The sequence below is a fragment of the Manacus candei genome, unplaced genomic scaffold (genome assembly GCF_025592945.1).
Source record: "Manacus candei isolate 608988 ecotype Guabito, Panama unplaced genomic scaffold, ASM2559294v1 h1tg000011l, whole genome shotgun sequence".
NCBI lineage: Eukaryota > Metazoa > Chordata > Aves > Passeriformes > Pipridae > Manacus > Manacus candei.
The window spans coordinates 6,773,782-6,845,870 of NW_026138059.1; the positions used below are offsets into that span (position 1 = coordinate 6,773,782).

Here is a 72,089-nt window from a genome sequence, read left to right on the forward strand (position 1 = left end):
TCATGCTAAAAATCGCTGGTGAGCATTCTTACACCATTGTGATTTAGAAATTTAACAAAGAGGCCATGTTTGTAAAACAAAAGTGACCTTTACTGCAACTGTGTAAAGCCAATCAAATATTGGCAAATCCTAAAAGCCTACAAAACTCTCAGGTCAGTTACAATCTGGAGCTAAATATTTCTGAAAATGATACCTTCATTCAGCATGCTTGTCCAGGGTGCTTCAGTGGTGACCAGACATGTTCCCATGTGAGAATGAGCTCCCCCTGCACAAGTGTGAGCTATGCATCTGTACCATCTCACAGCTCCTGCTGAGAATAGGTTCACCATACACTCTCTGCTTCCACTAAAAAGTGGAATCTATTCCCCTTCTAACCAAAAACTACAAGTATGGCTGGATAGGAAAATGCTGACAAAAAAACTTTGTACATGTATACAAGCAGAGATCAGAGACTAATGGGGGACAAATAGGTGAGAGAGGTCCTGTGGTGAGAGCAGACTTTTTGTGACACAGAATAGAGAAGATGAAGATTCCAGAGGCCTCACAATAATTTTGCATTGCTGTGTCCTCTATGGAGATCTCTTCTGTCAGGTCCATATACAAAACCCAAGGGGGCGTAAATCATCTGGTGAGCAGGTACTTGGTGTGGCAATAAACCCCTTCCAGTCTCTGGTTCCCAAGACCTCAGTTCACAGCTAAGTCTGGAGAACATACAACAAATATGATATGGAGTCATTGCACACTGAAAGATGACAGAAGATACTACAGAATTGGATGAAAACATATATGAGTATTTGAAAATGTTGATTCAATGGCCTCAGCTATTCTTACAAATAAAAATTACTGCTTGAAACACAGGACAAAATGAAAATGTGTTAAGGCAGCTAAGCACAGGTTGAAGGACTGAGTATTCACGTACAGGCAGCAGGGAGCACAGCTGCTCTCTCAGGCTGGATGCCAGTGCAGCAGACCTCCAACCCCACGTGGAGGCAGTTCCTGGCATCTCCAGCTTCTCCAGCTGTGGCTACACGCTGCACCAGTCTATTTGAAGCTGACACACGGTTCTCCCTCATAATATGGTGAGGGGAGGGAGGGGCCATCTGTCTCCAGGCCTTCAGCAAAGGGATTTGTAGTGGCCTCCATTTCCACGCGCAAAAAAACCCACCTGTGCGCAGCAGACCCGTGTCTACTGCTTAGAGGTAGCAAAAAGTACTGACAGAGGGGAGGACCAAGTTCAGAAGTACTGAAAAATGTTGTGTTCCTGAACTATCATGTCTTGAGGATGAATAGGGACAGAAGACCATTTGAAATGCAGAGGGTCAAATTAGATGGCAAGCTGTGATTGCTTTGATTTCTGAAACCTATGATGTGCTGCAGTTCTGCAGGCAAATGGCCAGATTGAATCAAAACAGTTCAATGTCTTACTCAGGGTCTTTCCACTGATCCAGGCCATTTTCTCCTGTTTCAGATATGGGTGTTAACAAAACAAAAACCCAGCAAACAAGTAACGGATTCTGAGAGAAGCTGCTACCAGGGTCATGATCTTCGATACCTCTTATTGGACATTATGTACTCTTTGAAACTTAGAAAATTAAATACTTTCCAGAATTAGTAGATTTTAAATAGCATTTACTGTAATAGTCAATGATGATAAACAAACAACTTACACAAGTCTTAGAGAAGCATATCTAAGATTTTTTACATGACAATTGTAAAAGGAATATGTATGTCATGGATAAGCTGGTATCCAGGAATAACCTGTACTGCAGACAAAGCTCTAGAATATTCTTGTTATTTTTTGTAAATGTATCTCTATAATTTATAATTCTGCTCAGCTTAATTGCCATACCTATGAGAGACTCAAATATTGCTTCACACTTATTTACAGTTATGTTTGAAAAGATCACAATAAAACATAACATTACTGTGATTATATAAGCAATTAAGAAAGATGTTTTTATACCACCTTCTAAATAGAGTACGTATATCATCCAAGTATGCACATCTCACTGATTTTTCTGTGACTTTGATTAACAAGATGTGCTGGACTCTGCAGTGAGGATTCATCTCACATGGAGATGTTTACAGGTTAGACATCTACAGCTTAACTATTCAACCTTGGCCACTTTTGAGGCAATGGAAAGGAATGAAAGAATGACTGACCTACTCCTTAAGCATGCATTTAGGATGGATCAAATGAACTGGACCCCTAAAATATTTATTTCTCTTCCATTAATTTAAAGGGGACCTAAGAAATATATCTCAGGTGTAGACAGACACATTGCAGGAGTACAGCCCACAGTGACTGTCTGAAAACAGCACATATCTTCCTACATCAGTTCCCCATATACTTCCACAGCAAAGGGGAAAACTAAATGGAATTTCAGTTCTTTCTGGGATTGGGTCTGTGAGATATCTAGAAAAACATATTTTACTATGCAAAAAGGAATGAAAAATTTAATATTTACTTCGTGAACCCCACAAATGCAGTACTTGGCAGACATTAAACCTGCAGCAATGATCTGGCTAGCTGAAAGTGGAAACCTGATCCAAGTCAGGAGAGGTTCTAATCAAAATGCAACTTGTCAAATATCAGTACTACCTGGTGAACAAAGGTGTTTGTGATGGCACGAGGCTGCTTGAGAATAGACTCTGTCCTTTTCGCCGGTTCCGTAATGTCTTACCTTTTGTAATATAAAATGTATCTGTGGGTTTTCTTACTTAGGTGAACCTGCAACGTCAGCTATGTAATTACTGAAAACATCTGTGAATCTAGAAAATTTCTGCGGGAAGTGGACAGTAAGGTCGGAAGTTTTTGCCCACAGGAAAATTCCAGAGCCTCAGATTTGGACTCTGGGAATCTTGTTTTCAATGCAAAGGCAGAAAAATTCTCCCAGCTTAGTAGCTTCTTGATGGAACACAATGACTGTGCAGACTAAGGCCCCCCATGACAATAAGATATGTTTTATTTCCTGACAAATTCTCTTTAAATTTGTTAAAGTGGAATTTAGACAAAGCACTTACAGTTTTTTAACATTTTTTCTTATGCTTCTGTCTGAATAGTGATCCAAGAGGAACAATGAGGACAGCCAAACCCAGTAGACACAGCATAGTGCCCTCAGGATAAAAAGCATTTCTGCATCAAATAAACTATAAAGCTTATTTTTTTAAACTGTTCTATGCTTTTTATCCAAAATTATCAAAGCTTTAAAAGGGATGAAGCAATTTTTTATTTATAGCAGGGCAAATTAATCGCAGACCTAGTCAAGGTCAACAGCAGCACTTCAGATCACTGCTGCTGATCTATGTTATTTATTTTTACACTGCTGCACTGCCTTGATCCTCAGCTCACTTAGGCTGTTGAACTTGCTGGAGTGGCTTCTGGGTGGGAATGGCTGGACCTTGTTCTGTGCAGAGGCAGAGTGCAGACCTAGCCAAGTCCCAGCTCCAGTGCAAGAGTCAGTAATGCATCTTCCAAGATGTTATACAAGGTGATCCTAAGACAAGGCTGGCAGAGCACAGAAGATACTGCTGTTCTTGTGTGGAAAAAAATTCTTCTACTCAGATATATTTTTAAAATATCAGTCAAATTGACAGATTAATCACCAACACATTTATCTTCAGACTTCCACTGAACCCTCAATCAGAGCAGGTTTTACAAATATATGAGAAGAATTCTAGTGTAACTAAACTCAATGACATTTCTGTCCTTTTTAGTGAGGGCAAGTTTTCAGCTGTGATCTAGGAAGTCATTTAAACAGTACAAGTAGTTGTGTTATGCGTACAGCACAGAGGACTTGAACACATAAAATATGTCAGAAGAGATGCCACCAATCTGTTTTATAGCTGCTTAGATGCAACAAATGACTCTAACAGAATTTAGAAAGATGCACGTTCAAAATGTCAAAGTCAAGCTTTTATCCCTGTTAGTAATTATCTCATGTAAGGTTCTTTCACACAGTGTAGAGTTTAAGTTTAAAGAGAAGAGAGCATGCTTTATAGATGTTATTCCATGTAACACATTAGTAAGGCGTATGATGTACAGAGTCATAATAAGCCATGCATGAATTTCACCACTCTTCTGATTTTCCATCAGTCATTGCAAGTATTTACTCTCCTTACTTTAAGTTGTGCACTTTATTTTCAAATGGAAAGATATTTATACTGTGAGGCATTTCATGTCTTAAACATACAATCAATGTGGGATTCCAAATTGACGTGTTCTGGCTGTGGTAACAAAGCTGCAAAGCTTAATAATTCTGGTGCACAGAACTCTGAAAGTAAATTTGGGAAAGGAAAATCTTACAAAGACAAACCTGAAGGAAACAGATATGAGACAAGGCATCTTTTTAAGGTTTATCTGCTCTAAGTGATCTCTGGGAAACTGGGGACAGCAACCCAGGAGGAAAAAAATATTCTTCATTTTTAGAGTCAGGAGCTTTCCAATGCCCCCCAGATGCTTCTGAGACATGGTAGTGGTGGTGTTTAACCCTGGTAGGCAGCTCAGCCCCACACAGCAACCCACTGACTCCCCCACGGAGGAAGGAGGGAGAGAATCAGAATGGTAAAAGTGAGAAAAAATGATTTAATAGGTAAAGAAAAAGCAAAGTAAATGAGAACAGGAAATTTATTCACTACTTCCCATAGGCAGGAAGGTATTCAGCTGTCTCCAAAAAAGCAGGACTCTATCATGTGTGATGGCTACTTCCCTGATCGGGAAAATCCCTGCTTTGATTCTTTATGAATGCAAGAGCTAGAGAATTTCAGGATATTTGTGTCTAAGTCAAGACACTTGTGGAGACACCTTCAATACTTTTTAATTGATGGTTGATCTCAAGAGAAAGTTGTATGGTTGACTGGTATGTGTGCATGTAAGTGTGTGTGCACTTTCATGTGGGAATTTTTTTCTGCATGCTAGAATATAAAATGCAACATGTTTAAGAGAACAACATTGTACAAAATGAGAACAGTGTAAGTTATTAATTATCAAGATAATACAAAAAAATGCAATATGTAGTTCTGTTACTTTAGAAAACATTAAAAACCTGGCAATACCTTTGACCTTATCCTTTTTCTTTTGTACCTCTTTTTAGTGCTTGATCTAAGTCAACCTTTACCTATCACTGCACTCCTGGAGTAACCAGCACAACTGTTGATGCATGGGCACACAAATGAACAAGAGCTCTGTAGAGCATTCAGTTAAACCTTAGTGGGAACAAAACTGTTGAAATACCTTTCAAGTTTGTCTATGTGATGTTACCTTCCAGTGACGTTACCTTCTACCCTATAGGTTCCCTCTCTGGTGTTATACCATTACTGCATGTCACTGTTAAAACAGACAGCAAAGAAAGATTCTAGTAAATTTTGTACAGTTCTGATGATGACAGACCCCACTAATCCAAAGTAAGGGCTGCCCCTGCGTGTGTGGGGTTATGTTGGCAATATATTTATGCTCTCTGTTTCTACTTATAGAAGTGTTCAAGGTGAAAAAGTAGAGATTTCTAAGTTTCTCAGCCAACACTGACTGTGCCAGTTCTGATTAGCTCAAACATCTGTACATTTTCATCACCAGCAAAACTCTTGGTACATGAGTATCATGGTGGTGTTTGTGGTATTTCCACAGCCTGAACTCTCCAATTCTTTTACTGATGACCCAGACTGACATTATGTCAGAATAGATTGCAAAAGCACAAATATTTTGCTGAGGATCTCATCTGAAACACACCAAACACAGCTGAGACTGAAGTACATTTAATTTGCAGGCTCTGTAGGAAGGGATTGGAAAACTGCCCACAGAAGTGCCAGAAGGAGCAGCTGAGGCCATTGCTGCATTCTCAGCAGTTGTGTGAAAAATATGTCAAGCAGAGATGAAGTACTGGCACTTTCCCTTACTCCTCCTAGTGCATCTGCATAAGAAGTCGATGCACATAGCAGAGAACTGGACAGTGGGACAAAGCTTTGGAGGGGCAGGGTCCCACAGGTCCCCCAGCACTTCAAGAGAGTTTCCTGTAGACAACAGTCCCATGTGGAAGGGAAAATACTGGAGCTGCCTCACTTCTTACAGCTATCTCTGTACACATACTGACTGCCCAGCACATCTCCAGTTTCTTCTTTACCAGCACTGGGAATATGTGAGGAACAAGGTGATTTGGGAAAAGTGTAGGGCAAGACTACAGCTATCATCCTCCTAGTCCCTTTGGGAGGCTTTACTGATTTTCTGGTCTGCCCAATCAATCAGTAAAACGTCCTGCCTGTGGTTTGCTTGTTTCAGTAATGCAGTTGTCTCAAAGGGTCTATGAGATAATACATTGGTACTTAAAAAAGAAACAATGTCAGAAAGGCACATGCTTTTAAGTGGGTGAACTGAGACTCTGCTCATAACAATTGACAGTGTTACTCAGATCGCATGAATTTTACTACTGAACTCTATAGGCATATCATTTTTTTTCAGAAAAAAAATAGGTAAAAGCAGTCATAATTTATTAATTTTCTAAAGTTGGAACTGTTTAATTCTGTCAGTGAATCCTTACTGTTCTGTGATTAGTTTATTGCAGATTATATACAATAGCTGAAGTATTCCCACTCACCCTCACCAGCTCTAAAACGTGTTTCTGTCCAAAGGATGGCAAGGGAATCATTTGAGGTGCCTTTCTTAGAAATGCTTCCATTTAAAAGAAATGCTATTTTCTTTTAAAATAACACTTCTTATTTTTGAAACTCCTCAAAGTGCTAGTCATGTCTATCACTTGTCTGTCCCTGCTCAGAGCTTAATGCAAAAGTCTAGAAACTCTTTGTATGAAAATTTCATGCCTCCAGGTGCTCCATTGATTATTCATGAAGCTTTTGGAGCTGTCACCATGGGAGCCAATTGGCTACAACTTATTTAGCATATTAATGACCTATATGAGTTAGTGCATGAGGAGACATCACGCCACCTGGAATGCAAGTGGCAAGCTGCTGCTGACTCAATCAGCTTTGCAATGGGAAGTAAGGAATTGGAAATATTTTACACAGAAACAGCAAAGCTCTTACATGTCCAAATGCATTTGCTCAAATTAGCATGCACGGCTTCAATAGCTTGTTTTCATAATATGTTCCTTTTATCTGTGTGTTTGGCCTCATTACAAGCTCTCTCCTCCTGCCAGAGCACATGCCTCTGAAAAGGTTTAATAGGTGAGTCATGTGGTTTGTGAGACATTACATCAGAATGATTTAATACACCAAGGGCAGGGCTATATGTCAGGTCCAGCTGCTGTTACTGCCGTTACAGTTTGTGTAGCAGGTAAGTTGATGGTCTCCAGAAAGCAGCTAGATAATGATAACAATTAATTTTATGGCAGCAAGAGGGGGACTTCAGCTGAGCTAAGCACCTTTTTATTTTCCCCATTTGCTGCAGCGCTGTTACACCCAGTCAGCAGGTGAAGCGCTGCCTTGACGTTTTGTCAAAATTAAAATGTTAGAACCAAACAAGGAAATCGCCGAGGGGGAGCTGGGAAGCAAGGGCGTAAGGAAGCTCTGTCTAAAACAAATCCGCAGACAAGCGGTGCTAGCAGCGTGCTCTGGCGGGGCTGTGCTGGACCCTGCGGACAAGGTACCTCCTCTCCCCTGAGCACTGCAAATCAAGCGTGGCTGGGGAAACACCAACAACCGCCTGGCACCAGCAAAAAGGCTGAATGGCCAGGCTCTGTCTCTCCTGGTCACAAGTGCTGTAAATTACTTCCTGAGCAATCCCGCTACAGTCATGGAAGAAATAGCTAAGGGTCGGGGTCAGTCAGAAGAGCACCGTCTGACCTTTACATATTTGAGATACAGAAGATACATTGCTAAAGATTTATTAAAATTATTTGAGGCCACCTTTGGGGACATAAGAAATTTGTTATACAGTGCATAGCTTCAGCTGGCTGACAGGGATTTAGGGTTCTTATTCTTATTCTGGAGGACCCTGAGTCCCTGGATGAGGGCAGGGTGACAAACGAGTGATACAGTTGTGCAGCTGTGAAAAATCAGTCTCAGCAAAGGTGGCAAAACACTTAAGCACATGCCCAACTTATTTTCACTTCCTTCATACCTTCTGAATATGTTCCCTCGACTGGTACATTGATTGCTTGAAGGTCTTGCTTGATATTCACAATTAATTTATTTAGTAACTAAAACAAGCAAGAAGTTGCTCATGGGGATATGGTACATGCCTGTGTAATGTATAGAACTTGCTAAGAAAATGCATGACCTAATACCCACGTAGGTTCTTCCTTGTGATACAGTTATAATAATAATTTTGCAATGAAAGACCAGTTGGGAGAACCACAGGTTGAAGCACAACTACAGCTAGGAGAAAACCAGGAGGAGGCAAATGCAGAGCCTGTCCAGACGCATAAAAATACATGTGGGGAGAAAATCCACCATGCACAGAAGCTCTGTGCAGCTCCTAGCCATGCTATTGCTGGCCAGACTGATGATACAGAACACCACGTCTCTCTTGCACTAAAGTGTGTTGGACCCTTTCAGGAGGCAGAGAGGGAAGGCACAGAATGCCTAAAGGGGTATAATTTCTTTCTTCCCCATAATTTCTCTCCCCCCCCCCCCATCAACAAAAGGCTTTATTTGTATGTGCTGGAGAGAAAAACTTATTTCCAGAGATCTGTTGGATTTGGTTGGACACCTGTTTCCTAACCCTAGGAAATATCAATTTTTCTATAAAGATCTAATTGAGCTTTGTGTGATTAGTTTCCACTTTGATTCTAATTTTTAGATTACTACATTGGTCATAGGCATAGAAACTCTCAGAAACTGAGACTTTGTTCTTCAAATTTTACCTCTCCAAAACTAGGCAGCAGCATACCTTTGCACACAGTCACTGATTTATTAAACATAGACAACCCTCAGAGAGGAAGGAATGCACACAGACACCATAAAGGCTGTTGGAGTCTCATACATCTAAATTTTCCCACATGCATCTTTGTGAAATGAGAAAAAGATTATAATTAAAAGCTCCCTTCCGTCTTTTGAAAGTTTTATGCCATTTTCCAGTATTCAGGATACCTGCTTTCACAGCAGACTGGGCCCAGCAATCCTGCTGTCCCTGCTGCCCATATACACTGTGTTCTGCAGTCACACAAATTTCATCTGAAACCACTGCAAAAATCTCAGTCACGATAAACCAATTGCTCATCTAATTGGCCACCATTTCTTCAAAACAATAGGGTTACTCACAAGGAGAAAGAAGCTTGGGGCAAAGAAGAGGCAAAACAAAAACAAGAACCCACAATTCATAAGCCTCACCCCTTTGTTTTACCAACCAACATCACCAGTACTCTGCCAAATGGGAAACATTTTCTGGACATAATGGAAAACATCACTGCCATGAGCTACTGGTGGCCCACCTAACAATTAACTAATGGAATAGAAGTGCAAAATTATTTGGGTGTTAGAAGGCATATAGATTGGCAGTTTGAACTGATGTAGTGATGCACATTTTGTAGTTACTTTAAAAGAGCACATGCTGCATTATTTGATGTTCTTAATTGCTGTTATTTGAACTGAAGTAAAGCCTGCATGTAATCATATTGTTGAATCCCCAGAACTGACTTTGTTCCAGTAGAATAAAAGCTTCCATTTGCTTATTCAGACCTGAGGGGAGATGAGTTAAATTTATATATTAGGCAAAGAAGAACCATTTTGTCTTTTTTTGGTGGTCTTTCATGAAGGAGTTAGCAATAGCTACAGGTACTGTGCAAAAGCAGAGGCAATGCAATGACACAAGAACTTAAAATAACTGCCTCGAATGGTCTAGGATGGTATACCAGTATGGAGTTCAATATTGAAATATTAGCCTGTTAAATAATCCTTTATGTCCAAATTAATTCTGATTGCCTATTCACAGCTTAGATTTCATAAGGCCTTCTTCATTACAAAATGAATAGCTGCTAATTTGTTGCATCTCTAAGTAAAGTTCCAGTAAATTATATTTAAAGGAGGGAGAAAAAAGGCCTTGTTATGAAACAGTCACCAGCTGGCCATACCATTGCAAGTGCTATTTTCTCCTTCTCTTTGAAATTCAAATTTTTTTTGTAAGTAAGATTTCAACTCTGAGCTTGTAGTGATGCATATAAAAATATATTGAATGCTGCACTCCCATATACATGGATTTGCATGTTGAGGACATTGGGCTGAAGCTGTCTACAACAGAGATAATCTTACTGAATTTGTACAATATATCACATAACAGGATCCTCATTGCAACTATTGTTGCATTATCACCACAAAAGTAATAGTTAAGATGAAAAAATACAGAAACAAAACACCCTGAGACCAAATATTGCCCTGTAGTGAGGTCCTGTGGACTGAATGTTTTTGTCCTTAAATTTCTCTACCTAAATCTCCACATTGTATCTTGTGCCTGATTCAACGGTACACAGAGCTGTTAGAAAGGGCTGCTTTCTCCCCATTACCTTGTACCTGTAGCCCTTCTTGTCCTTACGCTGCAAAGGTGGGCTCCTTCAACTCATTTGTGCCATTTCTGCTATCTGTAAGAACTTTTATCGAGTCAATTCAAGCCGTTAATTTATCAGAAAACAGCTCGATGCACAGAACTAGACTTTTTTTTCTTGTAGCTATCACTACATTATCCCTCAGAAAACTCACCTTGGCACTAAAATTAAATCATCACAATCTTACCTCCTCAATCCTGTTTGAGTATACTTCTGTCATGTTACCAAGGGATAGAGTTGCCACATGATGTATGTTTCCTATCAAATATGATGGTTTATTTACTCATCCAAGTATCTTCTGTTATCTCTATTAGACAGACAAAGCATCTACAGCTGCTAGAAAGGCTTGGATCCCAAATGACTGTAGGGTTTCTTCAAGACCCAATTGCCTGTACATTCTAGTAAATATCTGATCTGAAGTCTTGAGATAGAGACCAGGGAAACACCTAAGTCTCAGATGAGCAAAGGCATTTAGAGCAGAAGTGGACATGAGACTTGGATTCAGCAGAGGACACCAGGTGTAAAAACTTAACAAATCAGTCAAGGAGGCCACTTGACTGTGCAGTCTGTATTAGGTGTCCCATCTAGAAAGCCCTGGCCTTTAAAGGACTTCTTTTAAGTGATATATTTTCCACATGTGGATTTATGCCATTACTTTTCTCCTTCACATGATCTTCCTTGCAGTATAGATCCTTCTCATGTTATCCTACAGGTGCTGGAGGGATGGAGGAAAAGATCTTCATCACTAGTTTTTGAAGAGTCTATGTCACAAGAAATTTGTTTTAGCATTCAGCTGGGCCCTTACAGGTAGTATAATTTCTTACCAGTGGAAAGCTAGTGGAAAAATGTGTCTTGAGTAAAGGATCTCAGGAGGGTATTTTCTGTATACAGATCTGACTGACAGTAGAACTGGTGTTTGTGACCTGCTGTGTAATCACAGAATTTTCTAAGTTGAAAGAGACCCACAAAGATCTTCAAGTTTAACTCTTAAGCAAATGGACCATACAGGGATTGAACCCACCACCTTGTCATTATTAGCACCATGCTCTAACCACAAGAGTTAGTACAGAGGACTGTTGGAGAAATAGGATGTTGGTCTGAACAAGGTGGTCATGGTGGTGGAACCAAACAGCATTTTCTTAAGCAAGATCAGAGGAAGGAAAACTCTACCACCAGATCATGCAGCCTGAGGACATCTGTGGGAAGCGCAGGGTTGGAGCAGTGAGGGAAGACAGGGAGGGAATTCATGGTTTGCCGCTGTAATGAGGAAATATCAGAAACCAGCTGAGAACCTGGACTAGTTAACAAGAATACATAGAGATTTGTGAGCTGAGGGGTTGAAGATAATAATTGAAACTCTATGAGTGTCTAAGCTCACCCTTTGAACAGGGGGAGATGGAAGAGAGGAGTGTGCCAAGATCATCATTTAAGTGAGAGGAAGTTTTATAGTTTGCAATTTTGCTGACAGTGATAGAAAACCTTGTATCAGCCTCACCATACTAGGGCTCTTCTGTAATGAGTTTATCACCCATACCAGGTTTATCACTATAATGAGTTTATCACCCATAATGAATTTATCACCCACGCTGTTTGGTCAAAGCTTTCATAAAACCTGGTAAAGATACATCAAAGAATATCAATTTAATCCTTTTAAAACAATCACACACATTCATCTTTAGGGGAAAATGAGAACATGTTCAAAACATCTTTACCCTGAGGAATGTCTCTTGGCAATTATGGGAGGTGTCCTATCAGCCTGTGCTCCCCATCAATAATTCCTGACACCTTAAGCAAGAGGAATAAAATGTCCTTCAGGATAAATAATGATACTAGATGTTATGGCAGGTTTTCTGACAAAAAGGGGCAGAAACCTTAACTGCCCAGTTCCTGCCCCACTGCATCTGGTCTGTGCCAACCCCATTTAATTCAACAGTCTCACTGTTGCTGTCAAATTACTTCACTGATCATTGTCCACCTCGGAGACAGTATCCTGAGCTCAGCCAGGTTGCCAGTGGTCAGCTCTGATGACCTCGTACTAGAAGCATGACACCCTGTTGTCTGCGACAGTAGATGATGTTTGTTGGATGGACCCTGCCTGAAGTGCATATTCCCATTCCATGGGTATTTGCCTCTGCCCAGCTGTGGATATCTTTGCACAGCCAAAGAAGCATGGAAGTTTAATACCGACAACAATGTCACCTGATACAAGAAGTCTCAAGAGCTGCTATTAAGCCTGTTACAACTTGCAACAGTAAGTCTTTGTTTTACTGCCTACTCCTGTTTGTTAGGGTTGGGAACACAGGTGGCCAAATTCATCTATAGTGTAACTCCCTGGATCCCAATTTGGCCCACAAACTCGTATACATTAAAATTTCTCAGCTGAACTTGTTTTGCTGAAGTTATTTTTACCTATAAATGCTGAGCATAAAAGTAAAGCTAACTTCATAATTTCACCTACTATATTCCCCTCAGTGCTATTTTTCTGAAAACAGAGGGTTTCAGCAATACACTCCCTTTATTAGATAAAGAACAATTAAAAGGCAACACAATGTCCTTTTATGATTTTTATTGCTTAGAAAAAATCTAAACTGCACTGGCAACCGACTTTTCTGTTTCAAAAAATTACATACTCATAAATAATTCTAAAAGAAACAATCTATTCATAATATAAAATTTACTGTATGAATGTACATGCCAGCCTTCTTGGTTTGGTTTGCGGGCTGTATGTTAGAAATTAATGGATCTGTCTTTAGTTATTCCAGGGCTGTATTTGACTCGGGAACTAAAATCCAACTGTAATTTCTCAATTGTAAGCTTTTATTACAAGGCCTGAGGTGCCACCCAAAACTTCTTGCTAGCTAGAATGCTACATTTTTTGACATCTTTGTGTTCTAATGCTTTTAATAAAGAAAATTGCACTACACATGTAATTTCATAGAGGAAATTTGCACAAAACCTTTAAAATTCTTGGAAATCACCTAACATGCAAGAATTCAGATTAAATTGGTTACCCAAATAGCTGTTTTGCAATTTGGGGCCCCCAATATGCAATCATTTACATCTCACAGATCTATCAATCACCAATTTTCAGCTGGTACTTTCTCTGTAGTACGCTGTAAGTGTTGTTTGCAGCACATAAAGACAGACAAAAAAAGGTGAAAGGAAGAGCAAAAGTGAAAATAATAGTTGGTAAAAATGAGAGAGAATACTATAATTACTTGTATTTCCACAGTATCATGTCTTCCCAGAATTCAAGCTGTGCATAATAGCTTTAGTGCAGGGTCAAAACAGAGAAGCCTCTAGGAAAGGGGATGCAGATAGTATTTTTTTAACCTTCCTGGGGAACCTTACTCCACAAAGATTTAAAGCTTTTTAATCTTCATCAGGACATGTTGGCTGGAAAGTAGTGCATTTCAAAATGAAAATGCATTAATTAATGTCTCTTGGAAAAGGACAATCTACAATATCTTTCTCTGTGGGAGTAACTTGCAAGCTGATTATGTGGGCTGATAGATATTCCATTGGAGAATGTTCAGGGAATGTTAAGGTTGAACAGTTAAGCACACAGAAGATGGGAAATGCCACACTGCAGGATTCCTGCGCATCCTTAACTTTGCCTCTGGTGTGTATGTGGTATAATGTATTCATTACATATAATCTCCCAGACACTACTATAAATATATGCTGTCTTCTCTGATCTTAGATTTTACACATATCAGTGCATGCATTAAGTACTGTGTACAACTCTCCACCACAGCTTATTAAAACCTTGTATAAGACAAGTACATAATAAAATTTGTCTGAACAACTAGTGCAGATTAAATATTACATTTATGATATAGGAAATGGCAAGCATTTGTTTCAATAAATTATCCTGTGAGCTTGAAAGACTGAATGCTACATGGTTGCATGCAAATTAGCCATGCAGTTAGCTCCTTCATTTCCTGAGAGGCTCAGGAGGCCTGGCTTTGTTTCTGCTTGAAAAGATGCAGCACAGGTACTGCGGCAGACTGGAGCTTTGGCCATTCCCAAATCAAGCAGGAAAAATAATGGGAAGGGGTCCCTGTGACCACTCACACACAGTCAGCCCACATGATTTTTTTCCTGATCCACAGGGCTTCACCTATCTGTTGAGAGCAAGAGAAAGTTACTTGTTCAGTGTGGCCAAAGTTGGAGCAGGGGATGCAATAAAAGCCTCCTAACAGCAGGGCATTTGTGCACATATGCTACTTGACACTGGAAATGAAGGAGTAATAGGAGTTTGTGAAGTCTAAATGGTATTCACAATGAAAACAAAGTACATAATTAGTAAGGTTAAAGATCAGAGAATCCAGAGAGAGTTGAGGTTTTATAAAACCCTCAAAATGTATAAAACCCATGGGTTTTTTTCCATTTAATTGACTCAAAATGCAATGAAAGCATGTTTCTCTAATTAAATAAATATCTTGCGGTATGCAGAAATAAATACCAATGATTCTTAAATCATAGACTTTGAGTCTAGGCAGAATAGTTTTTTTAGTTGGGTCTTAAGAGATGGTTTTTAACATTGTTTTAATTTTACTGAGTACTTCACTTTGTTCTGCACTTTATCTTTCTCTATTCAAATGCAGGTCGAGTTGATTTTATTCTAAATTGATCCTGCCCTGCCCTTTTTCTTGCTGACACAATGAAGGGTCAGTTCTTTCCTCCGTCTCTGCTGATACTCCTCTCTCAGAAAGCCACCCTTCTCCACAGCTGCAGTGGTGGCTATACTGATCACCCCTTTTCTCTCCAACTGGGTGCTGTAAGGAACTTAGGAGAAAAAAGAGGGATTGGGCCTGTGCTCTCACACGGTCTCTGCCTGAGCAATACTGGCTGACAAAAGTGGGGATGTCTCTCCTTGTTGAGACCTTTCTGATAGTTTTTATTCCATGAAGTGGGTAAATGCTGCATGTGCTCAAGGTCTTGTGACTTTCTCCAATCAAAGCTGAAATTTGCAGGGTGTGATTCAGCTCAGTCTGAGCAGCTGTAAAGCAGAAAGATTCACACCTGACTGATCATCTCCCACAGTACAGAAAAAATTGGTCAGGTACAAATCACTAGTATTCACAGACTTTGAACAACTTCAGCAGTCATAGCTAAATTAGAAATAATGAAATGCAAGCACCAAAGTACCAGAAATGTAACTTTAACATCTGCTTTAGAATCTAATTGAGTTCAACTCAGGTTTTTCCCTTTATTTGTACTCTTGTGTTCTTGGAGATTTTAGTTGCTCACTGGTTGACACTGTTCCAGTTTACATAAAAATATGCTTGAGGACTAGATATAATGCAATGTATGATAGAGATACTTTTTTAATCTTTATTGCACCATATCAGAACCAAAGATCTGCATATTTTTCAGTACATGCACCAAGAATATACATTTTAACACAAATAAAAATCCAATTTATCAAATTAATTTTAAGGAAGTATAATGAAACATCAGAAACAAAGAAATTTTCTTTAAGGTAAACCTTTGCTATCTTAATTGTGTTCACAGTCATCATTTGCATTTTCTTTGCCCTTGTCATTCTCATATATATGTTAAGTATCCATTAACAGGCTTTCTGCCAGTAATGGTCTTAGATCCCAGTGGTGGACTTCATAGGTTCATACTCCATATTTATTATAAAAGCTCAGTTTATGGTTACTCACTCTACAGCCTCCTGTTTCACTTATTATGTGCACGTCCTCCCAACCTATGCTCAAAAGGACATTCTTTTAGGTTGAGAAAGAGGGAAAAAAAAGCTACAATACTTTCAATTCATTAATTTAATACTTTAACACTAACTATAATTACTATTGTTTCTCAGTTCCTTTTCCCTTTGATGGGAAAAGTTCTTTACCTTAAAATACAGCTCTATTATATTACCCTCACTTCTCTAGACACCTTTCATGTCCCAGAAGCATTCTTTATTTATGATTAAATATAGGTTTTCCTCAGGATTCTGAAAAACAAGTATTGTTTCCATTCCAACTCCAGACTATACAAATTGTTGTAATTTTTATTATTAAGTTAAAAAACAGAGATACTACTCTTCAAATGCAGCTGAAAAGCAGGTGTGACAGAGGCTCCACTCTTTTAATAGTAAGATGGAAAACTGTTACTGTTGACATCTAATGGAAGCTAGGAAAAATCAAAAAAACAACTTACCAAGACCTGTTAGACAAAGCTAATAATAATTTTTAAAAAGACAATGAAATAATAATATGACAGTTCCAGAATTTGTATCAAAAATGCAGACTATTTTTCTAATATTTTAATTATACTTCATCATAGCAGAAGAAATGGCTAAAGAAAAAGCTGTGCAATGGTTACTATTACAAACCTTGACCAGTTTCCACCCCAAGCTGGTACTTGGAACTCAAACTGAAACTCCTTTGGTGCCTTTGGTTTTGCTGGGCTCTGATGGAGCTTAGATCCTGTCCGGGAGGATCTGGACCTGCCAGCATAGCAAAGCACATTCTTGGTACAGTTGTTGCCAAGGGAAGAAGCAATATGGTTGGCTTTTCCAATGTCTAATTTACATCAGAGATGCTGACCTCTGTTGCTGTTTCTTTGCTGTTTCTTGGTAAGTGTAGTGTGTGCACATGGATACACGCAGGGCTGACTTAAATAGTTCAAGATATATTTAGATATACTGGGGCAGGATGATGGGGAAGGGAAGAGGGTGTGGGTAAGCCAAAACCAGGACTAAAACTCTTGTCTGAGTGTCTGTGTTGTTCAGATGACCTCTAATGAGTCTTAAGTGTCTTTTCAGAGATTCAAATACATTTCTTTCTCAGCATGCTTAGTCTGCCTCAATCCCATATTCTCCAAACATTCATAAAGAAATATTCCTCCCGATAGTATTTCCAGAGGTGGTCTTTCTCAGATAATTCTCCATTATGATTTCAGCCTGACTGTCAAGTATCCCACACCTAAGTTAAAAGCTTGACTTGACTGAACGATTCCTCATACTGAAGATGGCACCTTCTCTAGGCCTCCTGGTACCTGGAGTGAGGAAAATTTTACTCCTGAGGTTTCACTATTTGGACTGGCAAAATAATTTTTTTGTAGTATGTGACAATTTCTGGAAGACTGAGAAAAATGGCAAATATGTAAGGGCCCTCCAGTATCATGATACAATCAAAATAACCAACAAAAATAGAAGTTATGGTAAAATTTAGTTCACTTTACAAAAAGCCATACTCTGAAGTATGGTATTTTCTAAAATGGGCATTCTGTGGTGGTTTAGGCTTAAGTAGTTCATAATACAAAGACACAAAAGAAAATACTTACTTTGAAAAAGGGGAGCATTTGAAAAGTTTTACCACCACTTCTAGCACAGAAATGATGAGGGATGAAGAGGTGATATTTGACAGTTTAATAGCCTGCATTGTGACAACTTTGGAGCTGGGCAGGAAGGGAACAAGGCAGTATATGTACTCAGTTTCTGATCTGGTTTGGGTTTGTCTTTTTCACTAGTCCCCCTGCAAGTCTTTTGGCACAGTGTACTTTGCAGACTGGAGATGGTAAATCTCCCTTGCCACTAGTTAATAACACAGACCTTTGGGCCATTTACCTGGGAGGAGGAGGATAGATCAGGTCCTAAACATCACCCATTGTTCTTTGATATTTCATTACTTAAAATTTGCTCCAGTTTTCTCTTTTGAGTGTCACACAATGAATATTTATAATCAACATAGGTTTCTTGCAAATAACAAATTTTAACCTTTAGATTCTGTGTCAAAAAGAATGAAGAATTGATTTGATTTTTCTTTTCAGTCTTTTCAGTCATTATACATGTTGGTCTGTAACTAACAATATGAATATTTGGAAAACAATTGCTCATGCATTTTCTTTTGGTTCAGCTTGTAACTTCCAAGTGTTATATTTTATTTTATATTCATACCTTGATTCACACTTGAGATCCACCTGCTGTTGAAGGATGTGGAGACTGTCAGGCAATGAGGCAAGTCTCTCTAATTCTCATGCCGTATTCTTCCCATTGTCAATGCCATAAATTATGTAAGTGATTTAAGGGTTGTCCTAGATTTTGGTATTTTAATTCTATGGGTTCTGCTCTGTCATACTGTAGCCCCTATGACATAGCCTCATCTTCTTGTGAGACACAAAGACAGCTGATGTAGAGTCTGGCTGACTAACTTCATCCACTTGATATTTTCTTATATTTTTATGAATTTTCAGCTGAAAGTTTTGCAGTGGTTTGTGCCAGACAATTGAAAGGGAACCCTCTCCTTTCCTTCTAATATATTATTCATTGTGTCACACAGAAGAAAAATTTTTTAAATTAGGAGCACAGTGCAACTTGTGGACAGCAGTTTGTGCCAGCTCAAAGCAGCTGGCATATGTACTGGGGCAGCCTTGGTATGTGCCGGGGGGACAAGTATCTCCTGAGCTCAGCACTGGAGTCATTGCAGCAGGAAGGGAATTCAGGCACTCAAATCTATATCTAACAGGTACAGTCATATCACTGACAATATGGATATTACCTCAGATGTACTTTTCCAGCTCTTTTCCATCTCTTTGTACATTTAACCCATATCTTTCTGAAAATTAACATCTTACAAAGAAGTATGAAACTACAAAGAAGTATGAGAAAGGCTTTGTATGTCTGCAGTTCCTCACAGAAAAAAACTTATTGGAAAAGGATGTGTGTGTCAAAAACTTCCACATAAACATTTTTATCTCTCATTAAAAAGGTAAGTCTTAGAAGAAAGCAAGAATTAGAAAGAAATAATGCATATTTTTTATTTCCATCTTTTTTGTCTCCCCATTTTACCCATGCAAGATTTTTTCTAAATGGTTTTCTTTCCAATGGTAATATCCTTTCTGCAAGGCTTTTAGCACACCCTCTGCTCTAAGCTGATGAAGCCAGTCAGAACTGATTTGCTTAAAGTCAGAGATACTGTTTTTGAACTAGTGCCACCATCTATTTATAAAGTGATGTGGGAAATGTCACAATAACCTTAAAGACATTTTTTCTCTCTCAAATGTCTGTAGAATGATTAAATAGGACTTATTTTGTGAAAGTAATATTTCCTATCAAAATTAACTTACTGAGGTGTCTCTGCTCTCTCACAGAAAGAGATACATCAACATTCCCTTCATCTGGGCTGCAGATATATATAGAAAATATACATTTTCTCCTTTGAATAGGAATATTGCAGGGAATCAATGCAAGTGTTAAATTCCTCAGGGATCTCCTCCTGCTAATAGAAAGGTGCTTACTGTCCTTAAAATAGTTTGAATAGGGAGAATTTTGCTTCAGTGGATCATATATGCAGTCCAGCAATCTATGTCCATGGATTTCTGTTTAAGGATTATACATTCACATTTAGTGTTGATTTCACAGGATCAGGCCGTGAAGAAGACTTCATTTTCTCTGGCTCTGAAAGGGTGTTAAAAAGGAGAGCAGAGGGAATGTTGTATGGAGTGTGTTATAGACACTTAATCTTAAAAACAACTCTGTCAAGGGCTATCGGGAGCCTGTAGTCCAATTTTCCAAGGGAAAAAGTCAATGATAGAAGACACCATATATAAGCCAAGTATGAACTTGGTAATGTGATCTCTCCATGTGTAGGCAAAAGAGATTGACTCATATACCTATAAGCATGATCCCAAGACCAAAAAAAAAAAAGTCACAAAGGCCATTCAGATCTATCTTATTTCCCCTAAGACTCCTGAGGTCAGGGAGCAATTCTGCTGTGAGCAAATCAAAGGGCAAACGACAAAAAAAGCTTTCACCAAAGAAGTCCTTACAGCAAGGACTGCTCCGAACACAAACATCACCAGCAGCTGAGGCTTCCCAGTGCTCAACATTTGTTACAATGCAGGAAAAAGAAAGAAATTTTTAAAAAAAGACAGAGGACCTTGATGGCATCTGTCAATTAAGTCTTTTCATAATTGTTACTGTATTTTATTTGTAATTTATTACTATGTGTTACTGGGATGGTTGTAAGAGTCCCAGTTGAGCTCAAGCCTCAACCCAATGCATAAAATTGGTAATGAGTGCTTGCAGATCCCACCTGTCTGAATGAGTTGTTGCTGGACTCTGGCTCAGATGGTAATATTTTTGTGTGCTCTTTGTCTTCCACCAATTTAATGCACATGCATTTTGAATATGGCTAGAAAATAAAGAGTTGAGAGAGGCAATCATCTTATAAACAATTAGGGGAAGTCAGAGAAATGTCAGAAGAGAAAGGAAAACAGAGAAGTAAAGGGATTTGCTCAATATCAAAATGACAGACAGAAAGAGCTCAGTTCAGAGCATTGCCAGAGTCCTGGGCAGATATAGCAGAAAGCTCCATGTTCTACACATTTTCTCTCTTTTTATAAATGCTTTGTTAAAGGCATTGAGGCCTGGGTGCATTAAGGTTTTTAAAGGCTCTTCTGTCACTGACACAGAGTCAATGCAGTAGTTCAAGACTGCACACAGAACAGTAAATGAAGATGACGGGCAGTGTTCTGCATTGCTTCCTTCCTGTTGGAGAAGTGCAGAAGCCCATTAGGCTCCAACTAAAAGTTAAAAGCAGTAAAAACTTGTTTTAATTAAAAGCTTGAAATTCAGGCTGATAAAAGGATTTGTGTAGGAACTTAAAAGAGCAAGGACAACATTCACCTATGGTGCAACCTCATTGAAACTCAAAGAAGTTAACTGAAGGTAAATTTGACCCCAAACACTTGCATATGGAAATTTGGTATCTTTTATTTTTGCAAGAAAAAAGGATTCAGTGAATTGTAAAACTGTTTTTATGTTAACAAGGTTGAGATAAACAGCAGCAGTACCTTTCCTTTGCTACTCTGCAGCTCTACTGCTGTTTCTCAAAATCTTCAAAGATGCAGATTAGGTGCCTTTACAACCTCTTTGTTCTCCTATGGGAAAACAATTATGGTGTAATTTCTTCTCATTCAGATTTTAAATCCTGATTAGAGACATGCAATCTGGCCTTCAAATAAAATATATAATTTTGTACATCACGTTCATCTTTCTAAATTACAGCAAATTGTCCAATTTTTACTTTGTGGACTCCCTAGTTACAGCAATCATCTTACCTGCTCTTCACCTCAACATATGCTATAGTACCCTAAGTGATGAATGTAATTCTAATCAAAAGGCTTGGAGAAATCTTCTGAGCTAATAGAATACTTCAGATTGGAAAACCTGTTGCCTCAAGAAAGCACTAGGTATTCAGACTTTCTTTTAGGACTAATACAAATCAGGTTTTAGGTGAGAGGGGAAAAAAGAAATAAAGGAGGCGGTTTGCAGTTTTTTGGACTGAGAAGAAAAGAGGAAACCTCAAACTAGGTTAAATTTGAGATTGTAGTTGATTATTTTTTAGATCATGATGACATGAGCCCTCAAAAATACCAATACTGCCCCACAAAAAAAAAAAAAACGTGTTAAGATCTATATATGACCATTCATTTCAGACTCCACATAAGGAGATACAGACACAAATCCATGCAATTAAAAGAAAAAAATCACAGTTAATAATTAGTGCACATCTAGTAATAGGGGCTTTCTCAGACCTCAGTTCTGAAGGCAGGAAAAGGAAAAGGGGAGCAGAGTGGAACAGCCTTTAGCCTTTACTGCCCAAACGTGGAGATGGCCAAAAGGAACTGTTCCATATGGAATGAAGAGTCTATTATCCAGAAAGGTAAATTTAAGAAAGTAAAAAAAAAAAAAAAAAACAAAGAACAAACTGTTTTGAAATTATGTTGAAGGATAAAGAGTTTTGCGAGTAAGTTGGAGTATGAGAGGCAACCACCAATTAAATGGTCAATTAGCTGGCCCAGTAGGCAGAAGAAAGTGAAATGCTGGCATGGTAAACTACTCTGAAAACTTTGGAGAACAAGTCACAAACTCTTTCAGCTATGCAGTCTTGATGTGTGTTCCTCTCTTTCTTACCTTCAAAATGTCTAAAAAGTTAAATGTAACAGCATTTTAAAACAAGGTGGAAGTTGCAACGTGAAGCACTGAGGACCATATTTTATGCTGATACAATTCCACTGAAACCAGGTGAATTATACCAACAGATGTTGCCTCTGAAAGTCAGGAAATGCCAAAGTTAGGTAGGAATGTTGGGCATAGTGACAGTATTTTTACAATACAGAAAGCACACTTATTTTCATTCTCAAACAGCTTAAGTCGTTGAGGAATTTGAAAGGGTTCACTCAACAGTACTTTCCAGCTCCCAAGATAGCCTGAGAATATCTCATGATAATGAAAAGTCACCAGTGTGCATGTACTTAACTGAGTACAACATGAAAGGACGAAAATAGATTTATGCTGTCTAAGAAGAATGCAGTGAGAAAATAATTTCTTGCTTTTCTACGGGCATATACATATATACCCATCAATATTTGTCTGCAGCTAATTCATATCTCCATTTCATGAACTGGTGTCATTGCTTTTAAGTCAGCAACCTGAATCTCAGAAAACCACAGGTTTTTGCTACATAAAAGATGTCTTTGTAGTAACAGCTTTTTAGGAATGGAGAACTTATAGAAATATAAAGATAATTAAAACAGATTTTTAGGGATTTAGGCAGTGTTCTCTTGTATCTGTGAAAACCGGTACAAATTTTCCTTCCTCCTGTTGTTTTGTTCCTTTCTTTGTGCTTGATATTTGGAATTTTTTTTCTTATTTTGTTTTTCACATACTCATCCCTGAGAAAAAATACCACCAATAAAAGTTACTGAGGCCTTCTAAAACAAGGGGTTTACTGTTGTTGCATTCAGTTATTCCTGTATAAAACAGTTTGTCTTGGACAGTGTCCATCCTGCTATCCAAAACTATGCCTGTACTCATAGCTGAGGTGGCCCTAAGCAAAAACTTTCAATACCAGAACAATATAACTGTGGTGCTTCGGGCAGCACAAGCCTCTTGAACTTGCTCTGCCAAAGAGATCCCGGAAACAAAATCTGAAGCAGAAAAGTTCATTTTCAGGCACAGGCTGTTGTGCTGTGCACTTCACCTACATCCAGGAAATGATGCTCTCTGTCTCAAGGAACATACAAATGACACGGGCTAGAGAAAACCTGGATTCTAGCACAAAAGTACTCCATTGAGAAACTGAAAAGCAAGGAATGAGAACTTCTTCCTGACCATAGCATGCTTGAAGGAGGAAGCACAAATGCATATTCCACAAAGACTAAATGCTGGGTAGGGCCTCATCGTTTCATTGGAGATTCAAGTCCAATCTTACTACTGAGGATGGAAAGAAGGGTGGAAATTGACTATGAAGGACTCTGCAAGCTCAGAGAGTTGCCCATAATTTATGTGCTGAAGGTGACATGTCAGGAGGCTTTACCTCTAGGGTTTGTGCAGAAATGCCTCTCTGTTCCATTTTAAGATGAACTGTGCTTTGTGTCTATGGGGAAAAAAAATCCAGGACTCGGATATCATGTTTGTATTGCCCTTCTTCATTCTAGTTGTTTTTATTCATTTCTTATACCAGCTGAAAATCTTTTATAAAGCCTATCACAAATGTTATTAGAATTTTCCTGTGAAACACAGCCCCAAGAATTTCCATTGTTAATTAAAATGTCATCTTTCTAGCAATTAATTAAACAATTTCTATTGAGAATGTAGTGGAGAGTAGATCTCATGTGACTCATTTTTAACAGCAGTTTAAATTACCTAGGGCAAAATCAGGTGAGCTTCTCAGTGAAAAACACCTGTTTTTTTAATATAACAGGTAAAATTCTTGTCCTTGTTTAAAATTCTCATTTTTAAGGATGTGTCAATTACTTCTTCATGATTCCTTTTCAGAATTTTTCCCTAGTCTAGTGTGAAATCAGTTTTCTTCATTCATGATCATCTCTGATGTTATCCCTCATCTATGTGAGCCTGAACGTAATTAGAAGAATGGATTCATTCATGTCATTTAACAATATCTGTAATATAATTACATTCTCACTTGACTTTCTTTTTATTTAGAACTTATATTTACAGCAGCTAGACAGCAATATATGTTTCTCATCTTTGTTCTATTGATACACAGGCACCTACTGCCAACAGATCCTATTATATCTCTCTAAAACAGCTCATAGAAGAAAGCTGTAGTAGTAGAAGCATAGATCTTTTGAAGAGTACAATAATGTGGTATCATTATATGTGTTAGGTGGCTAGGAAAAATCTTCCATATTTTCATAATCTCATCTCCTTAACAGTAATTAAGGGAGTGAGAGGCCACTATCTAGGTGCTTCTGGGCAGAAATTTATCATAATTTGCAATCACACTTTGGAACAGTCTTTCAGTTCACAACATAGAAAATCTTGGACAACCAGCCTCCTTTTTAAAGTATCTTTTTATAATTAAACTTATGTGGTGAGAAATCCCACATTTTGCCCCTCTCTATTCTTTATAGTGGGCTTTCATTTTTATAAAAACATATTTTTTGCTGAGATGCTCTGAATTATGATTTAAAGGGTTGCAGAAGACACAGGAATTCTTCTGGTTTGAATTTCACTATACATTGCAATCCATATGTATAAATATTTTTATACTATTTTGTGCTTGTAACCAATGACAGAAAATCCCAGTGTAATAAAAGTAAGTCTTGATTCTTAACTGGTTTTCAGTGTCTTAAGCCAGAAAATTTTTTTCCCTAAATTTAATAAAGCTTCACTGGTGCTGAGCCAATATTAATTATATAAAAAACAAATTAGTGGTCTGTCAAAGTAATAGAGATAAAATTATCTCCTTTTTTTCCAATGGACAAACCAGATGGCCCCCAAAAAATCTTATATTAGGGTCTTTACTAGTCACTGAGAATAACCATATTACTGATATTTTGTCAAAACATCCAGTTTAAGATGTCTCCTAGGAATAGCTGATGAGTTGAGACTGAACTGTTCACTTCACTCTTAAAGGACAGCATTTATAATTCCCTTTTAACATCATAATTGTACCATATTATCACATTCATCACATTTTATCAATATTTCTCAGTCATCATTTTGCATATGCTGTTAATGTCCTTAGCCCAAGTCACAGCTCTCATCGCTCCCAGTGGTCTCCAAGAGGCTGCAGTGTGGAGGTCTGGACCATCTCCAGACCCTTTCTGAACCTGGGCCAGAACCAGGGCAGAGTGGCAGATGGATATCCACACCAGGGGCCTCACTTTTTCCTGGGACAAATTAAAGCATGGGGAGATCAGATGGATGCCCTCTTGGGTTTAATCTTGAGATAGATTTGGGGTTGGGAAAACTTCATACCTAGAGGAAAGGGCCTGGAAGAATCTTTAATATCCTATATATGCTATATTGCTTGACAGAGCTGGGCAAAATATGTTCCTAACTATGACATTATCTGAAGTGCTTAAAAATTAGTGAAAAAAGTATGTGAATGGTTTGAAAAAAAAAAATAAATAAGGTCAAATTAAAAATTTTGTCATAATTTTTAATTTTTAAAAAATTATATTTTTTTATTTTTTGATTGTTTTATTATTTTCAAACAAAGATAAATCTAGACACAGCACATAATTTTGAATTGAAACCTTTCATTTTAATGTGTAGGACTTGGATAATTTGAAAGCTTTGTTTACAAAATTTGGATTTGCAAGTATTAAAACTGCCAAATTTTGCCTTCAATCATCCACTAAAGTGACTTTCTCCAGCAGGAAACCACGAAAACAAAATTTCCCAATTTCATTGAAAGCTTAGAGGAGCTTAGAAAAGGTACTAGACAGAAAAGCGCTCACCTCTTGATGCCTTTCCAGTTTCCTGGAAAACACCAGTGACTGTACTGAGACCTCCTCTGCCTTCAGGAGGTTGTTCTGCAGCGCACACTGGGAGGAGCTGTGGGAGGAAGAGCTCTTCAGGACATTGAGGAGCAACGCTACACCATCCCCAAGGTTTCAGTATATGGCTCGTAGCTCACCTGAGGACAAGAGAGACAAGAGAGAAGAGCTTTTTCCACTCTCACACCCCCACCAGGCACACTGGAGTACCAGGGCTTAGGAAGTACCACCAGCAGGATGCTGACAGTCTCTTCAGCAAGTATCCAGGGGAAGACAGGAGGATCCCCACCTCTCTGCTGCCCCTTTTCCCCTCAGCAGAAACCACAATTTGCCTGTTTTAATGCTGCATGCTGGACAATAGCCCTGGGCCTGTAAACGTGACCTTACCCGTAATCTCCACATTCTTTCTGCATTCACACTTGCTCTGCTGAGGATCACCTCCATTTGCTGTAGCAAGTCCAGAGTAATAAATCCATAATTTCAATTCCATTAAAGAAATAGAAGACAGTAGAAAGTCCATTTCCATGGAATAACTGCATTTTTCCACTAGATCAAATTTTTTTGTTTTCAGATTTAAACCTTACATGCTGGCACAACCTAAAATCCAGAGATAAAAGTTGCTCTGTAAGAGATAAGTGTTATTCTTATTGATTATATAATTATCTAGAAATGCGCCACCACAAAGTCCTCAAGGTTTAATCTATGCCACATCAGAGCTTTATTGCTATTGCAGTCACTCTGTGGTACAGACAGACTGAGTAAACATTTAATCAGAAAAAGATATTTAGTTTCACAGCAGGGTGGGTTTGTGAGTGTGTATGTAAGCACAAAAGTTTTTTCATTTGACTTAAGGGGGCCAAATGTTGCTCTCAGATATGTACATGCTGTTCCTACTAACATCTGCATTTTTGCATATATATACCATTTCTCTCAAGGGCTCCAAAGGGAGTGATTTTCAAGGCCTAAATGCTTAAATTATGATGTTATTTTTAAGTCGTTATTTAAAAACACTAACTTTCTAAGTGTCAAAACCATCTACTGCATGAGCTGTTGGAACAATAAGGGTTTATAAAAAATTAAAATGAGAAGTGTAGCTGAGAAGTTAAGTACCTTGCTCAAGATCATACCCAATCTAGGACAAAACTCACATCTGGTATTAGTTTCTCTTTAGAGGGAAACTCTGAAGAGAGGAAGGGAAACTCATACCATTCTGGAATGGCCAGACCTGACTAACTCACTATATGATTTCTCATATTTTAGAGCAATCCTAATTTATTCAGCTTGCTTGCTTTATTTTAGATTTAATTGCAAAATATGCCCTTGTTCTAAATTAAGTTCATTAGTTCACATGGGTAACGAGAATAGCTATCCCTCTTTAAACTACTATGCCAGAGTCTGAGATGATTTCTCTCTGTAGGTAAACTGGTAATGAAATCATCAGAGTTGTAATCAATTTGGATGCCTCTGTAGGGGCCACATAGTCCCAGAGTTATTTTAACTTCTTGTTCCATCAAAATCTACTGGCATTTATTTTTATGCCCATTAACATTTCAAATTAAAATCTTGGTGCTACTTTGACATATGTAAATGAGCCTGCTGTCCACATGGAGTTTACCTGTGCATCAATAGCGGGCTCACTGCAGCTGGTCTGGGGTTACTGCACACCAGAAAGAGGGTCTAAGACCCATGCACAGTTGGACTGACCTACCTGCAGTTCAGTGGCCCCACCACATTTGGGATGAATCATAATGTGAGCTGTAAGTGTAGGCCACAGTGAAGTTATTGGACTCTGGGCTCAGAGAGCAGCCCTTCCAGGTCTGAAGCTACCAGTCAGTGACTCTCAGAGCTGGCACCTGACATCTCCAGGGCTAATCATTGGAGAGGGGCCTATTCCTAAAAAAGGCAGAGTTAAGGTAGATCTTAGACTCAGAAGAAGAAATTCTCCTATTAGACTTAAAACTCTGTTAAAATTTGTTATCTCTGAGCTAATAATGTTTGAATAGAGGGGAAGGCAAGGTATTGGCCTAAGGTATCACTGGGCTTATAGGGTAAAACATGAAAAAAAGCAGGCAGTGATAGGTAGAGACACGGAAGCAGGATATTTAGATTTTGGAATGATTGATTGGTTTGATTTTTGTCATTGTGGGTGGAAGCTGACTACAAGCCCTTTTTCTTCTCTTGGTTATTATCTTTGTCCCATCAGTAGTTACTACCTTTCTTTTAAGCCCTCACAGCAATTTCTAGAGAAATGCAAAGCCAAAACAGCTGTTCAAAGAATCAAATCACTTGCTATCAGTTCTAGTTTTAGGTTTGGGCAACACAATTTTTTTGGTTTTCTAAACATGAGCAGCCATGCATATAGATGAACCCTTCCCACAGGAGTCAGTCCTGTGACTCATTCTCCTGTTACAGGATCAAGCTGGGTGGCCAGCAACCTGCTCTTTACTTTATTAGGGACAAATAGTAGGCAGGAAAATAAGACAACTGGAAGGGTTGCTTGGGACTGTCACAGCAAGTGCCTCAAAGGCACTGAAGGATCTGTCTGAATGGGAACTACCCAGAGACTCCATACACCTCCAGAATAGCCAGGGTAGCCAGAGCAGCCTAGGCTGACTCACCAAAGTGATGATGAGAACCAAGTAGCAGAGTGTTGGAGAAAGTGTATCAGTTTTGGTTCTGTGATGGAAAAAGGTTTGAAGAGAAAAGGTGGGTTCATAAAAGCATCTCTTCACTTTAACTTTTGGCTTGAGAAAAGGAAGAAGCATGGATTAGGGCTGAAGCTTGTAGAGTAGAGCCTATTATATCAATTAATAGAAATTAGTTGGTTTTATTATTATTTTCTACCCAAATACGCAAATTAAATTTGGTTGGAGAAGTGTTTGAAGCAGTCAATCTGGGAGTTCACTATTCTGTAGTGTCTTTCTGATATATATTGTCAAAAAAGAATCACTTTTTTTTATAAGGAAGGAGGTTTCATGCCTAACATGAAATTCAGGTAAGTCACAGAATCACAGAATCAAAGAACATGCTGAGTTAAAAGGGACCCACAAGGATTATTGAGTCCAACACTTAGCCCTGCACAGAACCATCCCTAAGAGTCACACCATATGCCTGAGAGTATTGTTCAAATACTTCTTAAACTCTGTCAGGCTTGGTGATGTGACCACTTCCCTGGGGAGCCTGTTCCAGTAGCCAACTACCCTCTGGGTGAAGAACGTTTTTCTAATATCCAACTAAACTTCCCCTGACACAACTTCAGGCCGTTCCCTCAGGTCCTGTCACTGATTACCAGATCAGTGCCTGCTCCTCCTCTCCCACTCAAGAGCAATGATGCAGTCTGAAAAGTTGAGAGACTCCAAAACACACACTTGAAAAAGCAAATTGTAAATGAGGCATCATCCTCAAGCTTCACTGTCTAGGCACTAAGGCCTGAGAACTAGAAAGGAAGCCTCAGAGCAGCACTGATCTGAAGCCATCAGCCCACAACATTTGCTAGTGCAAGCGTGACCTTGGAAAATTTTAGGCAGAAAGGAGCTGCCAAGCATGCCCTTTGGGATGGAGCAACTCCATCAGTTCCCCTTCAGGGGAGAGACGCAGTACAGGACTCACCATCAGACAGCATTAGGGAAAAACCACTGCTGGCTGCCCCTGAGTGACTTCAATTTCAGTTCGTGAAGCTCCAGTGCTGCGGGAAGAGGATGAAAAAGCACCTGAAAAAGTCACTGCCAGTGACAAATATACAGAACAGAGACATGTTGAAGCACAGAATTAGGTGCAGAACAGCAAACAAACTTTATCTACATGCTACCATCCGGCTCCATTGCTTATGGGAGGCTTGAGGTGGTATAACAAGCTGGGTTGCTCCAAGATTTCCAAGAATCCATGTTAAAGAGATTAGCCTATGCATTATTCTATATGTCATTTGTTTTCCTTTTTAGTTAGTCCAACAGATTAACAAGAGGATCAAAAAAAAAAGAAGCATGCCATATCATAGAAGAATGAGTCAAAGAAGATAGGAAATACATTATTTTACATTCATATCATAAATTAGCCAATGGTGAATATCTAATCAAAAATGTACTTGGTACAGTGAGAATATGCAGAGTATGCAACTAAAAAGAACAGATACTGAACATATTGTTAATCCATGAAGCAGAGATTTTTTACTTATTTCACACATGTCTAGTAAGTTCTGTTGAGTAGACTCCCTATTTCATTGTTTGAATGCGTGTAAGCTTAGAAGTAAAATGCAAAAAGTTTCAAAAAAAAGCAGTCTGCATATTTTGAGTAGAAAGCTGTTTTCCCCCCCCATGTCTCAGGGATACTGGAGTGGAGAGAGCTGTTCTCTTCAAAATCTGAGTCTTCTTAATGACACAGTACAATATCTTATTTTCTACACTTTATACTCCAGTATGTTATTCTCTGAAATTCAGGCTTTTCAATTTCAAAAAGTCTGATGCAATTGAGATGTAACATTAATTAAAATTACCTCATAAAAATACAGTTACAGTGCTACTCTTCATTCCAGGTTTGGGACAGCAGTTACAAGGCATTCACCTGTCCTCACTGCATTTATGGCATCCTCACCCTAGAGGAAGTGTTGCAAAAATGTGCTTCAGACAATTAAAAAAAAAATTTGTATTGTAGCGTGTTTGAAAAAACTTAAAATTGGGGAAAAATAAGGAAGAGATTTTGTGCTCCATCTCTTTATCTTCACACACAAAACTGAGGATATATTTTGTTATAAAATAAAAGCAGTCTTTACAATCAAATTTTAAGATACTACTGTAAATTTAGATGGATAAATAAAAACAAGAGGTGTATAAATAAATGTTCCATAAAAGAGTAAAATGGGTGTACACATTCTATAGCAGCCTTCCTGCCTTAAGCATCCCTGCTGTTTTATAAGCAGAAAAGGTTTTCCAGGTAGTCCTATAAAACATAACTACTATAGTTAGTTGGAGAATATATTTTCTCTGAAATGTTGGAATAGACAAAAAAGAAGGTATCTTTCAATCTTGTAAGTATTCTTATGTCTCTTTTTTGGCATGTTAATTTCTGGTGGAAAATACATTTTTTTCAATTATTCCTCTATGTACTTTATTCTGACTTGAAAAGAGAATACAAAAACAACTACAGATGTTTGGTGGTTTTTATTTCCAATTAATTTTTGTTTAAGAATAACTGCTCAACTAGGTCAAAATATTTTTTCTGTTTATTCAAAGTATTTTTTTCAAAAACTAAATCCAGACATTTTAGTTTTCTACAAAACAAGCCACTTCATACAAAATTCTTGAATAGTAATATCTTTCAGTGAAAAAAGTTCCAATCAGTACATCCAAAATACATTGCTTGTACTACATCTTTAGAACACAAATGAAAGTTTTTAAAACCTAGATCACCAAAAATCTTGATGACATGTGATCCCTGTAATCATTGCAAAATAATGTAATGATAGTAGTTATTATGAAACAAACTGAAAGATCATCTAAATAGAAAACCCTTTCCTTGGTCACAACATTAGCATATTATGAGAAAAATCTTCAAGAATATGAGGTATGTAGAACAAACTCTTTATAACTTGACATTGGTAGCATCATCTATGCTTTATACAATCTGTCCACTGAGAATACACAGAGAATCAGAATTTGGAAAAGGGTTGAAATAGCCACAGAAGTGGTTTTCAGCGTATTAGACAAGTAGCTGTGAAGATTTATATTACATACATGGATATTTGATATGACATTGTTATGATGATGTCTGACCAGACTCCACCGTTCTAGCATACGATAATTCCAACACAGCATAATCAAGGCAGTTTTCCTCACTGCACCAAAAATCAGATTTTCATTGGACCATCAAAAGGGACTGACAGGGAGGATTCTTGATCACCAGCAGTGGTAATGACAAGCTTTACTTCTCAGCAATCTCCATTTTGATTTCTATGTGTTTTCTGTCTAAATTCATGCGATGTTTCCTGTTCAGTGGTACATTAATGTATGAACACTTCAAACTATACCCTTTTTTCCTCATGATTGTTTTTCTTTCCAGATAGTATTTCATTCTGTGCCTTCCAGTCCAGCTTTTTACATTACCCACATCTGCCTAGTAATGTTTAAATTTCTTCTCCAATGCCATCTCTGCTCATAAATACTTTCACAAAGGCCAGAAAATGGAAAATATGTTAATGTCAAGACTGTATTTCTATTCACAGGTAATATGGGTGCTGGAAAGGTGATTTCCATCCTTACCAACCGCTGCCTCACACATTATATGTTTATCCTTGCCCTGTCTAAATTAGCAAGGAAATAATCTTTGTTTTATTATACTGCTCTATTCCTCTTTTGCAATATTAGATAATTGGTCGTTGTCTTCTGGTGGGAACGACAAAAGTTAGGAAAATATTATCTGGCCTTTTAGGCTTTTTCTCAAATTTTTGCATATTTAAATTAATCTTTTGCCTTGAAATTTCTCATTACCCTTTCTTGTAAAATATATCATTTATGCAATGCATTATGCATTTTGCCAGCCCCCACCTGAATGTGCTTATTATCAGCCTTGCCTGTGCCTGCTTAGGAACACTCCATCAGTTCTTGCTCTGAGCAGCTGATCCTGAACCTACAGCGAGTCCTTTGACTCCTTTAGCTGCTCATGGATGTGTCTCCCCAGCGTCAGCCGCCTAATCCTATCCTGGCTGTACATTTCCTTCGGCACTGATCCACTACCAAAAGCTCAGCTGCACCTGTGCTGCTGCCTCAGTAAGGTGGGAAGATCTTAGCTGAGAGATGGCTTCATGCAAATGGCCTTCATGTGTTCAAAACCTTGCAGCCAACCTGGCAGGAAATGAAATTAAGTTACTCAGGGGTAGTTGGGTTGTGCTTTGGACAATGTGGCAGGGTTGAATTTTCAGCGCCCATCCACCCACTGTAATTCTGACTTCATTCCAAAAACATAGGACAAGAAAGTACAAGTTTCTCAAATGCAAGTCTTGGAGTGTAATTATCCCTTGAGCCACTGAAGAAAAATACAGGGAAAACATTTTTCTTTTAAACTGCAGCTTTAAAGATGGAAAGCATTTTCAGTGTATGGAAATGTCTTTTAACCTAGCTCTGCTGGGTATAAAATGAACTTTATTTTGAGTGACAGTCTGCTATTTTCTTCTCAGAATCTTCAGTCTAACTCTATTTCATGGTGTGTCGACTCTCTATATGATTACTCCAATATTCAGGTGCAGAGAAGTAAATGTTTCATGAAAGTGATGTCCCTGTCAGTAGTGTGCATATCATCTGGCCCCCTGAGCTGTCAGTGAACAGATTGTAGAATTACCATTAGAATACAGGAGCCCATAGCTGCAGGCAGTAAATGGAGAGCCGGTAAGCATATGTCACCAGCGTGATATTTTAGCTTCGTATGAATTTGTAAAGTGGAAATAAGCCAGCAGTACCACAGCAACTGCTAACTGTTCTTACTATCCATGTTTCCACATTACACCATATGTTCACAAAATTTGCAGCAAAAAAGGAATAAAAACGGCTTTCCACTTTTGTGAAATATAACTTTGTGAGATGGGGTTTAAAATTTCATTGGTCTAATGCTTTAGAGCTGTGTTTACCCTGATGAAATTTACTTTTTAAGATATCACAGGATTTCTGTGGATGTCTACCTAGGAAATTACATTTAGCTGCCAGCAGGATAAAAACAAGGCACATCTGGTTTGATCCTCTAGGGAGGAAGGTGCTAGATACGTTTGGATTTCAAAGTCAAATTATGTTTTTAATCGCATTCAAGATGCGGTTGGATAGCAGTCCATCCATGCAGGCAGAAAGAGAGTTCATCAGTGTTGGCTTTCACTTTTTGCTATTAACCTTGGCAAATTTTGTCTCTCAAATTTGCTACAATTGTTTTGAATTAAAAAGGAAGACCCGGGGTAAGTGAAGAGGTATGTTTGCCTTTAATGTCAATTCTTTATTTTCAAATGTTCATTTTAGAAATTATAGGAAGACACCGTAATTCCATTAGGTCTTAAACCACCTAAAAACGATAAGTTCATTACATCACTTTCCGTGGCCCATATTACACTTTTTCTCATTTGTAGTAACATTGAAGGAAACCAAGACTCCTCTCTCTAACTCCCAACACCTAGTGCAAAATAGTAATTGACCAAAATGCTGGTATTTGGACACATATTAAGTCTGAATTACATTCTGCAGATATCTGTTCCTCCCTACCTACTCTGCAATATGAAATGGGAGGGACACCATTTCAGAAGGACATTATGCTTTTAAGAGATGCAGGATACTTAGATACTAAAACAAGATGGGGTAAATTTGGGATATAAGCGTTAACCAGATCAGGGCCCTGTTTCTTAGGTGAATAAAGCATATGATGGTCCCTTCACCCAAAAGCTTATCTGGGACTATGACAAGACATTATTATTAGGCAGTGAGAAAGAATTTTTTTGCCCTGTGCTTTGACACAGAACAGTAGCTTTTGGTCACCCATTCCCAGCTGCAACATGCACTTATCACCCATTGTCTTGGAGATGGTAACAGGCACTATGAGCACAACTGTAATTATTAATAATGATTCAACCAATGAATAAATAGATGGCTATTTTCTTGGCTGGAACATGATAAATAGAAGTAGTGACATCAGAGAAATTTCGGTCTTAATAGCTGACAAGGTCATATCTACTGAGACACATCCCATACACAAAAACTAGAGATGTGTTTAATTATTGCCTTTATGGAAAAAAACCCAAACAAACCACCCAGTCAAACGTCATGACCTTCTGAGCGGCCTTGTAGAGTCATTTATTTGGTAAAGCATTTGGACAAGTTCAGATTTTATTTCTTGGAGGTGAAAAAGAAAACACAGCTCTCTTGTTCTGATTTATTGGCTAGCTGAGTTAATTTGTTCTCTCTATGGGATTATTGCTATGCTGTTTGCTGGCCATCATTTGGAATTGTAAATCTAATTAATTTTATGTGCACCTAGAGCTTTTCTGTGGTAGTCTTTATACTGCTTAAGTATAGATAAATAGAATAATAATAATACATGTATAAAAATAAAGCAAGACCAGGGGGAGGTTACAAATTAGGAGATACTGAAAGACTAAAAAGATGAAATTGCAAACAAAACCAAATCCTCAATCACTGACTGTCCTATGAGGGAATAGTCTCATTGAAATATGGATTTTTCTTTTTTATGTGTGTATGTGTGTGTGTGTGCGCGTTCAGCGAGGTCCATGATCTATGAATGCACTGAATTTGAAGGTTCTGCACAATGGCATTGTGAAAAATCACCAATATGCCTTCAGCATACTTGCTTGCTTTCAGCAATTTTCTTGGCTACAATCAGATAAAGATATTTGATGACCTTTATTTACCTTAATTTTTCCAAACTGAAGGCTTGCTGCACCTTAGTATAGATAGAAAGGAATTGGTTCACATACCATGGCTGACAAATTGATGGTTCAGATTTGAGGAAAATAACTGAAAGCTCAGATTTCACTGTCAGGGTATTTTACCCCTTGTCCACTCATAATGATTGCATAAATGAATATGCCAGACCTCAAGATCTTAACTTGGAATATGGAGACTAATGAATACGAATCACACCCTACAAACATCTCTATTGTATGGATAATAATGAGTGTTTGTGGCTTTGTTCTTGGCTACTGTTTCAAAGTAAGCACGAGCAACTTTGATTATAATCTCAAGAACATAGCCATGCTTTATTTGTTCTTCTTGAGCTAATTAGAGAAAATTTGTGGTGTTGGTTTTAGTTAAAGGGCATTGGTCCTAGATTTCTTGTGCTATATGACAGGAAAACCTTCCATTTAAAAAAGCTTGTAAAACAAGAGAGCAGTACTTTCCACCCCTTCTTTTCAATTAAACTTTAACGGAAAAAAAAAGAGCTTATCAGTGCATTAGATGGCATGAAGGAAACTCTCTATGAAATCTACATTTTGAACCTTAATATAGTCTATATATTATTACATTTACACATAACATGGTAATAAGAAGGACGAGTTGAGAGATTTTTTTATTTGTGTGTATATATATATTTATGGTAAAGAAGGTTTTCATATTGTCCTCTAGTGTTTCAAGTATTCATCAGATAGACATTCCACAAAATCCTGGTTCCTGTTGGATTACTGGTTTATCACTTGGAAAACCATCAGTTGTCATCAGTACCAAAAGCAAAAATAACATGCCAGTCTCAAAGGCCCTTGTTTATATAAAACTCCAGTTTAAAGTATGATCTCTCTGATATGCTTCTCTCTGTATAGATAATTGTATGCAAAGAGGATAGAAATCTTGACAATACTTTTAGATCAACCTGAAAATACCCACTTGTAGCTTTGCATTATCTTTTCTGACATGTTTCTGTTACCTTTTTACTTTTTAGACTTTTTTATCCACACTGAGAATAAAATTGGTTAAAGCTTATTGGGTTCAGACTTCAACTCTGCATAATGTCATTTATTTAATAAGAATGTTTAGGTGGAACCTTTTCTCACTGTAACAAAAATATTTGAGGAACTCGATAAGATTCTTCAGTATCTATTAATTATTTTTTTTTCACTGAGAGATTCGATTAGCAGAATCTTTCATTTCAGCTTTCACAATGAAAATTGTGGTTTTGCTCATTTTGGAATCATAGAATAGTTTGGGCTGCAAGGGACATCTGAACAACATCTAGTCCAACTCCGTGCCATGGACAGGAACACCTTCCTCTAAATCAAGTTACTCAGGGCTTCAGCAAACCCGGCCTTGAACATTTTTAGGGATGAGGCATCCACAGCTTCTCTGGGAAACCTGTTACAATGTCTCACCACCCTCACATTAAAGAGTTTCTTTCTTATGTCCAATCTAAACATGCCCTCTTACAATTTATAATCATTGTCCCTTGTCCTGTCACTACAAGTCATGGTAAGTCCTTCTTCATCTTTCTCATAAGCGCCCTTTACATACTGAAAGGCTACAATAAGGTCTCCCTGGAGCCTTCTCTTCTCCAGTCTGAACAAGTCCAACTCCGTCAGCCTTTCCTCGTAGTAGAGGTGTTCCAGACCTCCAGTCAATATAGTAGCTCTCCTCTGGACCCTTTGTAACAGGTCCGTGTTGTTCTTTTTTTAAAAATCTTCAGTCATCTACTTTTATTTTAGATGAAATTTCTCCCACACTGTTTTTAGATGAGAGGGATCATTTTGTGAATCTAGAACTTAATGGTGATTGATTATTTATGCATTTTTAATCTAATAAATAATCACAAAAAACCAACTATCTACCTAAAAACTGGCTACTTAAAAGTGAGAAAAATGAGTGAGACTAAAACCATCGGCAAATAGCCCTACAACCTTGTCCTGGAGCAAAAAAAGGGGTAGCAGGAGTCAGTAGGGTCTCTGTGAGGAGGATAGAAAGAACTGAAGGGATGTTTGCTGTAACACCAGCCTAGAAGATGGAAGGGTGGAAGGAAACACTACTTGTTTATTTGGACTTGCTGTTGTGACCATACAATGTTTTCGTCTGTCTCTAAAGCTATGGCTTGGGTAAGTTCCCCTGGTGGCTCTGCAGCAGGACAAGCTCTCTGTATGCTGCATGATATCAAGGGCTTCTGGTTCTGCTTGACCTGACAAGCCATATCTGAAAAGCCTGAGAGCAACTGGATATTTCTTTCCTCTCCAAACGTGTACACAACACTTCATGTTGAACCAAGCATTCTTTCTAAGTAGCCTCAATGTTCATTTCCCTCAGAACATACAGAAAACCATGAAGAACTGGGTGTCCATCAAAAGGTCCTTGGGTTTACACCCCTGCAGAATCAAGATTGAAGGAGACACTATGGAGCTCATCTGCCCTGCAATCAGAGCAGGTCTCAGCTAGCTCATCTCAGCGGAAAGCAAGGCTGAACTGTCCCACCGTGGCATAGCTAGTACTCAGAAATCTGTTCTCCATACTTTTTCCACTTGCTCTGAAGAAGTGCAGCAACTGCCAAAGCAGGAAGAAAAATCATCACCTAAATTTCACCAGATAAGAGTTCTAGTGGGCAAAACTCTTTCACAGGCTATGTCCATCTGAAATAAGGGTTTTCCTATCAGCTATAAGAACACCAGAATAAAACCGAATCTGATCATATAAATCCAAGTTCCAACAGAAACACAGCATATTCCCTACAATGTCTGCAAAGTGTTGAGATTCATGAAACCAGATCTTACATGCAATTACAACATCACCAAGGTGTGCTTGGTGAGGATATCAGTCAGCTTGCAGTTCTCTGTCCCCTGGAAGCCTGGAACAACCAAAGAAAAGAACAGTAGACATGATATTTCCTCACTATCAAAAAAAACCCCAAACCCTGAAACACCAGAAAAAAAAAAGTAGATTTATACTGGGTAAGATGAGTTATTGCTTTTTTTTTTTTTCTCCTTGTTTTTTTTTACCTTAGGTACTTCTCTGAAGCAGACTTCTTCTTAAACCTGTGCTAGTTTTTAATCACAGCAGCACAAACAAAAACTTTGCAAACATCTGTTTCTGTTTGTGTTTGTATACATTATAAAGCAATTCTTTAAAAAAGAAATCTGTAGGAGAATTTGCTACCCAGGCTGAGGCCTCATTTGCCAAATTCTATCTGGGATCTAATCCTATAGCTGTATAATAAATCCTGAAAATGATGTTTACAGTGGAAATGCTGACAGAACTTTCACCATAATTACAGCATGTTACTATAAATACACGTCTGTGCAGCATATATATGTACTGTATCCACATATATACCCTGTATGCAGTGTTTTTATTAGTCATATGGCATTTCACGTTTGACATTTTTTCAGAAGTAGAGATGTTGCAGCCCTTCCCTGAACACAGTCAAACAACAGAGACAATAATAAAATTATTACTATATGTATTGCGACAGATCCACACAGCTGTCACCTTTGATGATGATATATTGATACAATAGACTGCAAGAATAAGCAACTGACTAATGTATATTGCAAAAGATAAACCTGCAAGTAGGAATTTTGTTCTAATTAAAGGAGAAAAAGACAAATGTGCAGGTGACAGGTCTATCTCAATACACTTTTTCTAGCATCTCACAGGAATCTCTCCAAAACGGGTTTTAACAGCCTTTATGCTTTCTAGAAACTCAGAGGAACATTAAAAAAAAAACAAAACAAAACAAAACAAAAAAGTTATTGGAAAGAAGCATCCACAAGGTGCCCCAGCACACATTACTCCTGCTCTATGTGAAAAGAAGAGCTCCATTACAGTATGATATCCCTTAGGGGTATTGTCACTGTTGTCAATCAAAACAAGTTTTTCACGAACACGTTTACTAAGAAAACCTTGTCTGTTTGCGAGGAGCCACTGTCAAGACTTGTTAGGAGTAAACAAGGCAAGACCCCTCCCGTTTACACTGACATTAGAAGGATGCACATTTAGCTGTTTCTCAGGCTCAGCCTCTCCAGTGTGCAGAATCCTGCAATATGCTGAAGCAGAAAAGCCTGATATGTAAGGACAGGCTTGGAGTGAGTCAGTGAAACATAAACAGACCATACAGGACAAGGAAACCACAATTAGTGTAGGGAGGCAAGCAAGGGGGTTTATCCATGAATTTTTACTAATTGCAGTTTCTTTCGTGACAATTAAGACATTTCAAAAGATAAACTAAATAATTCTATATATGCAAAACCATATATGCAAAAACCATTCAGCTTACTGGTCTTATTCTGCATCTCTAGAAGGGCAGGGCTAATTCTAAATCAGCTGAATTAGTTTTATCTTGAGTTCTAGTAATAGTCAGTGCTTAGTCTTAAAGACTAAATCTCCAGAGTCATGAGTTTCTAAGATAATCTCATGCTTTATTACAGTAAAAAGTAGAATTTTTGTTGTTATGGTCAAAAATTAGCCTTAGAGGTTCCCCAGGGCTCTTTAATAGGAAAGTAAGTAAAAAGTGCCGGAAAGCTTCTTGCAGTTTTAAGCAAAACAATGAGTTTTCTCTTCTTTTTGTGTAGACAAGCAAAACCCCAACTCAGACAGCAAAATCAGAAAAGCAAAATAGCAGCAAACGATAGGAAGAAAAAAATTGAAATTGAACTAATTTTTTTAACTATTCTACCTGTAGTAAGATAAGAGATATAAGAATGACATTCCTGTTATAAGTAATGCCTGAAGCATGGAGCAACTGAGCAAGATTTTTGATAACTCCAGACAGAATGAGACTACAGAAATATCAACTAATCAATTGCTTACTGAATCAACTTGCTGCCTTAGGTCACAGCATTGTTATTTCCAAGGTCTGGCCTCTGGATTTCATTCTTACTACCTATGCAGATACCTACAAATTTTCACTTTTTATTGATGTAACAGTACTATTTCATGGAAAAATATGGGAAAAATTATCATCATTTATGGAGTAGACATATAAATGCAGAACATATAAAATTCAATGCTATAAACCTAATCTTATACATATGTTCTTCTAAATTCATATTACTAATTTTAAAAGAGAGGTCATATCATCAGTAACTACTATATTTCACCTTCAGAGAAATCATCCCTTGTAAATATTTTCCACATTTTTTTTTAAAATGTGTACTTACAGTGGAAGTATTCCAATACTTTACTTAATTATGTATGTATATATTTGTGTATAAAGGCGGTAAACGGTATTTACTTAAATCTGCATCGCTTTTTAATCAGTAGATAAAGACACTATTGCACTATTTTGGTTGAAACAACTATTATTGATTCTTCATTTCTTGCAAAATATCTTCAGATTTTTGTATCTCATAACTAGAATTAGTAAATGGAAATTGTATTTGCTAGTTATAGTAAACCTAATACCTTTCTATCACAGCTGTCCTATGAAAACATTTACAGTAAAAGAAGTCTGAAGTCTATTTACCTCTCATTTGCATTACAAAAAGTTTTACCATGACTAGAGAAGAAGTGAGAACTACTAGGATATTTTGCTTTGCTTCATTGTTTTCTTTCATATTATCCAGAAGTTTGCAAATCTGAATAAAGACTGAACACATATTCAGAACTGAAAACAATATGTGTAACTGTATAGACATTAAATATTCCATAACTGAACTTAGGATTGTCTCTGGGACAAAAGAGTCCAGTTTGCAGGAGGCGTCCTTGAGGGAGACAGATCTGGAGAAATGCCTCCAAACAGCAAGGACAGTTGAATTGTTCAAGGGAAAAAGGGCCAAAATAATAATAGCCATTAGCAAAGAGCAAGTACACTACTGGTTTGAGCTGAAGTGGCATGCTGACACAATTCTGCACCATAGAAAACAATACAGAAATTAGAAAGCTTCATACATAGTCTATGGGGACTGGGAAAAGTTAGATGCAAGAGAATTTTTTTATAACCTAGTCCCATAATATTTCTGAAAGACATTCTTTAAAACACAGGACATATCTATGCTATCTAAATGAAAAAGTGCCAGGCAGTGACTTTGAGCACTGGCTGGGACCAGTAGTCTTCTGCAGTGCATAATTGGTAGCATATTCCCTGGCAGAGTTTTCGCCTGTCCCAGTTACAGTTCTCTGAGACAATGACTGGGCACAGTTCAGGGGATAACTTGTGCCAAGATCATTCCCAAAAGGCCATGTGGAGAAGAATGCAGTGGTTTGGGTATCCCCCAACCTACACTCTCTTAACTTTGCAGCAGTCAACGCTGTACCCTCAAACACTCCTCTTGCCACAAGACACTTCATGCAACACATTCCCACAGCTTCATGTTATAAAAACATCACTCTGGTAGATAACAGTCTTCACGTCCTTTCACACCCTACAAGCAAAAAAGAAATTAAATATAAAAATAGGGTTCTTTTAAAAAGCCCAGACAAGTTACAGGAGTCAGAACATACCCCTAAGACCCTTGGGCCGTAGGACTATGACAGTGGCCTCTGGTCTTGTTTTATTTATTAGTATAGACAGATCAAAGAGATTTTCACTGATATCTCTGATGCATGCTACAAGATATCAGATCTCTCGACACACACACAGTACTGAAGATACCACTACACATTTTGGGTTTGTATTTGTAGCAGTGTTATTGCATCAGTAGTCAATTCAGTAAGACAAATCAGCAATATTTGATGGAAGAAATTTGACAAAATATCAATTAAATGCAAAAAGACATTCCGAGTGTCACAAGCTTTTAATAAGAAACCCACAAAGTTCAAGTCATTATCACCTGAGGTCCCTGGCAGCTGACAGATATGAGGTCAGCTCTTCAAGAGAGCATGGAAATAAAATCAATACACAGACACACAGTGGTGGCTGTATGTTCACCTCAGGCTATATAGCCTGCTGTGTTATGATGCATAGTATTTCCAATTTCAGTAGCCACTGGCAGATAAAAGAACAATGTGGCTAGCAAAAAATTCAGTCCTCTTTGATTCTCCACCTGAAATGAAGAAGAAAGCTTTTTCTAGCTGCTTTAGTTAAGGAAAAGGAAGCAAACACTCATAAAAAGAACTCATAGAGAGCAAGGGCACTGGCTGACATTGCTGAATATATTGCACATTTTCTTAACCACTTAGCTACAGCATCTCATTTCACTGCAACACTGTACCAAGCTATTTACTGCATAAGAAATGTAAGAGAACTGGCACTGTGAGTCTTTGGTGTTGTAACAGAGCATACCAATGAGTAAAAAGAAATAGATGCTGTTGAGGAAATATTCACCTTGCCTAAGTTTCTGACTTTCGTACACTGGAAATTTACATAAACTGTCTGGAACATCCAGATCCTGAGACAGTCCTCCACAATAAGGCCAAATGCTTCCTTTTGGCATCACCTGAGATCAGAAGATAACTTCACCTGCCACCTGTGAAACTGTAGGAGCATAATTCTGTTATCTTTGACAGAATATGTTGTGGCAATGATTAATACTGCAGCAGAATTAACACTTTTTTCAGCTAATTTTCAGCTTTTTTTTTTTCCTGAATATCAAAACCATAGAGACTTATTTAACAAAAGTTAGGGAATTTTATGTTCATTTTTATTTTTATTGGGTTTGCATCACAAGGTTTTGGTAGGTGAGGGGGGCTACAAGGGTGGCTTCTGTGAGAAGCTGCTCAGAAACTTCCCCTGTGTTCAACAGAGCCAATGCCACCTGGCTCCAAGGTAGACCCACCACTGGCCAAGGCTGAGCCCCTCAGCAATGGTGGTGGCACCTCTGGGATAACAGTGTCCTGGTTTTGGCCAAGGACAGGGTTAATTTTTGAAAATAGCCAAGAAGAGGTGTAGCTGAGGGGCATGGCCACTAATGTTCTTCCATACCACCTCATCATTTCCAGGGACTGGGGAAAGGTACTCTCTCTTCTGAGGAGAAGGGCATTCCTTATCATGGGGAGAAAGCATTGTGGGAAAGAGCCGTTTCCTGGTGTCAGGAATAATAACCTTTTGTTATTAATATTGTTGCTGTTGCTGTTTATTTTCTTATCTCATTGCTGTTTCCAGTAAATTGTTCTTATCTCAACCCTGATTTTCACCTTTTATGCCTCCAATTCTCAACTTTATCCCGCTGGATGGGGAAGGTGCAAGGGAAGGGGGGAGTAAGCGGTAGCATAGTTTTAGCAGGACTACTAAATTGGAGAATATCGTTCCTAAACCACAACAGACTTAATTTGACACTCAACTAATGTTAGGTGCTAATGTTGCTGTCATAGCCTTGTAAGAGAGTACAACATGGAAGCTGATGACTGCTAAAATTTTCCTAACATTACTTCCTCCATCTTCCCCCTCTCATAAAAAGCCAGTGCACTTCAGTTAAATGTTTGCATAAGTGAGTTCACAAATAACTGAAATACTTTAGAAAACATTTTCCATCTTAAGGCAAAGCATGGAAATTTTTAGTGTAAACCATTAAACGCTTGAGGAAATTATATAGGGATGCATAATGGAAAGTTTCTGGTTGCTTAAATCTACAATAGACATATATATCATAGAACCACATCATGGCTGAGGTTGGAAAGGACTCCTGGAGGGCATCTGGTCCAACTTGCCTGCTCAAGCAGGACCACCTGAAGACAATTGCCCTCAACTGCATCTAGATGGCTTTTGAATATGTCAAAGGATGGAGACTCCATAACCCCCCCTGGGTAACCTGTGCCAGTGCTGGGTCCCTCACAGTAATGACATGTTTCCTTAGGTTCAAACAGAGGTTTCTGTGTTTCAGTTTGTGCCCACTGCCTCTGGTCTACACAGAGAGTGTAATGGTCTGCGGTGGAAGCATATAGAAGCTAATTTATGGATTTTGTTCTAGTGGTTAACTCAGTTGTGTGGTACAGAACAGTTCCCAGAAGAATCTTCAGTTCATCTGAGAGAAAGAAAGACAGAAGTCTCCCAGCTGCTCATGGGTTCAGGATTTGGCACTGGACATCTTTAATTTCAAAGGTGTGACAACAAGCATATTTCTTCCAGAATTAACATTCATTTTCATACATCTCAGATGAAGAATTTTAAAATTTTGTAGTGGGTACGACCTGTAGCTTTTCATTCACATTAAACTTTGCTGAGCTGCAATTCTTTTAACTTCTCTTACAGCTATTTAATTTCCCTCCCCATCATTACCAGTCATTTTTGTTTGGTTATTATAATTTTCATTTGTTTCTTCTTGCAAGAAATAGAGGAAGATAATAGCTATGTCACAGTGACAGAGCACTAACTCTGGGCTCCAGCCCTGGTGCTGTCATGGCCATGTCACAGGGAGCAAAATGTTGGTGGTGCCTGGATGGGTACCTGCACCAGCCCGCTATGGCCATGGAGGACACAGGTGAACAAGGGCTGAGAGAAGAAGGTAGGGAGGAGTGGGGAGTGCAGGAAACCAAGGTCTGCCTGTGGCAGTGAAGGAAGGCTGCTCCTCCTTTGCTTCTCCTGTGTATTGCAGATGGGATATCCAGACAGGGATGCGACCAGACTACAGCATGCTCTTGTCTTCTCCCTCCTCTGCCACTCAGCCAGAGAGTTGCCAGGCTCTACAGGACAGACAGGCACCCCATCCTGGTCTTACAGCAATCTGGAAGCTTCCCACAACCATGGGCAGAGACAGCTCCACACTCTTTCCCTGTGGCCAAGGGTTAGGCTCCACATGAGCTCCTGGCACCAGCCCTAGCAGTGTAGTGGCCATGTCACAGTGGGAACAATGCTGGTGGTGGGCCCCTGTCATAGTGGGGATGGTGACATGATGGCCCAAGACTAGTGCCTTGTGGCTGGGAAATATGGGATGGACAGTCCTGGCATGAGGCTGGTAAAGCCCCAGGCAGGGAGGCTTCCCATGCTGACAGAAGGTAGATGCTCCATTTGTTGATACTTCTGTCTTTGACTGCCACAGACCCAGACAGAACTACAACCAAATTATGGCACGTGCCAGTCTTCTCCCTCCTCCAGCACTCAGCTGAAGAGCACTGCAAATTGTACTAGGACATGAACCTAAGCTTAAGGAAACATCCATAGCTTCATTCTGTACCGTATCATGGTCCAGCAGGTGGCTGGAGAGTTTCCACAGCTGTGGATGAAGGGAGCTCTACACCACCCACCATCTCTGTACCCTGTCATGGTCCTAGATGCAGCTGGAAGGGCACCAGAGCTATGGACAAAGGGAGTTCCATGCTACCCCCCCTTTCCTGTGTGAAACTTCTCTGTGTCTAACCTCCTTACAAACATACAAGGGAAAACTAGAATTCACCTTGTGAAAAAGACAAGTCTAGAACTTCATCAACATTATTTGTCTTAATAAAAATCTGCAATGGAAGCATCTATGTACTATATACTAGCACCAAAATATCTGCCTTATCTATTTCCTGCTGATTTCCTAGATATTTATTCTCTCAGACAGAGCAACAGCAATTTATTAATATTTATTGTTAAGCCCTGAGGACAGATTTACACTTCTCAGGAGGGAATGCATATATATGTATTTATGTATATGTGTGTATATGTAGATATTCATTTGCATATATATATTAGGTGCATATTATACACATAAAGGGAAAGTCACCATATGGAAACAATGCCAGATTTTGAAGACAACTCACCTAACAACTATGAAATGACTGTCCCTGCAGCCCTAACTTTGCCTGCTGTATATGTGGATCCATTAGATGAAAGCATGCAGAGAATGAGAAAGACTCCATGGTCTGAGGCAGTGGAGATAGTTGTGCCTGTTTATTGAAAGAGAAGATTTCTTTTTCTTTTACTCTTTAATTTTTACCTTATTGATTTTTTGCTTTTTCTGTTTGATGAATATTGATTGTACTCACGCAGTGTTGCACTCATACTAGCGCTTTTTTCTCTCTTTTTTATTCACTGCGGTAATTTACTCGGGATATGAAAACTGCTGAGTGTCACAGAATCACAGTATCACAGAACTTGGAAGGCACCTATTAAGATCACCCAGTCCCTCCCCAGAGAAGGGTCAAATACAGCAGATTGAGTGTGCCCTCAGCAAGTCAGCAGTATCTGCTGATACACCAGAGGGTTGCGCTGATACACCAGAGGGACCCCAACAAACTGGAGAAATGGGTTGACAGAAACCTCCTGAAGATCAACAAGAAGTCCTGCACCTGAGGAAAAACAACCCCGTGAACCCGTGTGTGCTGTGGGCCACCCAAATGGAAAGTTTCTCTGCAGAGAAGGACATGGGGGTCCTGGTGGACACCAGATTGAACGTGATCCAGCAATGTGCCCTTGCAGCAAAGAACAGCGATGGTATTCTGGGCTGCATTAGAGAAAGTCTTGCCAGCAAGTCGAGAGAGTTGATCCTGCCCCTTTATTCAGCTTTGCTGAGGCCACACCTGGAGTACTATGTCCAGCTTTGTGTTCCTCACTACTACAAGGAACCTACTGTATTGTCCCATCAGCAGATAACACGGTGGTTAACATCTCTCACAAGGACAACCTTGAGGCTTCTTTCAGTTGTTTGAAAAAGGTTCTCAGCAGAGTCATCACCTGTCTCCAGGTGGAGCTCTGTGCATTCCTGCTTCTCTCAGACATAAAGGGTAACTCTTCCTTCTCATCATCCCACCCTGCCCTTGTTAAGAGCTGATACCCCTCCACTGCAGCACTCCATTCATGTGAACCGTCCTGTCACTTGTCTGTGGTTGCACCCAAACCACAGCCCTGCTTGCTCCCCGTGCTGCTGGGTGTAGGCATTTGGGATACAGCTTTTCTTGTGCTGATTTCCTAGGAAGGGCATGAGAGCTTCCCCCTCGTGCCACCCTCTCAGCATGGATGTGCCTGTGCTGCAGGCAGGGCCCTTACACCCTCTTTCGTTATTTCCAAGGTGTCCCCTGCCCATATCACCCTGCACCCTTTGCTTAAAAATCACAGAATCATAGAAGGGTTTGGGTTAGAAGGGGCCTTAAAGATTATCTAGTTCCAAATCCCCTGCCATGGGCAGTGATGCCACCCAGGTTGCTCAGAGTCCCATGCATCCTAGTTGTGAACTCCAGGGATGGAATACAAAGCCAATCCACAACCCCTGCACTTCACTGTCGGCCTTCTCTTCCTTCTCTTCAGCTCCCCTCCTCCTCTCCCAGCAATTCCCAGTGTAAATCCCTACACACCAGCTTGGCCAGCCTGCGGACAACGATGGCTCTGCTGCCCTGTCCAGGTGGATCCTGTCCTTTCCTGACAGCCCACCATCTCCGCAGCCGAATCTCCGCCGCCAACACCATCTGTCGGGACCGCAAGCCCCCTGCCCCCTTCCTGAGCTCCCCATCCTTGCGGGGGGACCGCCGGGACGCCCCCGGGACCCCCCAGGCGGGCGGCGCAGGGCGGGCGGGGCCGAGCGGGCTGAGGGGGCCGCCGGCTCCCTCTCCTGGCCCCGCGGCGGCACGGCGGGACATGGGCCCTGCTCTGCCCACAGGCAAAAAACCCCTCCAGATTTGTGGGGGTTTACCGAGCCATTCGTATTCCCCATTAACCCCTGGCTTCCCAAAACAGAGCGCCTGTTCTCTGCATGTGTTAGCTCAACACAGATAGACTTAGCGCTGAGTGTCTCCTGATTCCTGAAGGGGAAAAAAACTGCTGAGTCGGGCACTCTGAGCAAGTGGGAAAATTGGGTTCAAAACCTCTCATGAGGAAGAAACAAATGATTCCTTGTCCTGTGTTTTCTTGATACGTGTGCTAAACACCAAGCTCTAATGGGAATGGGAACAGCTCCTGCATTTAATGAGACTAAACCTGCATTGTTATTATACTGGCCTGAGATTAAGCTCCTGATTCTGCATCACAAGTGGAGAGAGGCAATATTCAGTCTTAAGGAATTGTCAGGGATTTAGAAAGGGCTGGCAACTCAGAGGAAAAAAACATGTAAATAAAATATATCACATTTTTTTAATCAAATCATGGAAAATTTGGAGAGACTCAAATGTGACAGCAGTCTGCAGTTGTCTCAAAAAAAGTCAGTAGTGTTTTCATCTAGCTCTGCTGTAACTGTAACAGTGTTGCTGAGCAGCAGGTAAGTGGACATTATTTGGTGCATTGACTCCATGACCTTTATAAAACTTATGCAAACAAGAAGACCAATAGTGAATTTATGACAAAAGATTAGGGGTTTGTCTATAGGGAAAATTCAAGAAAGATTCACTCCTTTAAGTGGATTATCAAAACCTCATTAAGCTTTGAGAATCCCCTTATTCAGTATTAAATTGTCTTTACACTTACACTGAGTGAGTTTTAACACTTTAAATTTACACCTTTAGTGTATTTGGATTGATTTTCCTCAGTGTCCCTGTTTAGAAAGATCCCGAACAATTGGATCTTAGGCAGTTTGCAGCAACACAAAAGACTTTAAGATTCATCCTCTTGATCCAGAACCGAGGTCATTACTGTCACTGTGGTGAGGAATCTTTCCTGTACTGTCTGCACTGTAATATCAGATCCTGTCTAGAGATGAAGACTTAAAAGCAAGATTTAGACCTCCATATGAAATTTAAGGTAACAAGTGCCAGTACAAGAGCAAATGGCCTCAAGTTGTGCCAGGGGAGGTTTAGATTGGATATTAGGAAAAAATTTCTTCACTGAAAGGGTAGCCATACATTGGAACAGGCTCCCCAGGGAGGTGATGGAATCATCATTCCTAAAGTGTTAAAAAACACATGGATATGGCACTTGAAGATATGGTTTCGTGGTGACCACAGTGGTGCTGGCTTAATGGCTGGACTCGATCTTAGTGGTCTTTTCCAACATTAATGACTCTATGCCTATTGAAGTTAGTCACTGTCCTGAACTTCTCTGTAAATATAGGAGAATGCCAGTATCAAAGTCTACAGGAACACTCTCTACTTATGGTTGCACTGACTGCATGAGTCTTCATTGCAATTGTTGAAGCCCCCATAGAAGTTCAGCCTCTGGGGACTCAGTTCAACTGCCTGAACTTTTGTCTCACAAGACAATTGATGTTGAGACTTATTCAGTATATCCACATGAGAACAGCAGATAAGATGGACATATCCCGAATGAGAAAAAACACTAGGGCCCCCCAGATGAAACTAGATACTGATGTTTAGGTAAGCAAAATGCACCCTAAGTCTTCTGTACTAGAAACAGCTGATCATTGTTTCACCTTTATTGACCACAATGGCAGGTCAGACTCATCTTGTAACTTCAAACAAATACATTCACTGGCCTTAATTTTGACCTTAATTAGAGTTCAAATTAGTGGTTTTGGTCTTGGTTTTGATTGTTTTCTGTTTGTTTGTTTGTTTTGGTTTTTTTTTTTTTATTTCTGATCTGAGTCAGATGTTTGATATGCATTCAACTGAATTTCACGTATAGCAGGGTTTTAGGTAAGACACAGGCACCCATATCCCCTGAACTTGTGTGACCAAGTAAGGATATGTCAGTCTCAGTCATGAGGAAGAATCTTATGAATTTTTTGTCTGCAGAGCTAAGCAACTCGTAACCTTATTCTTAACATGAACTAATTTTAGGCACTCACATCCCAGTATAGATGGAATTGCAGTGGGCTGGATCTTCTCTGGCATATCTGTCTTTCAGACTGGCACGAAGGACATAGGACTGCTTCTGACAATCCCTGCTCACTCATTTTTCCATTGCTGGAATTTTGTGGGTGAATAAAGTTTCCAAAGAAAAAAAAAAAAAAGAAAAAAAAAAAAAAAAGAAAAAAAAAACCTGAGTGATTTTTTACTGGTCTTTTGCTCAGATATACTCTTATGTCCTATATAAGCAAATCCCTACATGGATAATACCAGTGAGAAAAAAAGAGCAAATAGATTTTCTTAAAGGCCAGTCTTGTCCTATGAGTTCTTTTCAGATAACTCAGCTTTTTCTTCAGGGACAAAACCAAATGAATTGCATGTCCCCTAATAGTTTTGGGAACAGTGGAAAAAATAGTGGAAGAGGTGGGAGTGGAGTGGCACTCTTCTCTTGTAACTTCCACTCGTGCCTTGATTTTATGACAAGCTGAAAAACTCAGATATGCCGTTACTCGTCTGGTCTGGGATGGGAAAAAATACTAGGAGCAAGAAGGCTCCCTGTGTGTGCGCGCCCGGGCGGAGCGGGAGGGGGGCGGCAGAGGGCGCACGGCCCCGGAGCATCGCTCGGGGGCTCCGCCGGGGGGGCAGCCCCGGAGAGCTGAATGCTGGACAAATCTGCGAGCATCCCAGCCCCGAACAGTTGCGATCCTTGGCTGCCGTCCCAACAGCCCTTCCGTGCAGGCAGGCTTTCGCTGGAGCTGCCGAGCGGCGCTCGCGCAGATCAGGTTTCAAAATTGGGATCTAATTTTAAATGAGATGTCAAAAACCGGGACTGACAAACAGTGGGAAAGACTGTTAGGGGGCAGACCACAGGTAATCTCTGCGAACAGCTCGGCAGCCATGCTGACAGCTGGGAACGGGAACCCCGGAGCGCTAACGTGAGATCTCAGACTGCTCCCCTGACCTCGGACAAACTGCTCGGGGCTTCTTCCTTCAGGTGTTGAGCTCCTCCTGAAATGCTGCTGAACAGTTTGACAGGATCAGTGGAAGCCAGGAATGTTACTTCATTCTCGTGAAGCACTCGGTAACCTATGGAAGCCGTTTTCCTTCCTCATTTTCTCTATTTATGAAAGAACCCACCTTATGGAATAAAAAAAACCAGGACTACAGATCAATGTACTGCAGTACTCCCTCATGAAATGATGCACTTCAGTAGCATCACTGCATTTGACTAGGGCTCTTGTGTTTTCTTTTCCTTGCTCTCTTTGGAACATTACAGACCCTTGAAAAAGTCTCCAAGCCAGAAGCAGAGAAGTCTAGCTGTGCAGAACAGAAGAAAAGTGGCTAAAACAGCCAGGCAGCCACTGTCTTGGAAATACAAAAAGTATATATAAAAGCACTGAATTAAAATAAGCAGTGTCCACTATGTCCAGATTAAATGGTCTGGATAAATGCAATCACTAGACAGACATAACAGCACCAGCTCAGATGAAGCCAAATCATCTACTGTTTAGAAACTCGGGTAGCAATCTTCAGCTGGACAGCTAGGCAGCAGTAACAGGAAAACTCATTTGTCAGGGATGAACTAAGGACTTCTCTTTACTCACCTTTTTAATTTTTCATTTTTTCTCTCTCTTTCTGTTGTGGTGGTGGTTTTTTGTTTTGTTTTGTTTTGTTGTTTGTTTGGGGTTTTTTAGATAAAGAATTAGGAAAAAGTATGACAGCAGAGACAGTCTGCTTTACCAGACTACCTGAAGAGTGGTTGCTTGAAGGCTTCTAGTTGAGTCCTAAAGCAGGGAAAACAATAACATAGTGCAATGGGATGTAGGTTTTTGACGAAGAAATATTTCTCATTATCTGTGAAATTTTTCAGTAGTCAATGCTTTTAATTTTAAAAAGGACATTTTCTGTCTGACTGAAGAAGATGCAGACATTGTAGAAGAAACTAAAAAGATCCAATTAAGAACCAATTTCCTCTATATCCTCAGCTCATTTCAGATTGCCACTGTCAGTGTCTTTCCTCACCTCATTCCCTCCTAGACATGAGACCAAAACCCAGATTTCCCTCACACATGATTTCCCACAGTACATTCAACAGTATTTTGGTCCACTCTTTGCCACCAGATTGTTTGGTTATTTCTGGTCTATCCTGGTTGTTTTTTCTTCTTTCTTTGTGTATGATGAGCTTTTCTGTCATCCTACGTGCCTGAAATGGATGTTGACTTCCAGATCATTCCATAAGTCAGGGAATAGAAATCTGGGCTCAGACTGCAATCTGAGAAGGACTCTTTATATGTACAGATTTTCCCATTGTCTTCATCTATAACACTATGCAGCACCAACACACTACGAGTGCAACCAACTCACAGGTTTTAAGTTCACACATGTTAGGGTGACTTGCTGAATTAGAGATCGAAGTATTTGGCATTTTATAGATTATTAGACTATCTAGAGGTAGAAGCTATTAGCAAATAGTTAAAAAGAAAAGATAATCGATGATGCTTTCATTAGAGAGAGAAAAAAACCAGAGAAGGTGTTATCAGTGCCAATCAATGTTGAAGACTGAAATCTTGAGCAATTCTGAAGTGAGGAATTTGTTTTCAATCCTTTCCTTCTAGCAGTATTATAGAGACTGAAATCCAGGTCCCTGATTAACCCCTGAGTAAAGAATAACCTTCACCTAGAGAGCTCTACTTTCAAAAGAGTTGGCCCCTGTAACAAGAGCCTGTTCAATTATTCTTCTTCAAAGAGTGCAGGCAACCAAGAATGTCAGCTTCATAGAAGGAGTTATAATTTTGAAGCAACTTCCTGTTTGTCGAACTTTTTTTTTTAATCTCGGTGTTGTAAATGGAAGGAAATGTCACAAAGGAGATTTTTCTTTTTTTTTTGTTCCATATTACATTTTGCAGTTGCAGAAGCTTACAAATGAAGATTGTTTTCTGTTGTTGTTTATAGATTAAAAGTGAGCAGACTCTTTATGCATACATAGCTACCAAATACCTGATAAATTCAGATCTGCCAGATAATATATCACAGTGTTCTGGTTCAAAATCAAATAATGACCTCCACTTAAAAAAAAAAAGTAAAGAAAAGTCAAAACCAAAAAAGCAACCCAAAATCACACACAGAAGAAAAAGACACACAGCTGGTGGGTTTAGACATGAAGTATCTCCCTGCAAGAAGTCAGCCTGTCAAAATCTCTCTCTCTTGGCAAGGTCCCAGAAGGGGAGTATTTTCACAAAGATGAAAAGAGTGTTAAATGCTAACATTCTTCCAGATTGGATACGCATTCTTTCTTATACATATTTTTGTTATGAAACAAATGCATTTTGATAAAATTAGGAATGTGTTTCAGTATTTCCTCCTCTACTGTATATTTTGTGTGATAATATGGCACTGATTTCCTATCTAATTTAAACCAGTTTAAAATAACTGGTAACATCTAGTAGCTTTCTATTCTTCCAACCTTTATTTTCTCTTCAGTGTGTTTTAATGCAGAGCGGGGAGTTGGCTGAGGTTATTTACTTTTTGTTACTTTGTTTTAGAATAAGAAGACACAGGCTTTGACCTTCTCCCTTCTGTTCATGACTTCCTCACCATCACCAAGCTTTTGTCCCAAATTATGCAGCAGAAAGAAAGGTTTAGATTTAAACTCTGATGCTTTATGGTCTGAGATTCAGTTCTTGAAGGACAATAAAAGTCTTTATCAAATATATGCTGGTTTCTGCAAACATTCCTTCAGTATTCGGAAGCTAGAAGATACATGTACTCTTTCTTTGTCAGCCCTTATATTTTACAACATTTTTGATTTGGGGGGCCAAAATTAGTGTTTCACTAGATATCAAAACAAAGCAAAACAAAACCAACAACAGGAAGAACAAAAGAAGAGAAAAGGAAAAAAAAAAAGAAAATAAGAAACCCAAATCTATAATCTTCTCCCCAAATACATGCTCTTCAGAACTTCAGAACAAATGAGTGGGTGAACAGTATGCACATGAACAGACACTTTCACAAATATCCCTGCAAACCTAAACCGTGCTCTTTGGGGTGTACAGGAGCTGTGCAATAAGGGCAAGCTTAATCTCAGAGGCTGAAAAGCTGCAGCCTGATAACATTAAACATGCTCAGGTAGTACTGGATACACATAATATGCAGATATCAGGTACTACTCTCATTAGAAGACTGGATCTTTGTCTTGTCTTTTAAATTAATTTTTTTGTTTTCTAGCATAGTAGCCTTTTTCAAATGCTTATGCTTTCCAGGAAAATAGGTTATTTTATTCAGCCTAATGTGTTTTCCTAGTTCCCTTTTTTCCTACATGGTTATTACCATTTTAAATAAAGTAGTCTTCACAAAATAGTGTCAATTAGACAGTCAAGCTTTTACAGATCACAAATACTAGGCTATAGAAATAGGTAGGTGGAACATGGTTTGGAAAAGAAAATACACTAAATTAATGAAATTAATGTGAAGTTTTACCCTCCCATCTCTATCTAGAAAACAATATATGTGCTTTGTTTTAAACACATTCTAACACTCAATTCCTAATCTGAGAAGGAAAATCCACCCTCTACTGTGGGTAAGCTTCCACTCCAAGCAAAGCATCCACCAAAGCAATTGTAGCTGACATTCCCTCAGGATCACTCCTAGCATGTGCAGCCTGCGAGTTTCCTTGGAAACTGCCATGCAGCAAGCATGAGATTATGGCACATGACTGCTAAACTGTATAGCTTTACCCAGGAAAATAAAGGAATACAAGAATGCGAAACAGGATGGCAATCTACCTCTCAAGGACAGTAACTGCTGATTTTTAACCTGAGGCTTCTAGTAGCCAACAGATTGATTCTATGTAGTCATAAAAGATAAGGAACTAAAGCAAATCTGTCGTTTATAAGCTTATGCTCATTCCATAACAGCCTGGTTTTCTGCTGGGAGTGGGTAAAACTGAAAAACAACCTGAAAAATCACATCTCCAAAGACCTTCTACAAGAAGTCAGCTGTGAGGCCTTACGACATTTTCCTTAGGCTGAGCTAATCTGGATAAACTACCACATAGAGACACTTTTTAAAAGAGACATTCCCTCTCCTGATTATATAGTTATACACTGTTTATACAGTGCTGAAGATTAGACCATGAGAATGGCCACAGTGGTCCAGCCAAGTAGCTACCAAACTCACCAGCCTGTATCTGACAGAGCCTGTAATAAATAAACTGAAGAAGAACATAAGTACAAAGGAAAAACGTGATTCTTTGTATTCAGGCATTTTTTAGCCCTTGCATTGAAAACAGTGACCAATTGTTATCTATTCACCTTCTTTCTACTAATGATTTTACAGCTCCTCTATCAGATTCCCCTCCAGTCATCCCAGTTTGAGGCCAGAGAGCACTAGACTCATTGTTTTACAGTGCACTTTTACATGCAGTTTGTCTGTGGTGATGTCAGCTTGGAACATGCATTTTCTTGTAGCTTTATTAGGCGAGACTGATTAGCTGGGTCCTCAAATATATAATTTAGCCTGGAGGCTTTGTAGTCTCCATATGAATTTGACCCAGGATATACAGGTCACAGGAAAGCTTAATGATATGGGTATTTAGATGTTCTATGGGAGCCCAACTTTGTTGTTGCCATCCCCTCGCAGCAGTAGTTATTACACTCGGCCTCAAATTCATTCCTATTAATTTATACTGACTTCAAAGGTTCTGATTTAAATCCCACCTCCCCTCACCGATACGTTTCTGGGAATCTCCTGCATCCCTCCAGACCCTTCCAGGAGCCTGTGGCTCTGGAGCTGCTGGGGCACCCACCCAGAGCCATCTGGCGTCTGCCCGTGGTCCTCGGGGGCACCGCTCACTGAAGGACAGCTGCCCAAAACAAATGGCGACCTCTGTCATCTGGGCCATCAATTGTTACAACATCTGGCAACTGGCTTTCTTATGAGAACTGACATTTGGTTGCTTTGGACCGAGGATTTTAAGATCCATGGGCCAAAGTAGAAAATGGGGCAGATCCCAATTTTTTATTTTTTTTTAATAAGTACTTCAAATACTTCAAATGTTTTGCAGTCATTTGGAATAGCAAGATAAAAAACTCAAAGCAAATCATAAAATTATTGCAGTGAGAGAATCCTTTTGACAAAGTTTTGATGGTCTTATCCCATTCCTGCCTTGAATTAATATTTTGCTGCAGCTGATAAGTTTCTCTAAATTCTGTTACAGAGACTCTTCTACATGTCAGTGGTGCATTTAACCAAATGTAGTGACTAGAATTGTTGTCTCCACTGAATGTTGGTGCTTGGCCATGTGAGTTTCTATCCAACTTTACATCTGCACCCATGTATACAATAGCAGTAAGCTGGTCTGACTCCCTGTGCTCCCTCTGTCTTCTCATAACTTTTCTTCACAAGCTAAATACAACAAAAAAATCGGGGTGCCTCTAAATTTGAAATATTTCAATGTACTAAAAAGTGTCTTTGGTCTTTTGCTGCATTCATAAAACAATTTAAAAAAAAAGAATTGAGAAGAGGGATATCCTTGAAATATTGGCAAAGCTAGTAGTGAACTTCGGAAAATTGCATTCAGGTATTGTGTACATTTTTATTGTGTTACTTCAGTCTCACAGATGGCTGCAAATAAAATAAATGTTTAACATAAAATATTTCTTTTAAGCTACAAACATTGTCTTTAAAAGATTCCTTCCTTAAACTCTAGGGTTTCAACAGAAAACAGAAAAAAAAGCAAATGACTATCAAATAAGCAACTAAAATAAACTTTAAAAAAATAAACTTTCAAAATGAGAAATAAATATTATTAACCACGAAGTAAAAGAAAACCAAATAAAACATAAATGTGACCAACATATAGATATAAAGAAACATGGAGGTTATTAAATTGTATAGGAACAAATTTATTATATAAAATCTACTAACTGCAATAGCTAATGCAGACTTTTAGATCTAATTGAACTAATCAGCATGAGCAGATACTAAAGTGCAGTGGCTGCACTGATTTATCAAAACACAAACCTTCAAATAGTTAATTCCAGAGGAACAAAAAAAAAAAAATCTGAGTGCAAATACTTATATTTCTCTGTGTTGAGGTTTCATCTGGGTTTCCTGTGAAAAATGGAGACGGAAAACAATACTGTCGAGCTACACAGCCCCATTTCAAGTACCTCGCTGCAGCAGTCAATGACGGAGTCTGAAATGGAGTTAGGCTTGTTTAGCATGCCTGCAGGGTCACGCGGAGTGACCCGGTCCCCTCTGGTTTCACTTAAAGCTCAGATTTTCTCCATGAAGATAACGTGTTCCTCTGATATTTAGTTACCTGGTCTCCAGAAAGACCTCATTTTTCATGGTGTGATTTTTAACCTTTGTTTAAGATGTCTTTTTTTTAACGTAAACTCTTTTAACCTGATATATTTCCTTGAAGAACATGTGTTGCAAAGAAAATGTTTGGTTATTGAAACATCTTAACAAATCAAAGTTCACTGTAGTTTTAGCTTGCTAGGCTATAACGGGGTGTTAAGGCAATCATTAAGTGTTCTTGCTTTAATTTCTTTTGGTATTTTGTGCTATAAACATATGAATATTCATATAGATAAACTGATTCTGTATGTTCTTATTCTGAGAGCTTTTGTACTGAAATAAATCATGAGCTAGCACTTCCATGGCTTTTTTTTTTTTTAAATTCAAAACGTTTGATTTGTGATAAACCGGCAAACAATTTTTTAATAGATTAAATTATGACATAAATTGTCATGAAAAATGCCAGCAAACAGCTCAATTGCCTTCTGAGTGCAAAATGTTCCAAAGTATTGTTTGTATACTGAAGGCTTTTTGAGGGAACTGGAAAATTATTTTTTTTTGCCAACTTCCCTGGCTTAAATTTGTATCAGGTGGGATATAGGTTGGTACTGGGAGAGGACCTGGCTGACTGCATTTGGTTGAGAACTTGCTTCTGTTTGTCTGACAGCCACAAAGGCACACTGGATGCAATATCTGTGCAAGTACTTTCTGCTTATCAGGAATGGCAAGTCCCAGACCACCTCCCTGTCCAAGTGCCCCCTTAAGAGGCCTGATTGGCATGTGAGGAATGTGAGGATTAGTGATGTAAACTGCAGCAAATCCGAAGTTTAAGGAGGGTAGAATCTATTTAAATATGTCACTGGGAGTTTGGAGTTTGCATTTTCCTATTTCGCTTTTTCCAGTGTTGTCTTCCTAAACCTCCTGACTAGTACTTTGAAAACTTTGCTTGCTCTCCCAGTCACAGGAACAGTCTGCCCCTGCACTGCTCCTTAGCATCCCTATTTTGTCCATCCATCTATGCCTTGTCTCTCAATCTGCTTACTTGTTTTTATTTTTAAAAGAGGGAGGGTATGGTGTGTAGTTGACATTGTAAAGCAGATATTTCAGGCATTGGGCCTCTACTTGAGAAATGACAAACAATTCAGAGCATCAGTGCCTGCACAAACATGAAGGCCTTTGACCCAGGAACCCTACCAAATCCCTCCCATTTGCAAAGTCCCTCCCTGAAAAAAGGACAACTGGTAAAATCAGTGCAGCTACTCATCACCTCTGAGACCATGGTTTTACATGAGGATTTTGCTGGTGAGAAGTCAGTTTAAGAAGTTTCATCCCGTTTTTTTCCTCTCACCTGCTCATTCCTTTCTCTGCCACCCCACCTCTTGTGTGGGAAGCTTATCAGTCCTTCAGCAAGGCTAATTCATTCATTGGTGTTGCTGCTGACAGCTGGAGCGATACAAGTTAATAAACAAAGAAAAGCAACACTTGAGGAAGGGTGGGAAAGAGTGTTAGCTTAGATCATTCCACTGAACCATTTTTTAGTATAGTCACCCAGACAGTTCAATTGCCACATCTGAGTAACCAGCACAGGTGGGGAAGACTCTTTTAAACTAGCGTTGCAACTTGAAAAATTATAATGTGGAGTCTCAGCTTGGTTTCTTGGGTGTGTGGAGTATTATACATTCAGGAATCACGTTACACCTGACTGAGAGGCAACCAAATCTGTTGCACAACTACTGCTTTGGGGAATATGAGATAACAAATTCTGATAAAACCCGTATATGGATGTTGAGACTTGTGCAAGGGCTGATTCCTCACTTTCTGCTCTCAGGAACATCGAGATATGGCAGATTTTATATTCTACTTACATAGGCAGCTGTGATCCTCCCCATCTGAAAATGGGTGCCAGAAAACCAGAAAAAAGTTAGAGAGTAGCAAAAAGGATAACCAAAGGAGTACAAAGGCTTCCACGGAGGCAAGAACAAAATAAACCAGGTAACATCATTGTGGAAAGCGAACAATTCCAGAGGGGTAGGAGAAGGGCCTATGAAATTATGAGTGTTGTTGAGGTGGTACATAAGGATGGTTTGCTTACCATTTCATCCCAGTAAAGGAACAGTGACCCACCAAAATGAGTAAGATGTAAGCTGAATACAAAAAAAAGAGGCATTTTTTCACATTGTATGTAAATAAGGTGGGGAACTTGCTACTTACTGCAGGATGTTATTGCTGCTCAAAGCTCACTTAGATTCAAGAAGAGAATGAACAAGGAAGACAAATCCAGGAATGGAAACACCTAGAAAGCAAACTTGGCACAGGAGGCCCCTGAGGTTCAACTGGTGGAAGCTGTTTGGGGAAATGTCAGTGTTTGCCTCCACCTTCCTCTACACTGCCCCAGGCACCCACCTCGTCACTGCCAGAGATGGGGTAACAGGCTGGGTGGGTTTAGACCTGATTCAACACATCTGTTCTGATATTCTGCAACACTATAAAGCTGTCTAAATCTGGAGCTGGCCTTGTGTTTCTACATGTTGTTATGTTCCTTCATGGGCAAGGCAGCACGATGACTTTATAGTCTATCTACAAAAGAGTAATGTGGAGCTGTATCCACATCCCAAGTTGGTGAGCAGAGAGGGGTGTTTCCCTGTGCCTGGAGCCAATATAGATGGGAACCAGGGAATCTGGAAGTGTAGCCCTTATCCTTCCCCATACAGGAAGAACTTTTAGGGAGTAAGATAACAGTCTGGGGCTCTGTTCTGTGACTGACTGGGAGCTAAGGGCATTTGGTGCTTTTTACGAGGTACCACACACACCAGCTAATCCATCCAAAAAGCTACTATTTGTGGTGGTGTGGTTGGTTCCAACTATAAACTCTTCAGTGCTTGACAACTTGTGTTTATAAAATATAGATCCTTTAGAGCTTATTTGACGAGACAATTTCTCACAAAGAACATTTTGTGACCTAAAAATCAATATATTTAATAAATGTACAGAGACACTAATTGTCTTAGTCTATCAAGACTGGTAAAGTAATGAAGAAATGGATACATGCAGGTGTTTGGCTAAAGCTTTGGTTTGAACTCCTATGGAAGGAAGAATTAGAAGAAAAGGCTTATGTGCATCTGTATTTTCCTTTTAATAATCTCGTCATGTTTAATGTTACAATATTACATAGTTCTTATTTTGCATAAATACATGATGATTATAGTTGTATAACCTTGGCAACATAGTGTCCTCTTGAGGCAGCCTGAAATAGAAGGGAAATATAGATTACATTACACTTTATCCTAAGTGCTGTTTTGGGAATAATATTTTATTATGTTTTATTTTCTTTCCATAAAATTCAAAGAAAATGAAGGTAATTTGGGTTCTACAAAACCAATGATAAGTTGGTGGAGGGAATTCCGAAATCACACTCAGGCACACAGGTGTAGGCAAAGATGGGCAAGAAGATTGGGCTATACTCATGAACGACTTTTCGAACCTGGAGGTTTGAGATTTCAAGCAGAACTTGTTTAAAAATTATAAACGTATGAAAATTGTGAGGCCAGATCTCAGACACAGGAAGCAAGTATATGCTGTAGCTTACTACTGGGTGGAAAACGACACATGGGGCAAAGGAAGTACTAAAAATAAAGCGTCCAGTTGTTCATTAGTTTATACGACCTGGGAATGTGGCCCAGGGAGTCTCTCAGGCTGGCCATTAGGGCCATTGTAAAAGCCATTAGGACTAGCCTATGATGTCAGTGATAAGCTCAGCTTTCATTTAATAACAGAAAATAAAGGCTTTTTTCATGGTGGAGATAGAATCTCAGCCAGTTTGCCTACCACTGAAAGAAAACAAAACCAAAAACCTTTCATATAGGGAGGTAACTTACTATTTTTTGACACTAAATTGACTCTTGCTCTATTATCTAGGGCAGACTGCAATGTCATTTCTCATAACCAAGCCAGTACCCATTTTTTTAGAAGTGTTTTCTCTTTGGTGCCTCCTCAGAAGCAGGATAAAAATTGCTCCGCAGAGCAATGGTACTATATACCCTAGACATGCAAATTATGAGTTTTGCTTATGTAAGGAGGAAAGGGCTAAGCCCTTTACTATAGCATGAAAAGGATAAAGCTAAACAGATTGTTCAATGAATCAGTGAAATAATTTCTGAAGAATCCCACAGGAATAAGCCTTTGCAGTTAAGGAAGGGTATAGCTTCAGCTTCACCATCGAAGGGCTGGTGTTTTATTCTCTGGCATGGAAAGTGAAAGAGTATTTCATCAGCATGTGAGCCCATTAATCTTGCATTTGGCATATGAACTCCCTTGTGATTTGAACATCTGCCTGGAAGGTACCTCTCTGATTAGAACAGATATGTTATTATAGAATTAAAATAAATATCAAATCATGTTTCTGTCTTTCAGCTTGCTTTCTTCATATTACCTGTGCTAAAGTAATCATGGATAAAACTTGTCAGTTCCCAAAGCTGCTAATGTTTCATTAAGAAGGCATACAGTAATAAGGTAATTCAATACTTGTCTGTGGGACAGGGTTATATTGCTGCTCAGTCATGGGAATATCAGATACCACTGGCAAAACCCTTGCCTGCAGCTTACAACACAGGTATCCAGGTATCTTTAAATAGGAAACTTCTGTTTAATTCCATGCTATTTAGTGTAACAGTTCCTTCAGTGCTGTTAAAGATGACACTTGTAGCCTAAAAAGTGGTGATTGAGAAGTTTGGGAGGATTTTGTTCTGCAGGCTAGCCTCAAATGGTTACAAATAAAATTCCGGATTCTGGCTGGAACTGGTTTGACTCATCAAAGGACAAATCAGAGACTGACCACCAGATCTCCCATGAATGAGTACTGGCAGCTTCGGTGGGCATCTCCTATTTGACCATAAATTTACTGAATGGTTGTCAGCAATTGCTTTGAAAAGACACAGACTAACTGGAGCCTGTATGAGATTGCAGTGATTGGTCAAGATAAAAATTACACTGCCTCCAGTTGCCAGAGCGGCTTCCTGCATGCGCAAGTTTTTGTGAAAACTGCAGCCCTTTACTACAGTTTGTGAGGACTTTACAAGCAAATATAAGCAAAGATGGAACTCCAGAAAAAGTGAAAGCATCTCTCTGTGATGTCTTTTTGAACAGAAGGAGCATCACCTCATAAGGGAAAGTCATCTAAGGGGAAGGATGTGTCAGAAGCTGCAACCCCAGCTATACTGGAAGACCAGAGACGAGGCTGAATCATGGAATAAAAGACTGTGCACATAAACCTGAACCATCACCTGCACACCCACTGAGCTTGAGTCATTCATCCCAGGTAGACACTGACACTCCCTATTCAAGAAGGCAAGGATACTAGCAGCGACAGTGTGCTAATACTGTTCTATCTCTTATATTCCACATATAGCATATTCAATTTCTCTTCCTCTCTGAGTCATGACCCTCAGATGAGATAGACAGAAGATTCATGATGCATCAGCAAGATGCTTTTGTAGAATGAGACAGAAGAGAGTGCAAAATGTATTGTGTTTTCAGGCTTTTGTGCCTGTCCCACAAAAGCGAAAGGAGATGAGAAGCGTGAAGAGGAGAAGAGGAGGAAATACACTTCTTACACTCCCAAATACAAAATCATAGTTGTTGGCTTTATGAGTGACAAGGAGAAATTATTATTTGTAGGATTTTAGTATGACATTTGATAGATATAAACATCTGTGTATGCTATGGGCAGTATGAGAATCCATCACTCATCCTGGTCATGGTTTGAAATGAACTCATACAGGCATTTTTTATTCTAGAAGTAGAGTAAGGAAAGATATCTTTATTGGTGCACAAAATGAGAAAAGAAATGATCAAACTTAAGAGGAAAAACCATTGGTGATCTCCTGTCTTCATAAGGAGAAAAGTAAATAAGATATTTGGCACCTAGCACACCACATACATTTTGTTTCAGAGGAAAATCTATCGGATACGATTCAGATTTCCCAAGCAGGCAGGCATGCCTGTTTCAGCTGATGTTTCTGAGATAATACATCTAATTGTATGGACTGACTGGGCTATAGTGCTTCCAGACATGGAAGGAAGGTGCCAAACATGCAATCTGTTTGAGTTTCTGACTTGTTTTTAGCCAGTGGGAAGGAGAGAGGATGTCCTACATTATCTACTCATTCTATTCATTCAGAAATTCATTTAGTCCTAAGGATCTTAAAATTTCTTCCTCTCTTTTGGGGGGATTTCTGCAAAATTAGAATGCACTCGGAGATGAAGGACATATTCTCTGTACAGTTCAGTAACAATTTTACAGCCTTACTTACTGCATGAAACAACACATATTAAATAACGCGCTCTACTAATGTGGAGACCTAAGATCTGCTCTAACTTGCCAGTTGTGACACTTGGCCATGACAACAATTACCAGCAGCACTGGTATTGGTATTTGTGCTAGTATCAAATCACAAAAATAGCAAAAAGCTCCTCTGGTGACAGTCAAAACATATGTCTCACTTTTTGTATGAAAGACACCCAATTTGCCTTGTTGTTGTTTGGAATTAATATTAATAGCAACAATAATATTAATAATTCAAAGTGTCAGCAAAGTGCTAGTTGCTTTAAAATTGTATGGGGACAGGTAGTTTATAATCTGAAGAAATCAGAGACAGATAGCTAGTATTACTGAACAAAGTTTAATAGTATAAGCAGAACAATATGCTTGCCTGATCCCCATTCCTCTCCCATGCACAAAAACTTCTCTTTTTAGGGAGATATTTCAGGCAGTAGTGTTCCAAGATTGGATGTCCCAGAAATAGAATATGTGCCAATTATGATAATTTTTTTATCCATATTTAAAAGTAATTTAAAGGAAATGGTGACACTTAAATGCATCTAGGTGATTAAACCATAGTCTGTAGACAACTGATGTTAGTAGAGAAAGTCTTTTATTAATTTTAGTGGAGTTCAGACCATGATATTTAATCCATTTTGCGTATTGGTCTCATTTATCCCATGAGTGAACATGAGTTGAAAAAAGAGATTTGATATAAGTGAAAAAGGGCCCAGTGAAGGTGTATCTCAGATTCTTTGTGAAAGGAAGAAAAAAGATTGTCCATGTAATATTAGAGCTATCTAAGAAGAAGTAAAATATCTCACTCTGTTTCCTTGTTCTTCTCTTTTCTTAGACCTTTCCCCTTTTCTGGGTAAGGACTGTATTTTCATCATGGAAGCATTTAGCACATTGTGGATTCTTCTGAAATCCAAGTAATAACTAAAGATGTTGCATCATTCTGCAGTCTTATGAGTAGCTCCAAAGAACCAGTAAAGGGACCACAGAACATTATTATGACAATTTTTCTGGTAGCTTTTAGAGCTTTTAGAGTTACTCTGCGATTTGATAATGAACTCTAAAGGACATTTGGTTTCATTTGTTTTTAGGATTTCTTTCACACAGCTGTTGCTACAGTCTGACAATTCTAGAAACATGTAGGAATCAACAAACCTGTTGATTTAATAAGTCTTAGTAGATGACTTGGACAGTTAATTACAGACTGGACAGATAGAGCAATACAATATGTGAGCTATACCTTCCTGTGAGGTTCTTCAATACTAGATACAAAAGAACCCAATTTTGTGTGAGGACCTCAGGGCATGGTTGAAATACAAGAAACGTGAAAGTGTGTGGTGGGTTGACCTTGGCTGGACACCAGGTGCCCACTCAGCCACTCTATTACTCCCCTTCCCAGCCGGACAGGGGAGAGAGTAAGGTGAAGAAACAACTGATGGGTTGGGATAAGGCAGTTTATTAAAGCAGAAGCCAGGTAAAAGCTTGCCCCGCAAAAGCGAAGCGAAAGGTAACACAGTTTATTCTCTACTTCCCATGAGCAGCGATGGTCGGACACTGCTGAGAAGCAGGGCTTCAGCATGCACAACAGTTCCTTAGCAGGCAGCCATTGGAGACAATGAATGCCCCCCTTCCTGCTCCTTGCTTTAGCTTTTTTATCTGAGCTGACATCATATGGTATGGAATACCCCTTTAGTTAGTTTGGGTCAGCTGGCCTACTTGGGTCCCCTCCCAGGATCTTGCTCTTGATTTGGGAAAGAATGTTACAGTGCTGATGCTGTGCTCAGCAGTGGCCAAAACACCGGTGTGTTATCAACACCCTTCTAGCTGCCAATACAAAGCACAGCACTGTGAGGGCTACTGTGGGGAAGTGAACTCCAGGTCAGCCAGACCCAATAAAAAGTGCAATTTTGAGTCCTTTGAAACTCCTATGAGAAACTCCCCTAGATGTTTCTTTCTGCAGAGTTATGGAAAGCTGAAGGTTGAGTTTCCTTGAATTTGCAATTTCTCAATTCTTGTTCTGTTTAAATCCAAGTGGAACAGGCAGATTTCAATGAAGCTGGAGAAGTCCCTGCACTGCCTTTTAAGCAATCAGCCTATACATAATAGAATTGTCCCCAGTTAATGTATAAACAGAAAAGCACTTTCAAGAAAGCAATACAGGGACAAGATCTCCAGCTGCTTGCTTCTGATGACTTTTCAGTAAAGCCAACCAGCTCCATCCCTAACTTGGGCACCTCAGGGAAGTACTGAAGGTCAGGTTGAAAGATTCCAAGTTTAGGAACAACAAACCATTCAAAAATTTCTCAGGCAACAATGCCACCTTTCCCATCTTTGTGAAAAAGTTTTGAAGCAACAGAGTTCAGGGAATAGAGAAGGATATATTATCACCTGAGATGTTCTGGGAAGACTTTGTAAGTGTAGCTCTTCTGAGACCTTGCAGACATATAAACCTTGAGGTCACTGCTCAAAGGATATGTGTTTTTCACTTGGAGCAACTAGCATATTGCCTTACTCTAAAGCAAAACTGCTGGAAAGACATGGCTTAATATTTTTGTACAGTCAGTTAGACAACATGAGTGAGGTATAGTGTAACATTGGTGATCTTGTCTTGTGGTGAAACTGCAGTGTTTCATTTTCACAGTGTCCTCATTCTTGGACACTTCAATCATGTTAATGAGCCTCAAATGAAAACCTACCTGTCTTTGACAGTAAAGTCTACACATGTATGTGTCAGGAGTAGCCACAGATAACAACTGTCGAGTCTCAGATTTTTTGAAACCTAGCAAGACTTCATTGGCAATGCTACTCAGGTAAAAAAGATATTTAAAAAGTCATTGCATGAAACTAAAATTTGTTATCCCTAGGAAACCCACAGAAATGGTGATAAGAAGCGTAGGAACAGAGTTATCTTGAATTATATCTCAAAACTGTTCCTCCTCAATCTTTCCCTTTCCCTACTGTTTTGCTGCCATGGTTATACATCCCGCATACATACATACATACTGGAGGTAGCAGTTTGTGCAAAGGACCTTACCCACATCCTGTTTGGGTCTATCTTCTCTGGCAGAACATAAGGGGCATCGCCTTGACTACAGCAAGAACTGTTACTCTCATAAGAGAAAAATGTCTGATCTCAAAGCTTTCTGAATATCTAATGTTTCTACAGCTATACCTGCACTGCTTAGGATGTTTGTACTAGCTCTTGATCCTCAAACTATGTGATTCTGAAGATTCATGTCCATGTACATTAATGCTCACTGCTTCAAGAGCAAATGGATTGCGTCTAAACTGTGTACTACTTGAGACAGATTTCTGCTAGCCCACCTGTGGGGGTTTTGTTTGTTTTGGTTCTATGGTTGTCTGGCTTTTTGTTTGTTTTCCCAGTTCAAAATGCTTGGAGTAATGTGAGAAGTGCTTTACAGCCCAACAGAGCAAATGTTCTCATAATTGCCACTAACTTTCGTCCCAGAAAAGTCTAACTACTTTACTCAGACAGAGAGCTTAGGTGTGAAATTGTACATACACAGAGCATATAATGAAGAGATTGGGACTTGGAATAAATGAGGGAGCTGACTTTTATGATAGTGTAGACACACATGCACTTAAAAGATATAAAATGGATCTTGTAGAAATATCTAAATAAACCCAAGTAGATATTCGGCTTGAATCACAGATATGTTTGTGGGTTTTCTTTTACAAACTGCTTATATCTTGGTCCAAAAAATACTTCCTCTGAGACAACAGTCTTTCTACATTCCTTGCTCTATTGGGCTACCTCAAAGGCAACTCTTGGGCACGATCTGTAACACAGGAAATTCCATTTAAATGTAAGAAAAAAGTTTTTTATTGCAAACATGATCAAACACTGGTAAAGGTTTGCCTAGAGAGGTAGTGGGGTTTCCATCCTTGGGAATATTCAAAACCTAATCTAATCTGCTGTAGGTGACCCTGCTTTGAGCAGGGGTATGGTTTTATCGTTCTGTGATTATTTTTTTTCTTGAGAAAATTCAGTTTTTTCATAGTCCAAGGCTCATAAACTTCTTAATATAAACAGTGGTCAAAATGTGTTGGTTTATGCCTTTAAGCTACTCTGGGGTTCGAACAGACCAATACTTAAAACAGCAGGAAAAGAATAAAACTGAGCAGCTCAATGGGTCTTTTCCCATCTTCTTTTGGCTACTTATTAACTCCCATATTTTGTATCCAGAACAGTAATTCAACAATTAAGCTACACTTAGTCTAGATGGTCCATGTCAATGTTTCTACTAATGGAAATAAACCAAAGAAATTACATTACTAATTGTACACATGCATCACAGTTCTTCTCTATATTCTGTCCTGCGGTACAGGTAAATGTCCGTGAACATTCCTGTGTTATGCACTGCTTTGTCCTCTGATGAACTAAGAGTGAATCTGTATTGTCAAACTCCACATGAAATATTTTAATTGCTATGAATAGCTATTCTTTTTGTTGTTGTTGTTCTTATAAACTCTGGAGTAGCACTGATATCATGCAGTGGAACTATGGTATTTTTAACACATTGGAAAACTTTCATTTCTGAAAAACTTCTAAATACGACCTACTTATTTAATTTCCCTAAGATAAATGTGTTGTGTCTGCAAATTATGGATTTGACAAATAATCAAGAAGCATTTTGTATTGATCCAGATGGATTGAATAACTCATAATACAGAAATAGAAAAGTAGTTTTAATTTTCCCAGAATTTTAAAGACATTCTGATGCAAATTCAGATTTTATAGACCTAAAGACACATAAAATCATTATTAATTTTAAAATACTTAAAATAGCTTTTTCTTAGATCTGCACAGGTTGAGGATCAGGTCTACCCCAGCATACAGAGAATGGCAAAGGTGAACCAGAGTAAGTGGTGTAGCTAGAGTGAGAAGGACAAGACTTTCCTTACAGGTAGCAGAAGTGTTGAGTTGAGAGGAGCTGTAACAGCTAACTGAATTTATTTGCAGTTCAGATATTCTTTCACAGAGTCTTTTAGTGTATGGTAAACTAATTGCAAAATTGAAGCCTTATTTTAACTCTGAATTCCGGGAACCGTTTCTTTTCCTCATTCCCACCTGATCCTTTTGAAACAGTTCAATTGCTGTCCAGTGGTGAAAGGTCCCAGTGGTGGGATCATCATTTCATGTGTCTTCAGGATGCAGAGAAACACTTAAGTATTAATCACCCTTGTCTTTAAGGCAAGAGTTGAGTGTATTCTACTAATGGCTTAGTAAGTCCAAAGGCACTTATTTTCTACAGCAATTAAATTAAATGAATAATGAACTACATTTATTGGGGTTCTTTCTGCTCTTATGCTTATTTTCCCTCAAGATACTTCATTGATTTCCACAAAGATATTCCTGATTTATTTAGTCTTTGTTCTGATTGTTGACCCTGCTAAAAAGAGAATTAGTTAATGTCATATACAGTGGAGAATCACTGCCTATCAAATTGAATTGACGTCAGCATCTCCTTTCACCTTGAGTGCAAAACTGTCAAAGAATCAAAATAAATTCTGAGCACTTTCAAGCTGCTCCATTTTCAAAGCAGTGACCCTTCTGAATCCAGAACAGAGCCATCTATTTAACTTTTTACCATGTTTTTTTTAAAAGTATTTTATTTCTAAAACATTTCTTTAAAAATGACAGTATGATAACAGCAGGCAAAACCAATCCTTGTATTATACTTGATTGAAAGTTTTAAACTTGCTGTCACTCTGATAGAAAAACAATGAAAACTGCTGACTATGTACTTACATTTATTTGATTGCAACAAACTATACTTTCTGCTCCTAAAACTTTTTCATTAGGTACATAACTGATACGGCACATTCATCAATCAGCCCTCACATTTTCTGGAGGAAAACATGCAACTGGATTTCTCTTTAGAGTTAAGTACAGACACACTGAATGACAAACAGTTTTTAATATGCCATAATAGGAAATCATGCATTCATGAAACCTTCTTGACAAAACTTGATAATTGTGTGCTCATTGGAATCCTGTTACTGGATTTTTTTTTAAAAATGGCAAAGTAACACTTTCAAAAACCTTCAGAGTCTTCATTAATGATGTGTGCTTTTTTTTCCTGTGAAAATATCTTCTTTTTCTTTTTTTCTTGTTGCAGCACGTGTAGAATTTTGGATGACAAATAATTCCCATCCAGTGTTTTGCTAGCAGTTACCAGACTTACAGCAAGGCACAAATTCTGCCCTTGTGCTGTTCAGTAAAAAGAGAACTTGTATTAAGCATGGTGAAAAGCTCCGTGAGCAAAATGAGATTAAAATAATGGGAAATACAGTTCCAAAGGGATGGCTTGTATTTATGCAGATTATCCCCTAATAGATGACAGAGTGTAATTTGCACTTTTTACTAGGAAAGACTGGAAGGAGAAGAAAGTAAAAAACAAAATAACTGACCTTTGGATGAAAATTTCTATGCAGTGACCACTGCTTGCTACACTGATTGAGGACTTTATCTCACTTTTTCGTTCTGATCCTATTTTGCTTTTGCACCTACTCATTCAATAGGCCTTGTATGTAGCTTGTTGCACACTTCGGCATATATAGTCCAGTGGAAGACTGTTTTAAAACCTAAGTAAATTCCCGTATGAAAGCCTTGATCAGGCAGATTTGTAAGGCTAAGAAATATCTTTTTATTTCTTTCAACTAAAACCAAATTAAATTTTATCCAAAGTTGTCTGTAAATACAATCAGTCACATTCAGGAAAAGAAAAAATAGCTTAAATTAGGGGCACTAGTTTCAAATTTTGAAAAAAATCATAGTGTACAGTAGGTCTGACACAAAAAGCTTCAGCCTGCCGTCAGTGAAGTAATATGGGATAATCCAGAAACACAGAAATGTTTGTGTCATTAATGACATTCTGACATTATCATAACTGTAATATGCTGGTGCATCATCTTGGAATTTGTGCCTGAGGTTCAGATAATGGAGCAAGTAGCATTAACATTGTTGAAATGAACACTGCATCTAGTCACTGATGAAAAATAATGTTAATCATACATGTCTTCATAGAAGTTTATGTAAATATTCTTTTTTGCTCTAAGAGTCATTTTGCAGTGGTTTGTTTTTTTCCTTTTTCCAATCCTTCATCTATTCTGAGTTCTCTCTCTTTCTTTAGTCAGTCCATTTTAACAAACTTTTTGTTAGAACTAGTTGTAGATAAAAATTGCATATCAGAATTATTGATTAAAGCTTGGAAAAAATCTTAGTCTTACATAAACATATGTCCAGACCACAAATATTTTCAACCTATAAATTCTGTATTAAAAGAAAGGTAAAGTAGATGATTTATATATCTGTTTTCCAGGCAGGTCAGGCTCTTTGGTCAGATCTTTCATGTAATCTCATGATTTCAGAGGGCAAAAAGTACCTCATGGAGGTCAAGATCCTGCAGCCTCACTGCATGCTGTAGTTGGCATGACTCATGGGGAAGGAAAAAAAGTCGATCATAAATGTATCCTCAAGTCTCTGAAGCAGAACACATAAAGATATTTAACATAAAAGGGACATGCAAAAAAACCACCCTATTTTTCTTTTTGTTTTTCAATATAAAAATCTGCTATACAGAACTAACATGGGCTTTGAAACTTAGTCAACAAACAGCTTAACACCAAAAAGGATGCCAACAAAGTGTTTTCAGACAAAAATCCACAAGTACATGTAATATTAATCTTTGCCTGGACTCCTTCTAAAGCCTGATTCCTCTTTAATGCTGACTGCATTCTGGGCTGGTGCTGGATATTGTCCTTGACACCATGATCTTCTTTCACAAAACTTAAAGTACTGCTAACTAAGCTGTATTTTGTAGGCAAAATGGAAGTAACTAGTAGTGCCTACAGTTTATTCAAGAAAATTATAAGATAAAATTTTCTCAATGAAAAGAAATCCACATTCCCTAATCCAGTTCAACAGCCTGCTTTTTTCTTTGGGACCATATTAGTCATTACAATTTTATCTCACCTCATTTCTGTGACCAAATATTGAAGCAGGAACCAAAAGGAACAAAAATGAGAATACATGAATTTATTCCCAACATAAACATTAAAAGGACAGGGATTACATCATTTTGGCAGAATAATAATGATCAAAATGGTTAATTCCTTTCCTTATCATTACCCTTAGAGTTGATTCTGTAATTTTCCATTTTTTGGCAGCCCATTTTTTTTAATGCATATTTGAACAAA

The 72,089-nt window shown here is 38.8% G+C and overlaps 1 long non-coding RNA gene across 1 annotated transcript; it reads right to left on the reverse strand.

Annotated features, from left to right (window-relative positions):
* Nucleotides 1–37,986: 37,986 nt before the first annotated feature.
* On the reverse strand, nucleotides 37,987–45,416 carry LOC127466954 (uncharacterized). Its single transcript, XR_007902897.1, has 3 exons — nucleotides 45,301–45,416; nucleotides 41,929–42,069; nucleotides 37,987–38,254 (listed from the first exon to the last, which is right to left on the reverse strand). It is a non-coding gene; the product is annotated as an uncharacterized LOC127466954 (long non-coding RNA).
* Nucleotides 45,417–72,089: the final 26,673 nt, after the last annotated feature.